This window comes from Gymnoscopelus braueri (assembly GCF_963280865.1).
Source record: "Gymnoscopelus braueri genome assembly, chromosome: 4".
NCBI lineage: Eukaryota > Metazoa > Chordata > Actinopteri > Myctophiformes > Myctophidae > Gymnoscopelus > Gymnoscopelus braueri.
The window spans coordinates 25,268,072-25,334,565 of NC_137605.1; the positions used below are offsets into that span (position 1 = coordinate 25,268,072).

Here is a 66,494-nt window from a genome sequence, read left to right on the forward strand (position 1 = left end):
AAGCCTTAGGGCAGCGTTATATCTCTCTCTCACACACACACACACACACACACACACACACAAATGAATTTTCTATATAGACAAAGATCCAAACATAGGTGTCCTATGTCATCTGTCTGTTAATGTGAGTTCAAGAGGCTATTTATCCATTTTGTATATGAGTGATAGTATCCTCATACGGTATGTGTTGGTATTAAAATTTTACACATCACAGACACTGAAAGCCCTTGAGTCCTGTACAAAAGAGTGGTGCTCCCAATTTAGGACATTAATTTGGTACCTCATTAGGAAGGAAATAATGAGGGGTGTGTGTGTGTGTGTGTGTGTGGGGGGGGGGGGGTGAGTGAATGAGTGAGTGAGTGTGTGTTATACAAGTATCATCTGCTTTAGAGTGTGCTACAAAGACCATTAAAACATCAACGAAAGAGGCACCTCAGACAGTTTGTTATGGAGTTTTAGTTGATAACGAGCTGTAATTTACAAGAACTTGATGTACAGTAGTAGGCTAGTGCATTGAAGACCACACACGGGAATAATGCTTTCAAGTCTGCATATCAAATTCACATTTCAACAAAAGAAGAAAAAAGTTTCCTAGGGAAATCACTTCTGGGCATCACTTCCCGTCGATTTGATCAGGTATCAGGGATTAAATCGACAGGAAGTGATGCCCATAATTCCCTAGGAAACTTGTGAATAAATATCCTTTGAAAATAGCAGATCTACAAGCTCACAACGTGTCGCAGACACGTTGTGTGCTTGTAGATCGGCTATTTTCAAATTGCCAAAGTAAATATATATAGGTCTGGAGGTATAGTAGAGTAGAAGTAAAATTATGGAAAGTTTGAAACACTCCAGTAAAGTAAAAGAAATACCTCACAATTGTACTTAAGTACAGTACTTGAGTAAATGTGCTTAGTTGCTTTCCACCACTGGTTATGGGTGCAGGCCAGTGGTGTGTTTGTGTGTAGTGATAGTGAAGAGGAGTGTGGGCTGCCTGGGGCTCAGTAATAATCCCCAAAGTGCTGGGCCTCCCAACACGACGGCCTCAATCCCCCCAGGACCCCGATACAATCTGCCTGACGGCGCTCCTCATTATTGGCCCGTCAGTGGTTCAGCTCCACCTCCAGACGGCACATGGAGAAGAGGATTAACATATAACACTGGGAGAGGAAGAACAGGGAAGGATAGTATGACAAGAGGAATGCTAAAAGGCAATGAAAAACAGAACTTTGTGGTGCCTTTGGGTCGGCCCACGTAATTCTACAGCAGCTAGCAATTAGACCAGCGGTTCTCAACCTGTGGGCCGGGGCCCCACTGGTGGGCCATGGGGATATTGCAAGAGGGCCCCCCAAATAATTGGCAAAACACTAACATTTTGATAATATTACATGTTTGTTTTTTCTTATGTCATGGTGTTTCTTCTTTAAAACCTTGAAGAATGAGTTCTCACTAGTTTAGTTTAATTGATCCATGATCACTCGATTGATTGATCATTAATCATCAATAAACAGTGATCAGATGGGTGGGCTGCAAACACTTTCATGATTTTCAAGTGGGCCCTGATCCGGAAAAGGTTGAGAGCCACTGAATTAGACCTAGGAAACCTATCAGGGCTATGGGAGCAGAATAAAAGTAGTTCTGAGGCCAAAGAGTCTGTCGCTGCATAAAAGTGCTCTCTTCAGCGGAATGAATCAGCTCAGCTGTTCTATGCAATATCCACCACTCGAAACAGCATCAATTAGACTCATTGTCTGTAACATTGGCTGTTGTCCATTCGGAACAACTCTCAACCCCCCTGAATCAAATAAGAAATGCCAAATGAGTTTGCTGCCACAACAGATCGCTTCGATGAATTGAATGAATACACAGGACCCCAATGGAAACAAGCCGTAGTGCTTTCTTGGGATTATCATTTTAGCATCCTTTTGAAAGGAACTGTACTTCTGTGAGAAACAGACATAGAAAACATATTAATTATTTTAAGACTTTAACCTACTTTAGCCTTTCAAGTGCATAGAAGTTAATATGGTGTGTGTGTGTGTGTGTGTGTGTGTGGGCATAGTTTGAATGAGAAGTGTAGGCCTAATCTGGAAGAAAAACACGGTTTAGAGAGGTATTGTATTTTGGCAAAAGTGTTGTTTGGGGGAAACAAGTTACCAAACTGAAACCTTACTCAGCATCGTGAAGGACACAGCTGGCAGTCACTTGCCTCAATTTACTGGCCTACCATTTGATTTGCTCAGCATTCTGGGTAATTGCCATGGTAAATCAAAGCAGCCTATGATATCCAGGGAGACCTATTCAGTTTTATTTGGGGTGAGGGAGGTTGTGTTTACCCTCTTGAAGCCCTGACAACACAGAGTTATAAATCTAAGAACACAGGGAATAGAAATGAGTGGATGTCAGTGTTAGTCAGAGTACAGCAGCAGAGGGGCTGCCATGCACACACTGCAGATGATTATGATTTAAGAGAGGAGCATGTCTAGACTGCAAGACGACCAGAGAGAGAGAGAGAGAGAGCGAGCGAGCGAGAGAGAGAGAGCGAGAGAGGGAGTTTAAGTCTGTGTGAAAGAGGCAAAGGGAGAGAGAAAGAGATAGCTAGATAGCTATATAGATAGGAGAGAAAGGGGATGGAGACTGATAAAGGGAAAGAGAGTCGATATAGTCCAGATGTCCGGGACAGACTTTAAATGAACACTTCGCCCATTTTCAACCTCATCTTCATATAATTGGTCCTCGATAATGCTCATTTTAAGATCTCCGTCTACTCGCCCCGTGTCTCAGAGGTGGGCTGTGGACTAGTTCAAAAACCTGCCTACCAAAATTAATGACATCATCAATGGGGATATTAAGCTAAGGAAACTACAGCCTTTCTCATCCTGGAAAGTTAGCACACTGACATTGTTCTTAAAAAAATTGTGGTTAAAAATTGTTATTTGCTTGTTATTTTTTGAAAAAAAATTATTACCTTAAGTTTTACATTTTAAATGATCTAATCTTACCTGCATCTCTCTACTCTTACCTGTACCTGCATGTCCTGTGTTTCACGCCTACAGCATTTTGGACAACTGAATTTCCCACGTGGAAACAATAAATGTCTGTCTATCTTCAGTAAAGAGCAAGCACTTCTTGGCTGTAAGGCTGAAACAGCAAAGGACAATGCCGGAATAACATTAAAAACATGATCTCTTCTGACAACGATCATTATATTCTGTTTACCTTGTGGGGATCTTATCCAGAGAGACATAGAAACATGTACATTTGATTTGTGCGTCACCCTTTGCTCCTATTCACAGAATCACTTCAGGCTAAATAATTGTACAATGCAGGGGGATTATCTTTAATCTGACTTTGCATTAAAACACTTTCATTCACATCACTGTGCCTCAGGTCTGAACTTGTACACATTTGCTTAAAAGAAACAATTTCAGCCTTCCTGAATTCCTTGCCACAAAAATGGATATTCTGGTGATTTTCAATTTAAGGTGTTCTGGTCAAACAACACAGCTGGCAGCAACATTGCTGGCAGTACAATTATTTTACCCAAGCTTCAGGTGCAACAGTGTGGAAAAGAGATAAGGTATGTGTGTGGGTGTATGGGGATGTGGGAGTCACATTTATGATTGGGTTCAGAAGTCTTACACCTAGAAATAGAAAATGTCCCTGAGCTGCTAAATTAGGGACTGATGGTCCAGTAGTTTGCTAGATGGTAATAGTCTGAATATACTGTAACTAGCACATCTTCAGTGGTTGGAGTTTGTCTTCGTACTCCTCCTTTGAGAACTTTAGATATAGTTCGTTATTTTAAGCAGACGGCACACCGGATTGAACACAAATGCGCTGCCATCTTTATCGTTGTTGAGACAACATTGCAATTACCGCGCTCACTGTTGGGAAAGAGAGACAACAGACATAAAACTCGGGATTGTAGCTTTAAATAGACCACCTTATTTCAGGGTTGGGTTTGCAGTAAGAAGGGTGTTATCACATAAATTGCATTACACCAAGTTGTGTGCCTGAACTAGCTCCACTGCTTTCTTCAGTTAAAAACCATTACTCATATCCTTACTGAGTGAAACCAAGCCCAATCCCTCAATTAAGTAATACCCCTAATGACGTACTGTAGCACAGGAACTGAGTCACCATATGCCCAATAATTACAATGTTTCAAACGGCTTATAAAAAAACAATTGACATCATTTACAATTTCATCTCACCAAGGTCATCGAGTACCGAGTCATGTCACAATTGAATAGATGAAAATACACAAATATCACACACAGGCTGCTCATGTGGACATGCCTCAAGCAAAATTTCATTCTTCAATCACTTCCTTTAGAGCTTTATCGCAGAAATTCCACACCCACACACACACGTCTCCAAGGTAATGTGAACAGTATGACATCAGATGGAAAGGCATGTGTGGAATTTTAAGACTGGTCAGCACTGTGTTGCTTCTTCTAGACTACATCATACCTCCACATAATCTCCAGTGTAAAATATTCAACATCCCTGGTTATTTGAATGAGTTTTATACACACCAGCGAAAATATGCCATGACCAACATTTTTTGTTCAGAACATAAACATCTTGCGTGCTTTTCACATCTTATAACTTAGATCCAGCTATGTTCCGAGTGAAATCTAAATACACAGACAAATGGCAATGGCATTCCAATTCAGCATTTGCAAACAAAACAAACTTTTAGAACACTGCACACTATGCGTGCAGCGCAGCAGGTATGGGTCCAAAAAAATCCCTTGTTGCCAAGCCCAAGGTCAGATGTAAAAATAAGACAGCAGGTCCTATTTTTGACAGGGAGACTTCTACATTCTATCACGCATTGCACAAAAAGGTAAGAAACTAAGCTAAGAGTCAATACCTCTTTCAGGAAACACAAACCAACCGAAGTAGTGTAAAAGAAAATCATAGTTGTCAATTGGTGCTTACGCCAATTCCAGAAATCAGCAGTTTGGTCGACAAAAGAACTCTCCAAAACAATTCACAGGCATCCAAATGCCAATGGTACCTGTACAAAAATCAGTACCTTGCATTGTCACAGTTCATTATAAACATGTGCTGATAGGACCAGCCTATCAATAAATCTGTTGTTCGTTGATTCACAGCTATCAGAGAAGTGTGTCCTCACTCTCCTCTGCATGCGTGCTGAGTTGGCCCTTCCTGCGGGCAGTGATGGCAGCCCAGATACGACACAGCATGCCCCCTCTGGGAAGGAATACAGGATACTTAACACATACTGTAAATGCCACATTCCAGAACAATATATGAGTTTTGATATTATTTCATATTACAGGAATTTCATAAAGTGGGATTATATCTATGAGGCCTCATAAATATGACAAATGGAAAGATGTCTAGGTGGTTCAAGCAAGATGTTATACTTGTAAAAACCTTTTCTCAACTCAATAAGACAGCCACCACAGAAATTCCAGCCAGAGGAATTTTACGTGCATCAGGGGAATCCTTGTGTTTACCAGTTGTGCTCATATACTGAATGAATAGAGTCAAATCAGTCATGTGTTTCAATGTGTAACATAAACATACCCGCTTTGCATATAGTCATTTACATTAACTAAAGCGAGTGTTTTCCTCTCTCTAGTAACCCTGTAGAGAAACACTTCTGCATGTGTGAGGATGTTTGAGGGTGATGCGTGGAGACAGCTCACCTTATGCCACAATACATTAAGTCATCCCTGCAGGCCATGTGGAGGAGACAGTCCAAGGTGAACTCGTGAGAGCGCAACTAGGAAAAACAGGTGAAACGTGAAATTATGTTCTTATGTAATAATGCTGTAATAATGAAGCAACCACGCTAATAACAATGACTGATGCCATTCAGCCTAATTAAGTGTAAGAAAAAACAACTAAAGCTTTTTCAAGGAATTGAGTTTCAACTGAGAGTTATACATTGAGTATAGTGGACTTTCTGTTTCTGCAAGTAATACACAAGTTACCTTGTTGATAGTATCTTGGTCTACCGGAACAGCCTTGAGCCAACGTACCAACGCCTTGACATCTGGATTAGGGCTTCTCGGTGGAGACAACCCACCGTCTAATCTCATGAGGGAGAGATGACCATTATTAGTCCATTGGCCTTGTTTGGTGTTTGCAGATACCAAGTGTCATCACTCATCACAAGACATTTCAGCGATTCAAGAGAGTGACAGGCATAACACAAGTTGTTAACTGCTGTCTGCACACAATGTTACAGTAGCATGCCAGATTATAATCATTATCCTACCCAACAGATCAGGTTTGAACACATTAGGTAACAATCATCTCCAGTGGTCCATGCGCCAAGACAGAAAACCAGTTACGCGGAAAACCAGAGCTGGAGGCTTGGATGTGGCAGGGGTGGCACAGGTCCATTTTTGTTTATATTCATTATCCCTTTGTGGAAATGTGTGCTCTGCATTTGACCCATCCTAACTACAGTACTTAGGAGCACTGAGCTGCCACAGTGCAGCGCCAGGGGACCAACTCCAGTTGTAATGCCAGTACCTTGGTTAAGGGCAATGGCAGGACAAGGTACCTAACCTGCATGTCTTTTGGTGTGGGAGGAAACCGGAATAACCAGAGGATACCCATGAAGACAGCATGCTAAATCCACACAGAAAGGCCCCCCGCCGGGGTTCGAACCCAAGACCAATCTACTGTGGTGCTGTGCTGCCCTGTCAGTTAAGGATGTGATAAGAATCACAGACACAGAGTCTTTGCTTGGTCTAAAGCCCAGTCCACACCAATGCAACTAGCCACAACAATGAAATTGCAGTCTGGACTGACCAGTTACAGACCGGAGCCATTATCCCCAAATAATGGTTGCAAATAGTTGCAATTAGTTGCAAGGAGTTGAATTGGTATGAACTGGCCTTAATAGCAAGCAGTGACAAATGTAAATAAATAGGTAGCCTTCACCACCAAAAACATATTAGCAGTGGAGATACGTTTTATTTGGGCTAAGCTCTTGATGGAGGGACCAACACTATAGAGAACAGATACTTTTACAGATCATTTCTTTTAAACTGCATTTTGAGACTGTAGTAGGTTTGTATAATTATGTTGTGTGTAACATTGGAATAAAACAGACCTATATTTCGATTTAGGGTGGGGTAAAAAAGTTAAATCTACAAATCAGTCTATGTCTATAACAATCAATGTGAATAGAACCCTAATTTACCTACTGTAACGTTCAAAACAAGCCCATATTGGGCCTTTAATGAGCCTCAGATCCAGGACAATTTAAATTGTCTGCCCCTCCACATTATTTACTTAAAATTGTATAGTTGACACAAATCACATTAAATATTAGACAAATCAACAGTAAACACTTAATCTCTGCTTTAAACATTAGGGGCCTCAAATGTAACATAACATCACAACATCGCTGTCAGGAGAAAACCTTGTACAGTATGTCCAAGAGACCGTTAGTTTAAATGTAAAAAAATAACCTGTGTTCCCATGGATCCAATGTTTAGTTATTTAGTCACAAGCTCTTGTTAATACTTTTAATTTGTTAAATATTTATAAAACCCATATACAGATTAAAAAAAAAAAAAAAAAAAAGATATCTACTAGATAATCTACTAGCTCACTACGTGTTTCATCTTGACACATTGTAAGGTTGAAGATCAGCCGTTGCACTACTTCTGTGTGTCATACAGTCATATTTTGTCGTATCACCCTCGTCAGACCGTCGTATCACCGTCGCCAGACAGAGACGAAAACAAAGATCCATATACATGCTTACATGCTTACATGGCTGTAACAGATGGCTGTGTGAGGAGAAGACATGATGAACCATAATGTACCTGTGGTGACCACCGTGTTCCTCAGCGTGTCAATCTGTTCCTGTTTCCTCTGGACAGAGTTCCTCAGGAGCTCCTGGTACTCTTTCTCCTTGTCACTCAACTGGCTCAGCAGTCTGGAACCACATGCATTGCCATTCATCAGTGACAATTAACACAAATACTTCCTGATATTGTCGCTTTCGGGGTACTCCAGGGTACTTTAACAAATATTGTTTTTTGGTGCACTGATATCGGCTTATAAAAAGCCATTACTAGGCACCATTTCCTGACCCCATCACAATAGAGGAATGGATAGATATACTTAATGATTATTATAAATATATTTTTGTCAATGTCTGACCAGTTTTTATAGTATAGCTTGTTGATTACTTTTGATGCAGTAAAGTTCTTTTTCATATCTTTTCTTTCAGGTATTAAAAAAGGCCTGAAAAATCCTTAAATTGTCACTTTAAACTGTCATTTGGGGACCCCCCCCCCCCCCCCAAATCATGTGGGGGTCTCCCCTGGGGGTCTCGACCCACAGGTTGAGAACCGCTGCTTTAGATAGCTAAATGCTACCTGCTGGTTTCCAGGCGTAGCCCTATCAGTTCATGGCTGAGGGGACAGCCGGTGGTGACTGGAGGAGGGTCTGTGGGGGAGCCGGGCCTGGCTATGGCTGGACACTCATCTGCAGGCTCCGTCTGTTGTGTTTCTGCTGGCGCCTCCTTCTGGTCAACGTCAGGAAATACAGGGAGCTCTGATACACTGAGCCGCTCCGTCTCTGGAGTGCTGTCGTCACACTCAAACGAGGATTGTAGCTGGAGTTTTAGCTCTGGAAGACACACGTGAAAGGGTAAAGGACTGGACATAAACGTAATGTATATCTATCTCTCTATTCATCTATCTATCTATCCATCTACAGCAGGGGTCTTCAACGTTATTCAGCCCAAGGACCCCCTAGCTGAAAGCAGAGATGAAGCACTACATAAAAAAAGAAAATCCAATCACACAAAGATTTGGCAGCCCCCTTGTAGTAACTCTGACTCCCCCCTAGGGGTCCCGGACCCCCTGTTGAAGACCCCTGATCTACAGTATTGACACACATAAAAACATATGTCCCTTTTGTTGGGACATAAAAAGCGCTGCATGTCAACATCTGAATGTGATTTCTTGTTAGTTATCTCCACCAGGCCGGCCCAGAGATCTTGTGTTTCCACTGCTAATTTCGCAAACTACTACATCAATCAGCGTCAAATTTCTTGTAGGCCACGTAGCGCAACTGAACTCAAATATTATTTTTGTGAATGTATAACCTCAGACCCACTATCCCTCTGGGCTAGAATGGCCAAATACATATCAATTTGGGGGGTCGTCGTAGTCATAAAATGTTTGAGAACCACTGTACTAGGTGATAAGAACTAGGCTGGGAAATGGAACAGTTGTACCTGGCAGGAGCACAGTGATGGCATCTTGCACGGACTGTCTCAGCAGATTGTCCAGAGCAAACATCCAGTGGGGTTTCACCTGCTGTTGCCTCAACACCTTCTTCACCTGAACACAGGAAACAGGAAATAGACACATTGTCACTATCAGGCAGAAACCTTCTATGTCCAAAACCGTTACTTTTCAGGAAAACATAACATGTGTTCCAATGGATAAAATGTAGTTATTTAGTCACAAGGTTTTGTTAATGCTTTTCATTGGTTAAATATTTATAAAACCCACAGAAAAAGCGAAAATAGCAGATTTTCAAGCTCACAACGCATCGCGATAGATCGGCTGTTTTCGCTAGTTTTGCGCGACACCGTCATACAACGAAATATACAAAAATATTATTTAATCATTTATTAATTCATCTCAAACTATACATAAAGATGAAATACAGAGATACAAGGTTTCTGCGAGCACACAGAAGCAATTTCTTCTTTCCTTTTTGGCCGCTAGTTATCAACACGCTGTATCCTTTGAAGCAGGGGTTTTCAACTGGTGGTCTGTGGACCACTGGTGGTCTGTGAAGTACAGTACCTGGACCCGCTCATTACAGACTCTGTCAAGCGGCACATGTATGAAAGACAGTCCCTTGTAAAGTTCTGGATGAGTTGTCAGGCAGAATACCCAGTAAAGTTCTGGATGAGTTGTCAGGCAGAATACCCAGAACACACAGCAAAGCAAGGAAGAGTTTTTACCTTTTGCAACTATGTATCTCTGTGAATGTTTTTCCCCCCACACTGACCCTAAAGAATAAGAACAGGGCCAGGCTGAAGCCAAAAAAAGATATCAGAGTATGTCCCTGTCCCCCACTATATATCCAAGAATAGACAGACTCTGTGCACCTGACACAACAGTGGTCCTCAGGTTGACTTTCAGTCAGGAGTTGAAAAACCCTGCTGTTTTAGTTGAAACCCCCTGCTTTAAAGGAAAATGAAATATTCCAACCAACAGTATAAATTAAAACATGTCAATTTCTTCCTCGTTTTGGCAATGCATAAACCCTTGCAAACAGCTCAAGGAGACTACGCCTTAAGGTGGTGTAATGCTGACAATGTATCCATCTGCTCTGAGATGACCTACCGCATCCTGGAAGTTGAACAGCACTGCCTGCAGGTTGTTAAGAGGTACTGCAGCAGCTAGCAGCATTGCTCGCAGGTTGAGGAGGCTGTTGGTCAGTTGCTTCCTGTCTGGGGAGCGGATGTTTTCTCCCAAGCAGCCAATCAGCTCTGTGATGTGCTCTGAGGTAAGTGATGAGCCCACGCCATGCTTTTAAAAGTTAGAGATGACTTTAAAAGATATAACAAAACCACACATTGAATATCGATTATCCTATGTATGTACATTAAGGGTGTTACACCACTTGCTATTAAAACAGATCTAGCCAATATTAGACAATGTACACAAGCTTAATGAAAAGATTAGCATTTCTGAAAAAAAAACTCTAGATAAACACACACGAACAGCCCCCCACGTATGAATTTAATTACACAGAATTAAATTCACCGTTCGGGGATCGGCAGTGCATTGACAGTGTCGATGAATACTATACAAAACCAGCCATCCTTGCTTGCTGTCAGCAAGTAGCACCAGTATCAGTAGCATCTATTAAATTGTTAGTTAAACATGCCATAGAAAAAGGAATTACTTATCGATGCTACCATTACAATCTGTGTCTATACCTTCTGCACTGTGATAACGGTTTCCTCGCTTGATTTGATGATTACATGGGATGGATTACATTTGTGCATTAATCAATGAATGTTCACTCCCCATGGTCTTAAAAGTGGTTTGAAATGTATGAGTGTGATGCACGGTGAGTGTTCTCTTCACCAACCTGAGGCATGGTGTCCTGTATACTGAACACCACGTTGCTGATGTAGTCGGTGAGGACTCTGTGCAGGGTGGCCCTCCTCTCGCTGTCCTTCCTCAGCAGAAACAGACCCAGGTTCTCCCCTGTTGAGGCCGGGCTGCTCATGTCCATTGGAGAGTCCTCTGGAATACTGACCAGCAGGGGGGGAAGGAGAGACACGTTACTTTCAACACAATATGCAAAAACTATCCAAAAGTTATATAATGTAATCACAACCAGTGGTGGAAAGTACTGTGCTTAAGTAAAATTTTGAGGTATTTGTACTTTACTTGAGTATTTCCAATTTCCAATACTTTTACTCCACTACATCTCAGAGGCAAATATTGTACTTTTACTCCACTACAATTATTTGAAAACTTTAGTTACTAGTTACTTTTCAGATACAAACAAGTAAGACGCGCGAACGCGGGAAGCGAACGGCAAAAGAATTAAAAACTTTAGTTACTAGCTACTTTTCAGATACAAATTATGATATTATGAAACATACCACAGGAAACATTAATCACTTTAGCCCTATTTCGTACATAGGCTATTTGAAAATAGCCGATCTACAAGCTTGCATCGCTACGTGTTGTGCACTTGTAGATCTACTATTTTCAAACATTTTAGTACTTTTACTTTAGGTCCTTTAAGTACATTTTGATGCCAATACGTTTGTACTTTTACTCGAGTAAATTTTTTATTCTGGAATTTTACTTGTAACCGAGTATTTCTATATTGCAGTATTGGTACTTTTACTTGGACTAACCTGATATGATACCTATCCAAACCAGTGTTTTTATGTGCCTGGACCGCTAGGCCTAAACCAGTGGTTTTATTAAGCTGATGGAGAGATATGTTATCTTCATCATCTGACAAATGGTGTGACTCACCTCAGGAAACTGGAAGTGGTGGGTGGGCTCTCTGAGATACCATCTTCTCTGATGACAGATGTGACCCTCCTGAGATCCAGGGAGCAGGATAAGTCTATCATTTCCGAGTAGGAGTCAGTGTCCTCCACATGGATGGAGATGGGAACAGACAGACTGCGGTGGTAGTAGTCCCCTGCAATATCAGAGTCAAGCTGTGGTTAGAGGTTTCAGGTTTTTATTTAGACAGACTTATAAAATGTTTCACAAAAACGGACCAAAATTATTATCAAAGATACAGTAAGTTGAAAAGGTGATTACATGTACCTTTTAGTTAGCTATGAACAAAGAAGGCAAGTATAAATTAGGGGTTCCCAAACTTTGCCATACCAAGGAACTGCAAATAGCACCCCTCTATTTTCAGATGTTAACTGGCAGTGAAGTCTCACCAGAAGAAGGCGATGTGTCTTTAGCCTCTAGTTGCTGTGGAGCCTTGTTCTTCTTCCTGGGGGAAGATCTAAGGAAGCTGTCCTTCAGCAGCTCTGTGGCCGTGGCTCTGTTGTCCGGGTCTGGCTCAAAGCAGCTCATGAGGAAGCGCTTTGCCTCATCAGACATACACTCTGGAACCTTGGGGTGGATCTTGAACATGCCCACCTGAAGCGGAATAGTTTATTTGAACAACTTCATGATTATGAAGAGGGGCTTCTATCAAATCACGTTGGAGTTTGCATATATAAGAGGCAGAAGTTGCCAGGGCAAAGCAACAACATTTAGGGCTGGGTAATATAGATATATCATCTGGGATTTTGGATATTGTAATATCGTTAAGTGTAGTGTTAAATGTAAGTGTAGACTTTCCTGGTTTTAATTACTTAAGCCCCATTTTATACTTTAAAAATAGCAAAAATAGCTGATCTACAAGTTCACGTGTTGCGATGCAATGCTTTGTAAGCTTGTAGATCTGATATTTTCACTATTTCTAAAACATTACTAAAAATATTAAAATGTAATATAAAAATATAAAACAAAAATATGATTTTGTCCATATCGCCCAGCTCTAGAAAGATTATAGAAATCCTTAACTGGAGTTGACCTAAATATACCATACCTTAAACATGGCTGCCTGAGGACTGCCCAGCTCATGGAAGGGTGGTTTCCCTGTGGCCATCTCTATGATGGTACAGCCCAGGGACCAGATGTCTGCTGGCTTCCCATAACCCCGAGGGCCCTGGTCTATGATCTCTGGGGCCATGTACTGGAGTGTTCCTATTGAAAATCATCATGGTGGCGATTAAAAAAGGAATTCATCATCGTGATTTGATAAATCTGTGGTCCCTTTTATGCCGGTGAAATGCAATGCATCCATTCAAAGAAAATAGTTAGCTGGATACAGTGCACATAATAAACAACCACAAAGTGTCACATACACTTTTTTTTTGTTTTTGTCTGTTCATCCAGGTCATCTTACCAGCAAAGGTTTCAGTACATGGGTTGATCCCTGCTAACCGCTTGGAGGTGCCAAAGTCTGAGATCTTCAGCACACCACTGTAGGTATTGATCAGTACATTATCCCCCTGTGTGCAAACACATGTATTACAATATTGTATTGTAGTGATATTGTATTATTCATGCTTTGTAATGCCTGATTTATACTTGGCTGTGCGCCATGTCAAGTACCTAAAATAAGCGACCCACAAACAACGCGTCACGGTGCAACACATTTTGAGCTTGTAAATTGGTTGTCGATTATTGGTGCGTGACAACGGTGTGCAACTAAGTATAAATTATCCTTTAGGTACTCAAATATGTCAGAAGAGAAGAGACTCCATTAACAGGCCTCCATGCTTACTTTGATGTCTCGATGGACTATCTGGTTGTCATGGAGATACTTGAGCCCCTCCAGGATCTGTTTTGTGTAGAAGATGATGGTGGCTTCATTGTCTTTCAGGGGACCCCATTTAGAGCGGAGGAGAGATGACAAGCTTCCTATGCAAAACAAAACACAACTCTGTCATTTTCTCCAGCAATTTAGAGACATTGCATCTTTCCTGGTGACATGCATGGTGTTTGTGTTTTATTAGTGTTAATCGAGTTGGTTAAAATATTGCTTTCCACATTCAGTCGTTTGTGAAAGACAGAGGTAAAGAGAGAATGCAATTTGTGCTAGATTTTCATTCACCCACTTCCTTTATCGCTGCCTGCCAGTAAACACAGAAATTCAATACGAACACCACACACACACACACACACACACACACACACACACACACACTTCCTGGCAGCTAAATAATGGCATTGTATTGAAACAAGCGCCTGGCTTTCAGTACTCTGACCAGAAGTTTGGCTTCTGCTGGTCTGCTAAGCAAAGAATGGGGTTATTTCTGACCTAACTGAATGTTCCACTGAGTGGCTTTCAAAACAGTGACAAAATAACATTTGAATGAACACTAAAATACTTATGTAAAGTGGCATGCAGACTACAGAAATGTTGCATCACTGCAAGGCCGTCATGTGGATTATACCAGGGACAAGTGACTTGGATTTGAGCTCTTCCTTGGACCGAATTGTGGATTATGCCGACAAGTGACTTGACTTTTTTCTTTGCTCTTCCTCATGGACCTACTTGCGGATTATACAAGTGTCAGTCTACTTTATATAATAATAATAATGAATTGCATTTATATGGCGCTTTTCTAAGTACTCAAACTTACTCAAAGCGCTTTACAATGGTTCATTCATTCATACAGGGGGGGGCATTGGGAGGTGGAGCGGCGAACAGTCGACGCCAGCGTCCCCACTTTTCCCACATTCACACACCAATGGTGGCAAGCTAGCGCCGACCGAATCATTGGAGGCAATGTAGGGTTCAGTGTCTTGCCCAAGGACACTTCGACATGTGGACAGGAGGAGTTGGGATTCGAACCGCCGACCCACGGATCAATGGACGACCTGCTCTACCTCCTGAGCCACAGCCGCCCTTATGTGGATTATGCGGTCGACACGCACTGACATTTTGCACCTTAATCCCATGTACAACGTACTTGTCTTTTTGTTTTTCTAGCACCTTAACTAACGTCCATAAGTACTATATCATGCACAGTATACATCTGCTGCTATGCTCACGCACCTTTATATCTTATCTCAGGTACCAGTACCATGTGTAAATAGGTAGATAATTTGTTATTTGTTTGATCTCCTTTCCCCCCTTGCCCCCTTGATACCAATACTTTTGTGCTTTTACTCAAGTACATTTTGAATTACGGACTTTTACTTGTAACAGAGTATTTCTACGTTGCAGTATTGACACTTTTACTTAGTAAAGCATTTGAGTACTTTTTCCACCACTGATAACAATATATTAAATGAACATCCAAGGAGTATGACAGCATTGACAACACTAGAACCCACACCTCCAGGAACCTCCTCCATGAAGATCTTGATGAAACCATCCTGGCTGACAGATCCCAAGTACTGGACGATGTTCCGGTGCTTCAGCCTCTTGTGGAGGGCGATCTCCTCATGAAGGGGCTGGGAGTACCTGGGAGGAAAGAAGAGACAAACATAAGCTACTTTATACGATGTTCAAACAAAGACAAGTGGTTACTGCCTCTGGTGGATTATACCACACTGAAAGGTTCTATTTTAACCCATTAAGACCTGAGGCCGATTCTACAAATGCCTTCTAAATCAGTAGTTCTGAAATGTCTTCGTGTCAAGGACCCCCAAATTGATACATCTATGGCCGTGGACCCCCCCATCTGAAAATATTTTGTGCCAGGGACCCCCAGAAGAGAGGTGTTTTCGATATATTTTTCATATTATGTTCAAAAATAGCGTGATGAGAACTACTGTTCTAAATCCTAAGAGTTTTCTGACTAGCCTGACACTCATTGCGTTTCACTCCATTATTCAGTCTGAAAGCCCTCTCAGTGCAGCAGTTTTCTGAGATGGGGGCGTGGCCAAAGTGGGACTCTTTGAAGATTGATTCATACTGGATTAACCCAATCCCGATCCCGGGCCGCCGGTTAGATTTTCAACCGAGAAAACCCTGCCTACAGCGTCACCAGACCCTGAATGTGAGGCTAGAAAGCCAGGCTAGAAAAACACATGATGCTATATATAGCTCAAATCTAAAATGACACAGATGCTTTCCCAGATTTAATGGGTTAAGGCATCATCCTCATCATCATCTCTGCTGTTTCACCTCCTAACTTGAAGTAGTTTTAATAGGTTGAGTGTTTGACCTATGGCTCACCAAAGCATGCCGTTTCTTTTTTTTTTACATACATTTGTGCCTTAACCAATTAAACCCAATACTTAGTTGACCGGATTCCCAAGGGCTACACTAGACATCTGAAAAGAGCAGATCTTGCGACACGTTGTGTGCTTGTAGGTCTGCTATTGTCCCCAATTGTTAGCCCCACAACAGGGATGCTAGGGTTCAAGTGGTGGAAACCTAGTTTTGCACCCTAAAAAAATTATAACATAGCTCCTCTGACAGCTGTTTGTAAAGTGTGGTTTGCTGCACACTTTAAAAAAGTGATTTAAGCTTCCCTTACTTCCACAGAAGACCAGGCAATGGAGCTGAGCTCTTTGGGGAGGTTAGCGGATGGTAAACATGGAAAGGAAAAATGCCAACGCACATCCATCTCCTCTGGGATTTGTAAGATCACTGCCAAATGTTTTCCGACTTAGGACACTATGAAGGAACCATCTGGTAATCATTTTAACACGAGAGAAATGTCTTTGAATGCAAACAAGTGAGGGAAATGTATTTGTAATTTGTGAGAGTCTACTTGAGATATTTACTTCCTTATTTATTATTTATTGAATATCTGATTCTGATTGGTCAATAAAGGCATTCTGTGGCCTATTATTTCCTGATGGCAGACAGCTGATAACAGACTGATGCTCTGCCTCTGTTTTTATGTTGCTTGGGGAGCGGAAGCTTGTAAGCTAATAAAATATTTTTTAATCAATATTGTGAGTCAAATTATTGATTTGATATACAGAGGCAGGATAGGATAATAAGGATAATTCCTTTTAACAGGTCGTTCATGAAAGTCCTTGCGGTCTTGTTTCCAATGAGAACCTGTGAGCAATTGGGGTTAAGAGTCTTGCTCAGGGACAAATTTCATATCATCGGCACATATGCTGGGATAGCCTGGAATCGAACCTGGGGCAACCAGGGCCAGCTGGTTCCCTAGGCGGGCTCACTAACCACTCAGCTATGGCCGCCCCAAAGTCATTGGCAGTCATTGTTGAAAACAAAACAAAACCTTCAAGATGAAGCAGGGATGACACAAATATGAAATAGTAAATGATATATATTTATATTTTCTGCTCATACGTGCTGTCCTTCTCAGGGATCTCCTTGATGGCAATGCGGACTTGGTTGCTCAGGTCCCTCCCAGCGTAAACCACTCCATAGGTCCCTTTACCTAGAACCACCTTGTCTCCATTCTCATTTGTCTCGTAGATGTACTGCAGAATGGCATGGAGAGGAACAGACAAAGACAAAGTCAAAAGTGAAAGCGTCTGAAGAACTGAAAGGAATTTCACAAGCGGCTGCAAACAGTGGTTGCTCGCCATGTTGCTCACCGAAAATAGATGATTTACAACACGTTGCTTTGCAATGCGTTGTGAGCTTGTAGATCTGCTCATTTCGGTGTTCAACGTCAGTGAGCAACTAAGTATAATCAGGCTCACAGACTTCGACTCAGACAGAAACTCCAGAGTCCAAGTTCAAGAAATATAACAGGAATATGATATATGCATGCAGACACATAAGCTACGTCAACTGTGAGAAAAATACGATGGTGGTATGTAATGGGAATATATTTTGTCTTCAACTTTTGACCTATAGCTGCTGTTCTAGGGGTTTATTTTACTTTCTTTTACTGGTCAAGGCAAGGGAACTCTAAAATCGAATGTCATTTCTGGCAGAGACAGGACTGTCACTGACCTCCAGTATTCCTCCAGTGAGACGACTGGGGTCCTCCACAGGGGCCTCAGCCTGGCGCAGCAGGGAGTTCACCAGCTCACAGAAACTAACAGCGAGAGAATATGGCAGGATGTCACGACAAAGAAGAATCTGTCCCTAACTGACCTGAATAAATAAAGTCCAAATATAAACAGCGAGCGACACAGACATTACACTGTCTAAAGCTCTGCGGAGCATTGCAACTAGTGTTATTTGACACACACACACACACACACAGCAACTTCCCCGAAGCGGGAAATTATGAAATAAAACCCATTTCCCCTTCTGTGTAATGTTGACATTGTCCATTGAAGTGAGAGTGAACAGGATCCATCTGTCTTTTGGCATAGCCTTCAACAGGGGAGGAATTGTATGATTCATAGCGTGATCACATCACACCCATTATCCCTGGCCATTAGCCAGAGAATGTGGCTATTTGTGCTTCTGTCTGTGCATCTTTGCCTGCTTGCTTTCCTAACACCAGGTTTATTGTCAGTTAGTAAGTCAGTAATGCATGAATCAGACTTCTGTCTGTTAGTGAGTCTGTTTATTGTCAGCCAACCAATCACCGAGTCACCCAGTCAGTGGGTGGGTCAACCAGACTGCAACTGTGTACATCTTCTTACGCTGCTGGTTACTATCTCAATTCAAATCAGGAAGATTTATGGCCACAATAATATATTTGCATTGCCAAAATAGAATATTTGTTTTACCTACGCTACAACAAGCAACACAAATATGCATGCTATACTGTATATGCATACATGTAGATGCCATTGTTAACCATGCAAACACAAACCATGCCACACACACACACACACCTCACCCTTTACAGTGCAGCTCTGTGGGGAAGCAGAGCTGGAAGTCATCAGAGTTATAGTGGACATACAGGAAGCAGCTCCGCTCATCAATCTTGGACGCACTGGAAGTGAAGAAATGAATCAAAGATGAACAATATGTGCAACAGGTTGCTGCAGATGTTCTATCAGTCTGACTTTATAGTAACAAAGAAAGGATACCAACAAAATTAACTAGTTGGTGAGGAAGGTTAGCTTCATTGATGGAGTTAAGCTGGACAGTCTGCAGGTGGTTGTGGGGGGAGGAGGAAGAGGAAGCTGGACGCTATCCTAGTAAACCCCTCTCATCTCTATGACGAGCTAGCGGGGATGAGGAGCATGTTCAGCCACAGACTCTCGACACACCATAAAGCGACTTGGACAGTCCGTTGTACCAGTAGCAATCGGGCTCCACGACCAAACCCCATTATGAGAGCTCAAGACCTGTCTATTCTGTTCTTTGAGGTAGAATATCTAAATGGATGAGATGATTGAATCACTGAGGTATTACGGTCTACCTAAAGCTTTGAGAGGACATGAACAGTAAACTAACAGGTAAGAACATCTGCTAGGGGTGACCAAGAGCACAGGCCATATATAAAAAATAATGCTCATAGTCTTCCCCAGATTATTATCTGATAAGAATTGTCCAAGGAGCATTTGAAGGAGGCAATACTTGTACAATACTGTACTTTAGACTGCTAAAGTACACAGTGACTTTGGTCAGTGGCCAGCAATGACATGCACAAAAACAAACGTCAAGCAACAAATGCTAAAAGAGCATTGAGAGGAAATTAAAAGAAAACCGGACAGATAGCCAAGGCTTTCAAAGAAAACACATTTGCCTTGGCTCTTCTGACTTGAACACACCCAGTGCCATAAGCAGAAAGACGTAGGCTTAAAGAAGTTAGCACATGTTGTACTCCTCCTTACCTCACTCCTCGGATTGCAGAGGCTGGGAAAGTCCACTGGTGTAAGCCTTTCTGTGGAAGCAGAGATTTTGTTAAATACAAGAGGGGAGGGAAACAATTGCCTGCTCAAACAAGCACTCAAGAGTGTGCAGTGAACAAATACGGTCAGATATATTTACACATACACGTGAAAATGAAAGAGACACTGCGTAAGCAGTCCTCAGGCAGCAAGGTGCGGCAGGATTCCACACGACACTCAAAGAAAACACCTCATACCTTTTCTGGTTAAACATGGACTAGGCCGTAAACCAATGCAAAGGGAATAAGTCATATGGATAGACGTAACCTGCTTTTATTGCACAGGTTCTCTCATGTAGAAGGCACAGGTATTCAAGGGCAAGTGGCTACGGGGCGGTCAGAGGGTCTACATACCTTTAAGGGTGTGACGTGTTTCAGCTGAACAGTGCGGCTCACGTCCTCTTCACTCACACACACTATGGCTGGTTGTAACACTTTGGTGGGTTCCAGAATCAGCACCTGACAAACACATAAAAATGGTAGTGGCTCCTGAGCCAGCAGTATCTGACTGTGCATTGCATATTGTTGCTCACGGTTACTATGATGCTGCAATGCCCAAGAAGCCAAACAAAAGTGAAGTTTACTCTATGTACCTGTACACAAGACGTAACAACAACAAAATAACATAAGCCGAGAGGAGTGGACCAACCTAAATTTGGGTACGGTATGTTAAAATGGTTGAGTTTGGCATTTGATTAGATTAGTGAAGTTTAGTCAGGTTAAGTGTTGTTAAGGTAACCAGAAGCTGTATGACCTCGAACTCCTGGATTTGAAGCCTGCGACTTGAAATTGCGTACTGGTACTGGTTCAGGAGGACATGACCAACAAACAATGACTCTTCCACTGATTAAGCAAGAATACAATATAGCTTAAACAAAGCATGGCTTGGATCCACAACTCCACTGAACATGACCCGTTAGTCACGATTGTGAAATTATGTGGGGGTTACTGTTCACACGACTCCCACTGATTTTGAATAGGACGACATGTTTCATTATTAGCAACTTTTATACAGAGATCCTGTAATAATGACGGGGAGAAAAGAATAGGGAAATAAATACAATAATTTAGTTAATTAATTAAAAGATTCATGTCCAGTTATATGTGTGTGGCAGCCACTCTCTCCACACTTGCCACTGCCGCACCAGCAAACTGCCGCTGTCGTGTGATCATCATAGAAAACAATGGAGCTACTGTGTGTAAACACATACCGCGGTGGTCCCACTTACGTTGTCTCTCCCCTGTGCACCATAGCCAACCCTGCCACACTGAAGTCCACTGGTTGAGCAGAGTGGCTGTGCTCAAACATATAAGCTACATTAGTAAATTTGACTTTTCATGAATGAAATTGGTGTTATAGATAGTGCTTGAATTGGGCTGGCTGGCCCAATGTACAGTACCAGTTCTGATTTCTTCCCACCTGAGCACACATATTAGCCTACTTACTGTATAATTACACACCAAAGACTATTAAAAAAATGGTACCCAATCCATATGCTTCCCTGTTTGGAATTTAGCATCAAGGGCTGGATGGGGGTATGTTCCTGTGACATACTAGTGTCATTTCCAGGGGGTGTTCTTGTACATCAAGCTGTCTCAGTCCAAGGAAACGGGAGATAATGTACTAGGCACCTGACCTATGGGGTCACATGGCTTGAAAGCTACTTATTTACTCGAATTTTGTACTTACTCACTTACTGGTATGAGGGAATTATGAGATAATGCAATATTCCATTCATTCCCATGTCTTGTGTGTTTCTCCAACTGAGTGCTCCGTTATGTCTGGAGCCCAGCATAAGGCCAGGGCGAGGTTTCCAGATAAGCAGAACTCCCATCTGTTGACCTCGGACATTGTGATAGCCTGGGGTGTACGATGAACATTTGAGGGAGATAAGGGTTTTAGGGAACCTCAGTGTAAAGATTCGTATCATGTCAGCTGTTGTCAGCCAAGAAAGCCATTGGATTCCCTTCCTTTTAGTACGTTATGACAATCAATTTGCAGACACTTCATCGTGTGGTTGTTATTATTATTATTATGTCAAAGTTATGTTATTGTTGCTTTTAATGGATTGATTTGAAAAGTCTAGCCGAAAATAGTCCTTATAGAAATTATTATTTCATTGATTATTATTATATCAAACGTCCCTGATCAATTAGACTAAATGAAAACAAAAGTGAAAAATAAAAATCAAGCCATTGATGGAAAAATTGTGTTGAATAAATGTGTCTATGTACACCGGTGTGGTCCTTGCATTTTCTGTTTTTGTTACCACATCCCTATGTAGATTGTATACTATTGATTGATTGATTGATTGAATACTTTATTAGTCAGACATGTAAACAGCACGAGGTACAGACGGTATTATCATTGTTATCATTGTGTTATCAGTATTATCATTGTGTTTACAAGCTTGCTGTCTTTGCAAGCTTGCTGCTGTACAAGCTTACTAGTCAACTTTAAGAGACAGATTACTACTACAGATGACAGATGGCCAGGAGTAACAGAAGCTGTGGTCTTACTGGACAGCGATCTGTGGAGATGGTGGGTTTACAGGTTTGCAGCAGTAGTTCCATCCAAAAGTCCACTGTGTCTTGTTTTGGAGATCTCACCTCTGGAGGCTTGGCAAACTGACGGTACAGGATGAACGTCTCCATAATGGAGCCCACATACCTTCAGGAAACAAAGCAAACTCAATGCTCCGCAAGATTCTAACGTGCAAATACTCTAAAGTACCAAGAACCAATGGTTCGCGACGCGACGAGTTGCAACTTGCAACCACTTGCCACAGAATCCCTTTGCAACGTTTAAAAACTGGACAGTCCACACAGCCAGTAGCCGAGCTGCTACAAACTGGGGTTTCTACAGCAACAGTATTGTCACAGTACCTCCAGGCTATGGGATATAAACAGCAGACAGGCAGTCGCTAAAACTGGACCGTGTTCACTCCCACAACAAGGCGACGAGACAGTTTACCGTTTCCATGGCACATCAACCTATTATATAAAAATCTCAAATAAGTCATTCGCTCGCTCTTTCTCTCCCTCTCTCTCACAGGTAGGTACAGTAAAAACAATAGTGTTGATTGCCTATAGGCAACCACACTAAAAAGACACGCTAGATTGTGTGTGTGAGAGACACAGAGAGAGAGAGCTCGAGAGTTTTTCCACTTCATAACATGCAGCTTTCTTTTGGGTGATTTTATTGCAGTAACTCTTTTAACTGGTGTTATATACTGTAAACAAGGTAATTATTCAAAAAGTTTGGTAAGCAGGTTTTCTTTCTCTTCCGTCCAAAACTCTGCCATACGTGCGAGTGAGCGATCCCAGAAGACTCAGACTCACTGTACTGTACCGTACTCACTGTACTGATCGATTGGCTGTAAAGTTTGATACCTTCTGAAACGTACTACTTGCAATTCCACAAGTTAAAGGTCTTGCGACTCAATGACCTGCCATGTGCAGGTCATTGTTCTCGGCAACATATTTCAACGGTTTCATCGTATTGCAAATCATTGTGTGGACTGGGCTTAAGACAACATATATAAGACTCCTGCGGATTCCTTGTTACTGGGTCTAATCCACATTCTATGTACAGTATATGTTTAAAGTATTACAAATATTGCGGAAATTGATTCTTGAAAAACATACATTTGTTTTGGAGTGACAAGTCACATTTAGTTGACTCACCATACGGGGGCCTTGAGCCTGTAGAGTCTTTCTGAGGCCTCAATGACCTTCTTGTGTTCGTTTGCGAGGATACTGGCCCCCAGGTAGAATCCCACATCCCAGTATTCCTTCATCTTCTCCAGGCTGCCCTTCCTTCCCAGCAAGCTACTCAAGGTCACACCTGGACACAAACATCATAAACATACAGATCACAGTGTCATTCCAAAATGCCATACAGTACATCCATTTCAGAAAGAAAGGGTTTCCTCCGATATCAAAATATCACAACTGTGTAGGCAAAGTTCAAACGTTTGTCAAAATGGGTGCAGTATGAAGTATATTCTATTGGGATTTTAGCATGGACAACGGGAGTGCCTATATATACAGTAATAGGGTAGCAGGCTGCTGCCCCACATGCAATTTTCAATGTACAAACTCACTGACAACATGGACGGCAAGAAGAATAAAACAATAAGGCACCTATTTTGCGCAGCTCAAGGGAGGTGTCAAATTCGTGACCAGCTGCCATCAGGAGAACTATATTGTTGATGCCAGAGTGAAGGGTTGGCTCTGCTTCAAAAGCTTTGCCATACCTGGAAAATCACACAAAGACTCATTATATACAGCTAAGCCCCATCGCACTGGAAAGCCAATTCCTGGGTTAGTACAGTACAGACAACATTACATAAAAGACACACAAAAAATGCTTTAAAAAAAGATCAACAAGATCAGGTTTAGCTTTTTGTCTCCACCAGGCCGAAGACGTGGCCGAGACTATGTTTTGCACCCTGTCTGTCCGTCCGTCCGTCCGTGAGCAGCTAATCTCCGGCATCATTGGCCCGATAGACGTGAAACTGTGCACACACACTCCCTGGATGCCCCAAATGTTTCACATGGGCCTGTTATAGCGACACCAGGAGGCCGATTTCTGCTAAACTGTTTTTTTTTATATCACTCCTGCAGATTTTGTCCAAACATCACGCAAATCGGTACACAGCATCTCTATAGTCATTAAACCAAACGGGTCTGTCACATTTTTCATATTCCATCCTGATTGGCTAAGATTGGCGAAGTTTGCAGGAGTGCTCTGTTTTGAACAAAATTCCTCAAATCATGAACACAGCGTGCGATTGCAGGGAGATTTTGCACGCACATTCCCACTAGGCCAAGAAAAAACGTCTGCCCTGCATTTTTTACATCTGCCTTTTATAGCGCCACCAGGAGACCGACTTATGTGAAACACATCTTTGGATATTACTCCTTCAGATTTTATCCAAATATCACGCAAATCGGTACACATGATCTTTATAGTCATGTGATCAAGAGGGATCTGACAACATTTTTTGATTGGCTAAGATTGGCATCTAAAGTTTGCTGTCTTACTGGACAGCGATCTGTGGAGATGTCCAGCTGCGTGTTGCAGCAACACGCAGCAAAGGTCAGTCAGGCTCAGGAATCTAACCCGGTACTCGCTGTCAGGCTTCATAAGAGCCTACTTGTGGTATGCACCTTGCTCACTCAGCCATCCGCCCCCCCAAAAAGCTGACCATCTTTTGAAAGTGGATAAACACGTTGTTTGTCCTTACCAATAACTGGCCAGGTCTCTGCTGCAGTGGTCAGTGAACCCGGAGCTCATGAACATGTCTTTGTAGATACGCCCACACAGACAGTGGACATCCGACGCCACCTTGCTCCCCGACTCCACGATTGGCAGAATCAGTTCCAAAGCCTTTGCACGGTCCCCGGGGCGATTCCTCCTGGCATGTGAAGGTATAGTTACAGCATCAGCAGACTGTGGAACTTTGAAACTCAATGCTGATACCTGTGTTGTTTGCGCCTACAAGACAATGGCGAAATCGGCCACGCCCCCAAATACCTGTATGTGTGCAAGCTCACGCCATAAACGTTTTGCTTTCATTTTGTTTGAATCAATATGCTTTTATAATCACTATGAGTTTGTTTTTATCTTCATGACTTGCTTATCATCTTTGATAAGCAATAATCATTTTTACCATTTAGTTGCTGTGTTTTTATCAATTGATTGCACAGTACAGTATGTCCTATCCTATTGTTGTGCAAACTGGCACGGACATGACGCTGCTGTATGACAGTGACATCTTTTTATTTAATTTATCCAAGGAAGAACACTTTGCTCTTCATCCGCGGCCTATTTCACAATGCCCTGATTTATCTGCAAAACCAAAATATGGGTGCATTCCAGAAGGCATCAGGGTACCTGTTTAGTGCAAATATGAAGTGGAATTTTATATTCGGGTGGTTTGCCACTGCAGACATGGGTAGGTTGGTCAGATTCTCCACCAGATTGATTATGGCATCGTAGTCCTGCAGACAGCAAGAGGGCAGAATTGCAATGCATTATTTATTAGGCTAGAAGATCCCTTGAATAGTTCATATATAATGAATAATTTCATTGTTAATCGTTCTGAATAACATAAAAGGCTTGCACACTGACAAGGAAATGTTGCAGCTCTTAGGATCCAAAAACATATTTATTTACAAAAGGTGAAAAATGTGACATGATGAAAAAAAGTGAGTGGACGTTTTGGTCCTCATTCCATCAGCAGCAGCACTGGTCCATTTAAACTGGTTTTAAATTCTACTTTGTCATAATTACAAATACACCTATGAAAATTTGCCATTTAATTTGTTAACAATCCTGTTTGCTGTTGCCTATAACTTTATTTAAAAAGCATATTATAACCATTGCAGATTTATATAATGGTCATCAGTATCTAATTTCTGCAGTAACAGCCTCGAGCCTTCGCCGTGGCAGACACATGCTATTGAAGTAGAGCTATGCAAGTAAACAGTATGTGCTCAATCACACACACACGCACAACCCCCACTAATCATCATTTAAAAAGTAAACCTACAGATGGATAGCGTTTGCGCACACGTGCAACAGACAAACACACAGACACACACACCTGAACATCACGGTAGGACAGCATTAGGTTCATGACTATATCAGGGGTGAGCAGCTCCACAGTGTCCAGGCGTTTCTGGATGCGGGCCAACTCCTGACTCAGGGCCTGTCCACTGAACCTCTCTCGCGCCGTACGGATCTCATGCCGGATCGACTCCCGGAAGTACTCACTGCCATTAAAGAGTACATAAACAGCTAATAACTCTGAAGTACTTGTACTTGTCAACCTCATCTGACCTCCAAATCAAGCCAACTAACTTAAACTAATGAGGAGTGACACAAACATCCCACAACATCAGTTTGTACTCAGCGAAGCCTGAGACTTTGTAGATTACATACCATGTGACAGGTGTTAGGTTGTACAACTTGCCATTATCAAATCACAAATAAATAGACTTGTTACACTGGAAATACATCAAAGGTTTGATGTCACATCATGGGAGTTTTGTGGTGCGTGTGTGTCTGACCTGGACTGAACATGAACATTCTCCAGGATATGGACCAGCGTCTCCACCAGTGGGGTGAGCAGGGGCTCCAGCTGGAAACTGGGCTGCATCAGTTCTTTGATCCCCTTCATCATGGTAGCGTCACAGGCAAAAACCTTGCCTTGAGGTGACACGATGTAAGGGATGAAGGTGTAGCCTCCACACTGCTCCTGAGGGAAGAGAAGAAGCATAATATATGACCTACCATTTATAAACAATACAAAAGTCTGCTTCATACATTCAGATATAGTTCCATTCTTCCCTTTTATTTTGCATTTATTTGTTTATTATTCTCTTTTTTCTTATTGACTTTAATGTTGTGATATTAATATCGCTTTTCATGCGAATGTATTGTACAAGCATGTCCTTGCATTTTCAGTCAATTAGTAATTGGATGGTATGTGTATCCGTTTCATTGGGTGTTGAGTACTAGTGTCTGTGGTGTCTTGTAGTTGTTTGTTATGCGTTTGTATGTGCACCTTTTTGAAAAAAAAATCAATAAAAATATTTGAATAATAATAATACATTCAAATATTCACATTGTACTGGGTAGCCTCAAAAGAACTTGAATCCTAGCTAGCCAGACTAAACTCTTGACAGCGTTTGGAGAAACTAAAGGGGAACTTTCCCCAAAAATATTGCATTCAAGACACTTAGCCTCCCAAACCCAGCTGGCAAACAACTAGGCTACGATTGCATTCGCAAAACAAAATAACCTCCCAGGCCAGCTGACAAACAACTCCCTGCTGACCATTACCGTGTGCATAGTAGACATGACTCATGACTCATAACGCACGAATGACGCATGAATGATGGGTTAGGGACCATTAGGAATACCCACGAATAGATCTGAGTTACCTTGAGAGCCTGGAGATCACTCTCCTGCTTGTAACAGTACAGAATGATGTTATTGGTCATACTGAAACTTTCTCTCACACCCAGGTGATAGAAGAGCGACGGCTGGCAGAAGGTGTCACTCATCTCCACCACGGCCACATCTGGAAGACAGGGCCAAGAAAAACAGGTGTCACACAGTGTTTACCTGGGTAACCTGGGTAACCTGCAGTAGTGGAAAGTAACTAAGTACTGTACTTGGTACAATTTTGAGGTGTTTTTCTTTTTACTTAACTGGAGCATTTCTAATTTTCAGGACTTTTACTTCTACTCCACTACATCTCAGAGGCTTTTACCCTACTACAATTATTTGACAACTTTAGTTACTTCATAGATTTTGATTGTTATTACAAAACATACATAACCACTTGTATACATTTTGTCCATTTGAAAATAGCCGATCTACAAGCTCAGAATGCATTGTGAGCTTGTCAAAAGTTGTGTATACATTTGAAAACATTAAATGGTACTTTCTATATTTGGTACTTTAAGTACATTTTGATACCAATGCTTTCGTACTTTTACTCAAGTTAATTTTGAAGAGTAATTCTACATTGCAGTATTGATACTTTTACTTAAAGTAAAACATTTGAGTACTTTTTCCACCACTGTCACTCAGTCTGCTTTACCTGGGTAACCTGGCTGACAGCCGCGCAGGTTCCTGTCAGACCAACCCGCTCCAAAGCATGCCCACACTTGCCTGCGTTGTAGAAACTATCCAGAATATCCGTGGTTCCCAGGGCGATCCTCTCGAACGAGATGGTCTTGAACACGGCGTGCACGTCGGCGCAGGCTTCCTTCAGGCACTTCAGAGAGAGGTTCTCCTCGGTCTGTGGCACAGAGGCGTCCTCGATCACAATGTAAGCCACGGACACAGCCCTGTTGTTCCTGCTCCGAGGAGAGGTGACATTCTGCTGCTGCTGCTGCTGCTGCTTGTTGGGGTGACTGAGATCCAGAGCCAAGTGATCCTGCCACAAACTCCCTGCTGAGACCCAGACCGGGTCTTTCCTCTTCACTTCGTGCAGGCTCATCCGCCTGCGTTCAGTCGTGTACATGATGTTTGGCCTGGTTGGTTGACACTGAAGATCAACACATTATTGTATTCCTCCAAGACCGAGTCAAACTTCCACGAAAACAAACACGATCCGTCGATTGCCTAGTAAGTAGTCCCCCAGGTGCATCCCCTTCTCCAGTGACATTCCTTGAACTCATTTCCATTAAAGAGACACGCCTTCTACTTTTGCTCCTTGTCTGTCCCGGTCCCACCCATACACTGTCCCGGGTCCCACCCCGGCCGCTTGTCCTCAACATCAGTCAATACATGCGCCAGGAATGGACACTTGCGCGACATCTGCTGTCTGGCAGTGGAAGTCAGTGATTCATTCACTCTCACCTCTTTTGAACAGCAACACTTAAACCCCATATGGTTTTATGCTAGTGTATTTTCTATTTTCTGTTATTGTGGGGAAAGCTTTTACAGAAAATAGCCGATCGACAAGCTCACAGCGCGTCGATCGGCTATTTTCTGCCAAAAAAAATCCCCAAAATAAGGAGGATGCTGCGGTTGAAATTGTTAATTCACAACCATTTCAAGAACACCAGTTAGTATTTTTTTTATCTATGTGATCTACACAAAATCCTGTGTTAATTGTGTACTAATGGAACCAAATGAACTCATAAGTGTCCATTTGTACACTCTGAGTTAGAGACCCATAAGGGTCTATTTGACCTGGATCAATAATTTTGCCTCTGGACCCCTCAAGGACCCCTGGACCCAATGTTGAGAACCAGAAGTATGTGATATTTTTGAACATTAGAAGCTTTGGGGTTATTTTTCAATTATTTAAAAATATTTTTTATGTTGCCAAACATTGAGTAACAAGTCATACATATTTATATACAAGTGTAGAATAGACTAAAGTGTCAAGAAGTAACTGCAATGTTGCCATACAGTTGTTTTGTTTTTCTTTGTAGGATACTTTGTCAAGACGGTTTAAGGGCTTGTCTGAAGATGTATTTTTGAACAAGCTGTGCTCAATGCAAAATACTTTGGTACACTATTACTTCCCTCACCATACCGCTCATGCATCCAATATGGTAAATGGAATAAAACAGGAAATGGCCAATAATTTCCAACCGTCTTTATTTACATTACAAAACAGACCTACACTATGTAACATTGTTCTTCAAAATGGTAAAAATAAAGCCTTGTAGCATTATGAAATACACAATGTATGGTCAACAAGGAACCTGACAAATTTTAACTAATTTCCCTACACCTCAAAAGCACAAAATGAAAAGCAATACAGATACAAGCTGTATAGTTTCTTTCCTCTGACAATAAGCAACACATACACAAGATGAATATGGAACTCACATTCAGTAGATCCTGTACATTTTACAGATGTAGCCTGGCCCTGGACATACACAGGAGGCTAGACCTCCTTTCAAATTTGTACTCAATGTTGTGATCAAAAAAATATAATATAGCATTTGTAAGATAACTCCTGGCACTGAGAATTTGGGTCATTTTGTACACTGTTAGGTGTGAGAAATGTGTCTTTCTTTGATCACAGTCACCACACTGGGTCTGAAGCAAGCAACCTGAGAATAGAGTCTTCTCTGAGACGTTTGTGGCAGGTTAAAGCAGTTTAATTCATGACTACAGAATGTTCAAAAGCAATCTTATTCCATTTAGGATCACCAATGTCCCACAAATATTGTCAGTTCACTTCCATTTGCTGCCATAAGAGAGTGGGATTGTTTGAACAATGATGAGGACATTCTCCCTCCAATACCCACAATGCAAACTGGCAGTTCAGTCTGTGGCCAGAGCTTAATTTATGCTCCGTCTTATGGCGCACGCTGAAAATAGCAGATATACAAGGTCTCAACGAGTCCCAGCGCAACGCGCCATGGGCTTGTAGCTCTGCTACTTTCGTGGCGTGGCTCAAAATAATTTGGCTTTACGCGTCCAGTCCTTCATCGTCCTCCTCCTCCTCCCCCTCCTGCTTGGCATCAACCTCTGCTGTGTCAGAGAACTCGTGCAGGAGGACGTACTCTCTGCTGCTGAAGCCAAACTTGATCACGTCCTTCTCTTTGAGCTCGTAGTAGCGTGACGGGTCGATTCGCAGGTTGTTGAGGTATGTGCCATTGCCTGAGCCCAGATCAATGATGTAGGGCCTCACCCTGCGGCCAGAGGTGCCATCTGCACGCGTGAATTCCACCAGTCTGTTCAAATGTGGAATGACAAACAAAAATATATGTTATGTGCTGCGCAACAATTCACTTTGGATTTTTTTCCTAATGACTGCAATATGAACTGTGATACAGCAGTTTCAATTTAATAAGCTTTCTCCCAAATTGTTGGCAGGCATGGTTGCGGGGTGCTAATGATGAGATTTTTTTCATTTTGAAGGAAATGTGCAACTTCATAAAATGGATCTTGTAATTTTTTTGCGCCCATGTGAGATGCGCCCTAATATAACCACTTGGCCATCAGTACGCCACTGGAACAACTTTCTGTCTGAGGGATGAACTATTCACTTAAGATCTAGAAGTCAATATTGCAAAATGTTTATTCATGGTGCAGTTCTCACCAAAATTATATTCTATACCATATATAAAGGTCCAGGTTCACCCTATATATATATATATATATATATTTATTTTTTGGGGGTTTTTTTGGGTCCGAGCTGAAAATGTTTGGGAACCTGACTGATTTAGACTATTGTCCTCACCTGTACTGGAAGACAGCATGCTGTTTTGAGCAGGATGGGTGGTCGATGGGGATGTCTGCAATTTTCCTCTGCCGCCCCAACAAGTAGGCACTTTGTCTGTGAATGTACATGACTGGAAGGGGCTCGTCATTTTTGAAGGGATACAGACGCCATCTGCGCTTAGGGATGCGAGCCTCTGGCGGTTCGTTGTACTTGATGACCACACCTCGGAATGTGTTGGTATCTTCTACGAGTGCACCAGACAGCTCAAAGTTGGGCATTTCTTTATCTTCAGGAGGGGTGTCACCTTCTTGCGGCGGCCCAAACGCCTGTTCTTCAGGGTTTTCCTCTAACTGCTGCCGACGGTTCTCTCTGCGTCGCTCGTCATGCTGCCCTCTCTCAACCTGCTGCTCTCTCTCAGCCTGCTGCTGCTGGATGGCTTGAGAGACTCTTTGGGGTCTCTCACGCTCTCTCCCCCTTTCTCTCTCCCGTGGTCTATCTGACTCCCATCGGCTCCGTCTCTCTTGCTCTGGCTGTTCGTTTCGCCTCCCTTGCTCTGGCTGTTCGTTTCGCCTCCCTTGCTCTGGCTGTTCGTTTCGCCTCCTACGGTCATTGCTACCACTCCGTTGCTCTTCGCGCTCCTGTGAGAGAAATTGCAGTTAGACAAGTTCAAGAAGTTAAAAAAGGCCAGAATAATTTCATTAGTTTTTCTTATTTTTAAAAAGGCTAAAACGGAAAAATGCATTCCTCCTCCTTACAATTATGTTCCAAGTTAACTTCCAGATATACAGCGATCTCCCATTCAAGAATGTTAACAAGGCAATGCGCATGCAGAGGGCTGCAAATCGAAAAAAGCAATTGCTGTCACTGGAACAACTTTTTTTGTTTACAAAAAAGCATAAAGCGCCACACAAAACGTGGAGAGCCCTAGGGTTCCCAAAAAGGCTAAAGTACAAAGTAAAAAAGATGAGAAAGACCACTGTAATTCAACAAATGTTTGATTGTTGCCTGAAGAAGAGGTGTGACTTGAAACACATTTAGTTATTTAAATTATTAGCCTTAATTATTCACTGCAGACCAAAGCAATGGTACAAATCTGACTTGATTTAACTATTCTTACCACATTGCTCTGTAGGAGATGACCGATCTAGAAATGGGTCTGAGAGTCTGTCTGTCCGGGGCTGTTTATTTTTTTCTTCTTTACTTTTTATATTTTTCTAAATATTGTATAACTGCAATTGTATAATGTAAGTCAAAGGGTGGTTGGATCGGGCTGAAACCTTGCCCAAACATGCATCATACGACATAGATACACATTACGCAGAAATGACTGACATCATTGACTGACCACATGAAGTCTGAGCTCCATACAGACCGTTATTAGATGCCGTCTTGTTTGTCCACAACAATGGAGTTCTATGACTTCGGGGTATGAGCTATATCTGGTGTTGAACACTCTTTTAAGTAGGATAAATGAATTGTTCACTTGTACTTTATTAGGTATGCTGACACTGACCATAAATACAAAAATAATAATAATTACACCAGCCATATCCTTCCTTACTATTTTACCCTTTAAAACAGGGAAAGGATCTGAGTCATTTTCGATTTTAGTGTTGGCTATTCAAAAATAGCGGATGTACAAGCTCACAGCACGTCACTTTGTGCCGCGCTGCGAGCTTGTACATCTGCTATTTTTTGAAAAAAGTGTGAGAACTTCTGATTTAGCATTTGTAGAATCAGCCTCAGGTCTTCTTAATAGGTTAATACACTACACACTGTGTTCCCCATGAACAAGAATCCACACTTCTAGAGACTTTATAACCAAATCACCCGCTTTATTTTGACATCAGCAGCACCACGGACTGGACTTCCACTCTTCTTATTTCTGGGAGATCTGCTTTTCCGCCTGATGGGAGACCTCTCCCTTCTATCTGGAGAGCGTGAGCGATCCCTGGTCCTGGCAGGTGATCTACATGAAAGAATAAAACATAATAAAATAAAAAGATGTCATGTATTTACTTTTTAGGATTTACTTTTAAACAGGGGGCAAATCATCACTAACAAGCCATACACATATCTATATCTGCATAGTTATAGGAATCTACAGATGCTGGTACTGGGATCAAGACTATCACTATCATCATGTATTTTATTGAGTCTGAAATGCAAATGTCAAAATCGATTAAAAAAATACATCTGTGATCCAAGGCTACTAGCTAGTACTGCTATGGCTTTATGTTTAAGGAGTGATCCATAATGAGATCTGAGGAGTGACTTTCGGGGCTCTGTTATTTGTATTTAAACATTGTGATCATCGGAGAAAAACAACAACAATAGATGAACTTGCTAGCCAATGCTAGGTAGCTTCCTAACTAGTAGCAACGAAGACAACTAGCTTAGCTGCTAACCTAAACGCTCACAACAATACTATTGTTCCAACGTGTGTAACCTTTCATTAAGTTAATGCTGTGTACATGGGGAATAATAATAATTATGTACCTGCTGGTTCTTTTTCTGGGGGCCGGTGGGCTGGAGCTGGAGCGCCGGGATGTGTGAGGCCTCGCCGGGCTTAGTTTCTCCTGTTTTACCCTCACTTTGGACTCTCTGGACGGGGAGGACTCTCCTCTCCTGTGTCGCCTTTCTTTGTCCATTATTACTTATTATGAGCGAGTGCCACTGGTTCAGCAACGGGTTTACTTAATATATATCATAATAATACAAAAACGAAATAGAGACGATTCATTTCAAACGTAGCTAATTGCAGCTAAAGACAACATACGCGTTGGTGTTGAAACTACAAATGATGTACTTCCGTTTCCCGTGGTGCGTTGGGAATAGTTGTTGGTCAGTGTTGCCAGATTTTGCGAGAGAACCATGTCTATGAAAACAAGCCCAAAAGAAGCGGCGAGGAGCCCTTCGCCCTTTAGTTAAACCTATGGTTCAAACATAATACATTGGCTATTTAAAAAACAAATAGCTTATCTCACAAGAACAGATTCAGAGCTGCGCGACTGATATTTTCAAAGGAAAAAAACAGCATAAAATAAAATAATAGCAGATCTACAAGCTTTTGCTCTGCTATTTTCCAAAGAAATCTTGGAGCAAACGTGATTTATTTATTTTTTATTTTTGAACCATTTGAACAACACAAACCTTGTACAGGGGTCCCTGACATATAATATTTTCAGATGGGGGTCCGCAGACAAATACATTAATTTGGGGGCCCTTGACTTGAACATGTTTGAGAAACACTAGTTTAAACAACATTAAGAGACCAGCAACTACACTTTAGAAACAAGCCCAAATAACCGCAACGCGCAACTACCAATATTTACAAGCAACATTACTGAAAAACAAGCCCAAAGTCCCTTATAATAAGCGGACTTGGCAACCCTGGTTGAAACTACAAATTATGCACATCCGTTTCTTGTGGTACGTTGAAAATAGTTGTCCGTTTTCCCATAGGCGGGTTTGAACTTTTGTTCCGCTAACCTTGCGCCTCTCTTTGTTTTATATGAGTAATAACACAACTCTGTAAATGCGTTGCATGTGTTTTAATCATCTGCAGGATGAAAAGGAAATAGTAAACATATCCCCGTTTTGAATGAGCGACCCATTGGTTGGTTCAGCTCGGAGAAAATGAGATGGAGCGCTTTAAACATCAATTCGTTGTCATGACAACGTGCCATGACAACTCGAAACAATAGTAGGACCAAACTTTATTTTGTAAACACGAACTTCAGTGACTTCAGTAAGCGGAAGGTTTTTTGGGTATAGTATTATTTTCAAGGCAACACAATGATTGAGTCTTTGCTGAAATATGACAATCCGGTTTTGGTGAGCAGAAATACAGATAAAAAGTCCACAAAGGTAAGTCCTCAGTACCAGAGCATTGACTATATAACCCCTACTCAGTGGTGGGGAAAGTACTCACATTTGTTACTTAAGTAAACGTATCAATACTGCAATGTAGAAATACTCTGTTACAAGTAAAAGTCCGGAATTCAAAATGTACTTGAGTAAAAAGTACAAAAGTATTGGTGTCAAAATGTACTTAAAGTACCAAAAGTAGAAGGTACTCATTATGCAGAATGTCCCATTTCACAAGTTTTGAAATGTATAAAAATCTTTTGAAAATAGAAGATCTACAAGCCCACAATGCGTTGCATCGCAACACATTGTGAGCTTGTAGATCAGCTATTTTCAAATGGCCGAAATGTATATAGGACTGAAGTGGGTAATGTATGTTTTGTAATGATAATCAAAATCTAGCAAGTAACTAAAGTTTTCAAATAATTGTAGTGGAGTAAAAAGTACAATATTTGCCTCTGAGATCATGCAGTGAAGTAAAACAAAAGTATTGAAAATTGGAAATACTCCAGTAAAGTAAAAGTACCTCAAAATTGTACATACTTGTACAATTTTAGTTATTTTAGTTATTTTCCATCTCTGTAAATGGTAACAGAATACAATCTTGGCATCTGGCTCAATGACAGTGTACATTTATCACATCAGGAAACCTGCTGGGAAATTATGACAGAATATTGGCTTTTTAATAAGCCAGTTTTCCATTATTAGCCTTTGTAGGTAGAGGATTGTTGATTGAATCATCTTTCCTACCGATTCTGGCTTATAGTGGTGTAATTTATAGACACACTGCTGCTCCACACTGAGGCCCTTGGATCCTGTTTACCTCTCAGCCCTAAGGTTTATTACCAGTGCTAACTTTATACTCACCACTGTATTCTTTTATTAGAAGGTCAGTTGGGGTCTTTCTGAGAGAAGCAATAATCACTAAAGCCCTAGTGGTCGGAAAGTTACCAATCGTATACTTTTATGTTGCATTGGAACTCTGGCCCACTTTTAACTCGTTTCAGTGACTGGCAAGTTCTCCAGGATGCCACAGGACAGATTTTTGGTAAGACTGCTTTTAGTTAGTGCAGCAGACTCTTGGAATCTACTGCAGCGTGACTTAAAATTGAATTGTCTTGTCCTTCCTGTACGCTTCAGGATGATGCTAGAAAATCATTACCCGACTGTGGTTGTTTTATAGCTGGGTTTGTTGTTGATTTATACGATTATTTAGTTTTTAACGGTTTATTCTGTTCTTTTTGTGTTTTCTGTTAGTGAAATGTAGACTTCTGCATCGTTGCAAGTGCTTGCCCTCAATCGATTATTCAAGATTAATTAAAGATTGAATGAATGAATTCAATTGCTACAGGCACGCCCTTTGAAAGTGAGCCCTCAGCCACCTGCCTTCACCGGCCCTGTTCCACCACCTCCCAAACCAAAGTCAGTCTCTGCCGATGCCAACAAACAGAAAACTGAAGAAATCCTCAATGTCATCCTTCCACCAAGGTATAACCTTCATCAACAACAGTATTAGAGTACGTTGTTAATCTCATTTGTGATTTCAACTCCAGTCACTGCTTACAAACAGGTCCGAAAAGAGCCCATCTAAAAGCTCACATCCTACAACAAAGTATAAATTGTTCTTAAAGGACGACTTCACCCATTTTCAACTTATCTTCATATAATTGGTCCTCACTAATGTTCTAGATAATATGGTACCATTTTTGTCTAAGCCGTCTGTGTCTCAGAGGAGGGCTGTGGACATTTCAGAAACCCGCCTACCAGTGACATCATCGATGGGGAATCTAAGCTAATAGTAAGAAGCTGCAGGCTTTCTCCAAGTTATCATGCTATAATGGAAGCCTTTGTTTTCGCGTTAATACAAAAATCTGAGAAAAAAAATCTGCCTAATGATGATGTCAATGGTAGGCGGGTTTATAAAGTGTACACAGCTCTCCTATGAGACACAGACAGAGTAGAAAGACATTTTACCATTTAATCATGAGCATTAGTGAGGACCAATTATATGAAGATAGGTTGAACATGGGTGAAGTCGTCCTTTAAGGTTCCCCACTATTCACACTAACTGAACCACATCGCCCATGCTTCCAGCGCAATGTGTTGGAGCTGCGCTTAAAAGGCCCATGTCAAAAGACATGGGTCGGCAGCAATATGTGATTATGCGTATATACTTTGATACAACTGTATTTATAGTCAGTTTTATTGAATACAACCCCAAATGTGTTGCAGGGAATGGATGGAGGCCAACCAGCTGTGGGTGCAGCAGGTGTCCAGCTCTCCTTGTACCCGGATGGATGTGATGCACCTGCAAGAGCAGCTGGACCTGAAGCTACAGCAAAGACAAGCCAGAGAGACAGGCATCTGCCCCGTCCGCAGGGAGCTCTACTCCCAGTGCTTTGGTGAGCAGGACATAGGAAACACATGTTCACCATGACTGAGGTCACTGGGGTTACAAACTTCGGTTGACTGCATTCAGTCCTGCATTCAGTCTATAGCAGTGGTTCTCAAAACCTTTTAATGTCAAAGAACATGTTCAAGTTGAGTATATGCACTTTGTTACTTTTTACCACTGCGCAGAATGATGCATACAGCGCTACATATGTAAGGATTTGTATGTAATCTATTATCTTATGTTATAATCACAACTCTCTCCAATGTTTTGGTTCCATTGAGTTGCCAGTGAAGCATTTCCATTAGGGTGGAAATGAATGTCTACTCAGTTTCTGTGTAACTCTTGCCCCATACTTGGTCTTATCTTTTCAGATGAACTCATCAGACAGGTGACTATCAATTGTGCTGAGCGGGGTCTGCTGCTGTTACGGGTGAGAGATGAGATCCGTATGACCACAGCTGCCTATCAGACACTGTATGAGAGCAGTGTGGCCTTTGGCATAAGGAAAGCCCTTCAGGCTGACCATGGCAAGTCTGACATGGAGAAGAGGGTAAGTCATAATTTATACTCCATAGTGTGACAGATTTTCAAGATAACATTTTGCAACACCTATAAGTAGATAAGAAATGCTTTATTCTATTTGGAAAATGACTGCTAAATTGCTCATGAGCAAGACAAGTTACCTCCAACTGTTGCAATGGAGCAGCTCATGCCAAGAGTATTAAATTGGTCGTACAGGGCACCTCCAAGCATTCCCTAGAAATAAAGTACATCTGATATGCACCCACACAAGGTGTACTTCAGCTGACTCTCCAACAGATGGCAGCATTTATCTAAACAGCTGCTGCACTTTTGGCAAACTCGTCATCAGTGTGCATAGTTAATTGTGTCAGGTAGAAACCGCTCCATAATGAAGTGTTCTCTCATTACATGCCCAGATCTCTGAACTGGAGGATCAGAAGCGAGACCTTGAGAGGCAGGTGAATGAGCAGAGAGCCAAATGTGAAGCTATTGAGAAGAGGGAGATGGAGAGGCGACAGGTGGAAGAGAATAAGCACACAGAAGAGATACAGTTCCTGAAGAGAACCAACCAGCAGCTTAAGGTGAAATTACATCGAGAATCACACACCATTAACGTTCAAGAGTTGTGCTGTAGACACTTCTATTTTAATTGAAGTTAAAAGAAGAAATGCTTGTCTCACAGACATTAATATCAAATACGGTACTCACTGAAGATATTTGTTATTATTAATTATTTAGCAACAGGCGTACCTCTCTTACTTGTACCTACTTACAAATGATTATAGTTAATTTAGCTCTCCTTTCTTTTCAGGCCCAGCTGGAGGGGATAATCGCCCCAAAGAAGTAACCTCCACATCGAGTAAATGATCTGACAAATAGGCAGATCTCCACCAGGAGGCATGCCCTAATAGCAATGTATGCAGTGAAATTACTGCCTAAAGCCATGAAACGGTAGCATTTGGTAACCAGTTGTGCATCATCCCTACGGTCTTCCGCCTGCTCTCCCTTATACTTTCATCGTCTACGTACCTCTCTCCATCTTTTTGTCATTCTAATAGATCTGTAATGTACAATTGTTAATTCCTTTTGTCAATTATCTTTATCACCTGTCGCTGGACCCACCAGTCACTCTGAAGCTCTTCACGAGAGAATTATCTCCCAAGTCATTGGGCCCGATTCACTAAGCTGGTCGTAAATATCAGTGTAAATAACGTGTAAATAAAGTGACTAAAAGGAGGGTGTATTTTCTCTAAGCAAAAACCGACGTGCAATTCACAAAGGGGTGTGTAAATCCCTGACATGTGCGGATCACTGTTGTTCCTCATTTTTGCCTGAAGGTCAGAGGCGCGTTCATATGGAAGATCATAAAGCTCTTTACACTCAGAATATGGGTGTAAACAGCTTAGTGAATCGGGCCCATTGACATTACAGCTACACAAGTTGAAACATCATGAAACCGAGAAGTAACAGCGCATAGGATGTACACAGCTATATCTGAAAGGTTGCAGGCCATGCCAGCATGTTAAGTCTCAATCTCATGAAAAGAGACCTCAGACCTGTGTGTGCACGTGACACTCTGCATGAAATGGAGAGAAAAGAGACCCATATACACACACACACAACATTTTCAGTAGAGATGTCCTGATCAAATCCCCAAAAACACATTGGTGTACTTAGCGAGTGTCTGCACTCCAAACTGTGTCAAAGACTTTGGACAGCTTGGACTGACTGCGAATTTTTGTGTTGGGATTTGTGCTGGCGTGTACGCATGTCAGTGATTGGCTAGTACACCCCAAAAGTCAGAGGGACAGGCACCCGACTGGCTAGTTACGGTCCATTGCCTTACGAGATGCATAATGCATATTCCATAGTCTGGAGAGACAAATGCTCTGCCATTTTTTGTTCACAAAAATGACAGTTATCGTTCACAGATTTGAGAAATGCTGAGGAATTGAGGTCCTTAGCCTGTTGGCAGCATCAGCATGCACAAGAAATATGAAGCTGATCAGCCTAGTATGAAAGATTAGCTGCAGACAGTCTCTCTCACACACACTGCATGAATCTTCTGGTGGAGATTAATAAAGTCTGTGTACTAACAAGTCTGAATCATGTTCTCATTTGTAAAAAAAAAACACTTTTTGAACCAAAAACAAGATGATACATTAGTTAACAAATTTTATTTATTTAACTGTATGACATACGGTTATAATAACTTTATTTTCTCTCAAACTTCGAGAACATTAAATTTGATATTGATGGATGATATTTCATCCACTCGCATTGTAGTGAAATGTCCATATAGATTGAAGCGAAAAACTATGTCCAGATGTAGATAGCAGCCATCTCAGGCAGCTCCCTGGGGGATACCTTAAGGTTAAGATAAGGCATCACGTGCACACTGCACAGGTGATTAAAGCCATACCGGTGCTCACATAGCTTTACCCCTATACCATCACTTTCTATCAGGCCTTTCCAACCAAAAGCTTTTGAACAAGCTTTTTATTAATGTCCCGCAAAGCACTTTGGTTCCAGTCTAGCGCTTTGTTCTCTTGGCTTTCCTGCCTTCGATGGCAGACGCTGGGGTCTTTTTGTTCTTGTTCTTGTTTTTGACATTGTGCGTTTCGTAATAGCGTGATCCAACTTTCTTCACCTTCGCAGCACGCTCCTTTGCTCTCCGCTGCAGTACAGAAAGAGACGTATAAAGAGAGAGAATGGGAAAGAAGAAATAAGACAAATGAGTGAGAGGAAGACCAGGGCTTTTCTCCTTCATTCCTGTTAAAGTAACTAGAGGTGTTGACCCAGATAGATTTGCCCTTTTGACGTCAGGAAGGAACGCTGCATACCTGCTTGGACGTCAGTCTGGAAGACTGGGTGGGCGCCTCGTCTTCCTCGGCTTTCTTCTTCTTGTTCTGCTGGTTTGAAGCTGAATTCAAACAAAGATAAATGTGAGTGATTGCTTACATCAGGTTGGTGCTTCATTTGAATCCCAATGGTAATGTCTGACTGAAAACATATTTGCTAGCTTGCAAACGTATCAAAGTAAGTGTCATCAATTGGAAAAGAGCTTTATCATGTCAGTAGGAATAGCTTGGGAGTTAATAATCAAATCTTGCCCAGGCCACGTGTGACTACGTATACAATGAGTTCTTACTTGTAGTCATTTTGATATCGATTACCTTTCATTTCTGCTTGCTTAGCCACTGCTTCTTCCTGTTTTCTCTTCATATCTGTGAATGCTTTGTCAGAGAGTGCCTTGGGAATCCTGTCCAGACAGAAAGCAAAGTGTCACACATTAGCCAATTACTACACAGTAATTAGCTTTCATATCCAAACAATTAACCCCCTCTTGTGGTTGGCATCTGCTGAAATCATAGCACGATTAAATTGGCCATAGAATGACTCCCAACTCTGGATGACATTAGCCAGCAGATGAGTTCAAGTTCAGAAAGAGACATGGAGTGCAGATCGCAGTAAGATGCACACACACGCTGTGGAAAACATCATTGATCAGCCATGAAATCGGTGGCTGCCAATGCTCGAGGCTTAGTGAATGGCTAGCATGGATCACCTCAAAATGCAAGGCATCTCTTTGCTTGACAGCCTCATGCTGGGCTTTTCCGAATGAAAATGATGAAGGACAAAACACAAATCAAACAAAGAACACAGACCGGATTGCAGAGAAGCGCTTGGACTTGGCCCGGTCGAGGAACTGCTTGTACTTTGCGATCTTCACATCTAGTTCACGGATCACCTCGCGTGAACTCTTGGTTTTCTTGCTGGCCTGAGCGGTTGTTGTCTCGGAGGCCTCCATCTCGCCATTGGCTGGCTCCACATCTGCCTTCACTGTCTCTCCAACCTCCTGACCTTCACAGTCGTCGTCCTCCTCCTTCTCCTCCTCCTCATCATCATCATCCTCCTCGCCCCCCTCAGAGCCGGAGTAGTCAGAGAACTCTAGGTCAGGCATGTCCACAGGAACCAGGTCCTCCTCGATGAACTCGGGTGCAACGTTGATCTTGCCGAAGTTCTGTCGGACGCCGGCCAAGATCTTCTGGACCTGTTCCTTCTGTCTCAGCTGGTTCTTCTGCTGTGTCTCCTCTTCTGCGGATATGGCAGGATCCTTAGCCAGCTCCTCCTGCTGTTCTTCCTGCACGCCATCAGTTACCACTGATGGATTTTCAACTGCTGGTCGCGCCGTGCCCTGAAAACACCAATCGGAAAAAACACGAGGGTTTACAATGTTTAACTGTGGCCAGGGTGTGGTGTGCAATAACTTGCATTTTCTGAACAAAATAAATTGATGTTGTGGCATCAAAAATAAACCCAATTTGTGCCATGACCTCTCACCTCTTGATCACCCTCGGGTCCTGGGGGTTTCACAAAGAAGGGGATACGTCCTCTCTGCCAATCATTCAGCACCATTTTGGAGACTGTGGAAATGTCTGGCTCGCCGCCCTGCAAGACACCAGGAATTGATTGCTCCAGTACAAGACTTTAAACTTGTGGTTAGGATCGAGTGGTTCACACTGAACTGAAGTTTACTTCTTCAATCAAAAGGCTTCAAAATACAACGGGGAATGTAAGCATAAGAAGAAAAATAAATCACAGCTTTGAAGGGTTGGCACTAATCATGAATAGTAAAAAAAAACAATTTCATGTTTTTATTTTCAAGATATTTTTCAAATATATAGATTGCATTCTAAAAAATATGTATGAAGGGCAGTAGGGGAGACCAATGACCACCATGTAGCAGGTGGAGCCTGACCTTGAGAAGTTTCCCGGTGCGTTGGGCGAGCTTCTCAAGGAAGTCCTCAGTTGAGATCCAGCTGGGGATGCGGTAGGTCTTCTGGATGTACTCTGGTTTGGCCCGCTCCAAAACCGCTTCAATGTGCTCCTCCGGACACTTAATCTTCTCAACTTGAACCTTAAAACCATAACATTCTTATGTATTTAGCTTGGCATACAATGTTCTCTTAACTACCAGGCTTTCTTAGAAACGCATCAAGCTTTACACTCGAATACTCAACAGACCCTGGTCTATTTTGGAACAAGTACTTACCACTCCTTTCAGAACAATGTCAGATTCGCTGTCTTCAGAGGGGTAGACGACACCAGGGCAGTCGATGAGGAAGATGCGTCTCATCAACGTGATGTACTGCCACACCTAAAAGGTAAAAAGATTATCTTATCTGTAGAGCTAAATCATTTCAGCTTGGCACGTAGTGTTTGGCACGTCACACAAAACTAAGCCTGTTTAGCTTTTAATGATATGAAGAGATAAGGCAAAAATGATGACCAGGTCGGTATGAATCTAAAACAATGTTATCTTTTGGGGAGGGCAGAGAGGGAAAATAAACACTCCAAACAGAGGACGGCTTTGAATCTGATTCAGACCAGTAATCACAGTATCTCTCCCTCCGCCTTCTCTTTCCTCATCCTGAAACTTTGTTACTCACCTCCATGTTTGGTTTACGGGGTGGAAGCGTGTGACAAGCCTTTTCACCATCAAGCATACACACATCCATTTAGAACAAAAGGAGAAACGAGGGCCAAAGTAGCGTGGCGGAGTGAGGAGCCTTGTTTGGCCCTGGCTAGACAACGAAAGCCGTTCTCTGGCGAGAGACAAGGTGGGCGATAAACGTGTGCTGGCCATGTGCCCATCCGATATGTCAGAGGTGCAAAAGGGAAAAAAAGAATCCCTTCCCTTGCTGTCCAAGTTCACAACTTTGGCAAGGACAGACGAGTCAGATATTATCACCCCCCCCCCCCCCCCCCCTCCCCAACCCTGCTTTGGACATTGGGCTTTCCAGACCACTGTTTAATTCCAAACAGGATAAATAGCTCCAGAGAGAGGAAATTAAGGATGAGGATGATTGTTGTTCTTTCTCTTTGGGCCCTGCCTGCAGTCAGGCTTTCTATCTGTCGCATAGTTAAGGATGTGACTCAGCTACTTGTGCTGTACAGCAGCAATGAGCGTTTACTCAGTCTTTAGATTTTAGTGTACACGTTCAGTTTACGCTAAAATGAATCCAACCCCTGTGAGCGCTGACAGCTAAAATAAACTGTTAAAAACAAATTACATTTATTATGACGCCTCCCAGTCCATCAATATGAACTGATGTTCATACCTTGGTATAGCCGGCGATGGGTGCCACGTTGCAGACCTTCTTGGAGCGCAACGTGTTGATGACTGAGCTCTTTCCCACGTTGGGGTAGCCAATGAAACCCACACTGATCTGTTTCTTGTCTGAGTGGAGCTGAAAGGGGGCAGAAAACAATGTCAAGAGTCTGCCGTTTCCTGAAGCAACATACCCGGTCTGTCTTCAATTCAGGGAGATAATTTAGATGGTTCTCTGTCTGTTGCCATTAGTCATAAAGCAAGTCAATGCGTCATCCCTTAGAACTACCAAAAAATAAATATACACACACATACCAGAAGGATGATTATCTATAAATGAAAGCCACTTTTGTGTCAAAGAGAGAAAAATGGCTACTGGAGGCAACTACAGCACAAGGAAGATCAGAACCCTGTCAAAACGAGAGGTATAAATATCTTTCATCCATCCTGTTTGTCCCAAAAGGTAATCTTAAGAAGGCTGTTTTGGAACAGGTTTCTTTGTCTTGTTATCTCCTTGACATTTATGTGAATGGGGGCCAAGGACGTGAACATTTATGAGGAAAGAGAAACAATAGCATGGGTATGTCCACCCTACACATTTTCGTTGACCTCTCACTTCTTTTAAACTGACAGTTTCACACATAATATGCTCTGTTCCAAATGGCAGCACCATCACCTGGTCTTGCGTGAGATGGCCAAGGAAACTGAATGTGCAAGCTAAATATAGTTTAGACAGTATCATCATTCAAACATGTCAGAATGAGGGGGGGGGGGGGGGGGGGAATGTATTATTTAAGTATTTAAAGATGTTACACAAACCTAACTTGTCTACTTTGTTATATCAAGATGTGTGTTATGGCAACAAAACAGTGATTAAAAAATATTAAATGTGGTTGCAATATCATGATACTAGGAAAACATTCCAATTAAAAATATTGTAGTGTCATACTATTAGGAAGTGCAGCAGTCAATATTGCCATTTTAACTACTGGTATTATGTGCGTTACACTGCTACACGGCATGTACATGTTTTCTTTTTCTAAATCACAGGTTGCACTTCTGCTTTCGTGAGAAAATCCATAAACCTTGTTCATGAATAGTGTGTGAAAATCAGGGTTAGGGTTCTGAACAAATCGCAAGGGACATCAGTGAATTGCTATCTTCTACTGAGCCGCCAGTTCACAACCCAATAAGACAAAAAAAGCAGCTCTAAGGCACATGTTTGGATCCCACACAGGATGAGCAGACGGGGCAGCGTGTGAGCACAAAGCCAAAACCTGTGCTAGTGCAGCCATCTTTTGGTTCGGCTTACGGTCTAGACCCCAGAACAAATCGGAGGAATTTTGAGTCCAGGTCATGCCTCTTCTTACCTTGCCAAACTGCCTCAGGAGCTGGATGAGAGAGCCCTTGCCAAAGGAGTTGGTGAGGCTGGCATGGAAAGCAAGAGTGGGATTTTCACGGGACAGAATGGCTACCCAGCGTTTCTGGTTCAAAGATAAACAGAGAGGGAGAAGTCAGAGGATAAGTTAGACCAGAGGTGCACAAACTGTGGGTCAGGACCTAAATCACCACTGGGTCGTGGGAAATGTTATAATGGCAATGCAAATAAAAAAAATAAATAAACTACAAATATTAATTTGCCGTAGAAGTTTCTGTTCAAAACATGTTGCTTGTTTGTCCAGAGTGAACTGAGAAAAAAAACAAAGCAAAATAGTATCACTTTGGCATTTTTTAAGTGCACAAATGTATTATCCCTTTCTTTAGCTTTTAGTTATGAAAAACCTGGTGGTTATCAGCAGACAGTCAATTGTCAATTAATTAGCACAAAAAATACTACACTGCATCGCGACAAGCATGGATCAATATTTCTGTGTCATTATTGAAAGGGTTTGTGCATCCCTGACTGAATAAAATAGGTGCGGGTCCTGGTTGCATGTCTAAGTACTATTATGCAAGTTGTTTAACTCCTAACTGCTCAACATGAGCAGGATGGTGCCTTGCATGGTTTCTTCTGCCGCCAGTTTGTGAATGTGTGTGAGACTTCGTGAATGTAATGAACATTGTAAAAAATGCTTTGAAGAAAGGCGCAATATAAATGCACTTTTTACCATTGTGAGAGGTATTATGAGTGTACCTCCAAAAGCACTTTCCCTTCTGACAATAGGGGCACAATTAAATGCAAAAAGGTTAACTGTATGTCATAGATACGCTATTTTGTTCCCTGTACATTCCTCAGGGCCCAACGGCTGCAACCAACATCTTGCACCAGGGCAACCAATCACACTTTGCAATTTCTCAAAACTGTCTTGTTTGTATTACTTTCATAGACCGGCTGATCAGCTGGCTGTCCTACTTTGGCTGACTGCTATAACTACTTTATTATTTTTGTCAGTTTGGACAGCCATGGAGGCTGTCATCTACATTCCCTAATTTGTATTCCCAGTCTAGCTCTGTACAAACAGATTTGACACAAGGCGTTAACGATCGGTAGCCTTTCCCCACTTTGCACAGTACCTTTTCCTCCATGCACAAAAAACAACATCATCATCACTTGCACCACACAGACACTGGAGGGAGGTCCTGGCATAGTTTTGCACTCCACTGAGCACCACTTTCTACTTCCAATTTATTTTACAACTTCCATGCACCTTTTGACTATATTCAACTACTATACTCGAGAATTAACAATTAAGGGAACTAAATTGAACCATTTCACTACTGTGACATTTGATGAAATATACTTAGTGGTGCAGTCCCAAGTCTCTTACCGTGACCCAGGTGGGGATAAGGTCGCACTTGTTGAGAACAAAGATGAGATGCTTCCAGGGTTTCTCCTTCTTCATATAGCCTTCTATGCTCTTGGAGCGAGTGCCCATGGGGTCGCGGGCATCCAGCACTTGGATGACCACGTCTGAAGAGTCAATCACCTGAAATAATTAAAACAAAAGGGGGGAAAACAGAGCTGGACATTAAATCCTGAATGCCCCATCAGTGAACAATCGCTAGCCCTGATGAATACACAAGCGTTGATAGTGCGGTTAGAGGAAGATGAATGGAGTGCAATACCTTGTAAAGCTCACCCCAGATCCTTTTGGACTGACCCTTCTTGAATATCTCCTCACGTACTTCAGGCCTGTTATGGCAAAATGGGAAAATTATGTTTGGCCATGAGCTTAACATGTTGATCCAAAAAAACAATGAAGTGTTTTGAAATGGACATTTCCAGATAACTTTGTTAAGCTGGTTACAGTTTCCTGTGCATATTGGCTACTGCATGGCTACAGAACTCTAGTAATCTTACTGCTACAAACTTGATCAATTATGAATTTATAGCAAGTGACTCACTCTTCAGTCATCACAATTAGGGTTGTCATGATCATGACATTTTAGTTGATGATTAATTGTCGTACAAATAACTGATAATTTCAATGTGAAGATTGGAACCAAAATTTAATTTCTGTTTGCCTTTTAGGCTTTGTAAACTGAAATTGTACTGGGCCGACACGACAAATAACTTGTCATATGTTGTATATGGCCAAAACAGGCCATTTCATACTTTCAAAACATTAAAAAAATAGCCAAAATAGCAGATCATTCATTTATACAGATGAATGGAAATTACTCTGTTGTGTCGTTTGTTGGTTCTGGTCATTGTTCTTGGTTAATTTATTGATACTCAATTTGTCAGTATAAATAAAGCCTATACTGTAGCATGTTTGTTCTGTTTACCTGACTCCGTCATCCTCTACGACCAGGTCTCTGTCCTTGTCAGTGTTGTAGCTGTCAGCTGAGGCATTCGCATGTTCAAGCAGGTCCTTCATGTCCCCCACCATCAGGTTAGGTCTTTTCCTCTGAGCTTTGGGCCCAAATGTGGTCCCAAAGCCCTCAGTGTCAAGAATGTGTACCTTGGAGTTCTGCAATGAATGGACAAATGGCACAAATCAGCCTTTTAGATTGAAAGAACTAAGGAATGATTTAACCTAAATCATGATAGCCTGATAATAAAAACTTGATCACGGTAAGATTCTTTGCCATATCATCCAGCACTGATTTGAGTTTTATATAACATAAATAAGTACAGGAGAGAGGCTCTTTGTCAGAAGTTATATTTTTGTAGGCATATGGCTTCTTCCTTGCCTTTGATCAATCTGAATGTTTGATTTTAAAATGCGTATCATGTCTAAAGACATTTCCCCAAATGCAGTCAGAGCCAGGTAAACTATCTATCCAAGATTAACGGCTAGGATGGAAGCGTTTACTTTGAATATAGGCCTGCCTGATGTCTGAACTCTGGCTGACTGCTGGGTGAACTCAATATGACTTGCATGACGGAATGCATATGCACATAGAGCTCTGTATTATGGCTATAGTATTCTATTCCCAAGTTTATTTACTGTCTAATAACTGATCAATTTTGTATTGTCAATTGTGCTGGATATGATGAGAATTTGGGACTGTTTCGGAACAGACACAGGTAAACAAACAGCAAACAAACTTTTGATACCAAACGTTTGTATGAAATGAACTGTAACAAATAAGAGCCCCCCTAGGCGCTCGGGTGGCACAGGGGTTAAGTGGGCTGCCCACCACCATGGAGTCTAATGGTTTGAATACAATGTGGTGAATCTATCTTGGCTGAGCATCTATACGAACCCAATAGGCCCTTGTTCAGGGGAGGGAAGATAGGCAGAGTGATGATTGTCACTGCACGTACTGCACGTGGCAAGCACTGGGAGGAATGAATTGACATAACGACTCAATTGGGGATAAAAATAATTGGCAACTCTAAAAACAAAAAAGCCCCTGCATGTTACATTGTATATTTATTTTAAAATGTTTGTTAGATGTATAGAGACTGAGAGATGATTTGCTGTAACTCATCTTAACTTCCAATACGGAAAGAAATAGAGGGGGGGAAAAAAGATTTTGTCAAGACGTCCTCTCACAAATTGTCCAGTGGAGCTTACTGCTCCAAATTGTGTTGTTGCTGCTGTGCTGCTATTTCATGTGGCCTGACTCTCACTGGGTTGTTGTGTGGCGTAGCACGATGCTGTTCTAATTCCCCCCAAATGAAGCAAAATGCAGCTGAATCACAGCCTTTTATGATACGTTTGAATATCACCATGAATTGACATTTTAATTTGATTAATTGTGCAGCTCTATTAAACACACAAAATGTTTTGGCTCTGAGCATATTGAGGGAAAACTGAAAAGATTGTTGATGCTTTCAAGTTGACGGCATTCTTCCAGGGGTTCCACCAACTAAACAAACACACACGGCAAACAGAACCCCTCAAATATGCAAAGAATCAGCCAATAAAACGGACCTGCCTGAGCCAATTCTGATTAGGAGTTCCAATTACCTTTAAACACAGGATGAAGCCATACTTCTATTGCAACATTGCCAAGGAAAAAAAAAACAAAGTTTACAGATCTTGTCAGAAACAATGATGTTTAAGACTTGAACGCGTTGCCTTGAACGTGTGCCAAGATGCTCTCCAGGGCTCCCCGTTTCTTTGAAACCATGTGTCCGTGTCCCCTTTCCTAACCACTGACTCAGGTTTTGTTCCTCAACCTCCTCTTGGAACAAGTACATTCCGCTGCTTGACATATAGCCCAAACAATGAGTCACAGTACGACTTCAAGAGAATTATGCATTTTAATGACTTGATATTCTTTATCAAAAACGATCAGATATAACGATTGACCAGAAGAGGAGAAAATAGTCCCTAAATGTTTTGATTTGCAGCCTGAGTAGCCTTCAGCTCTGAGCAAAAACACAGCTGCAAGTACCCATAAAAATGTCAAGAAAAGAACACCATTGGAGCAATGCTCAGAAAATGAATGTAATCGATTTCAACAATTAATGACCAGTTTGGTGTGCTTACTTGTTACCTGGGTAGTTATAAACAAGGTGAGGGGAGACAGGGGAAGACGGATGGACGGACGGACGGACGGACGGACGGACGGGGGGGTTGGGAGGAAGAGCCCAACATATTTGGAGCAGCATTGAGCAATGAGCTCTTTGAAAAGGTTTTGAACGCATATGGAACCATTTATACATAAAAAAAAGCGCACTGAAATAGAGTCAACAACATGTTGGGAGAGAATGAGAAGAACTGGACAGAAGTGTTGTTTGGAATCCATTTATGTTATGGGGATGGAAAGGGTTCAAAGCTAGAAGGGTGAGAGATAGTAAGTACCTGTATAGTCAGATTCACAGCAGGACCAGAATCACAACGAGACAAATAAGGCCTAAGAGATGGGCTCTGTGTCTCTCTCTTTAGACCGAAGCTTCCCTTCTGCTCCCTGTGGATCTCACCTCATAAAACCCCAAGCAACAGGCTACTGTGGAGAACCCTGCCATGCTTCTCATCTATAACACCAGATATTAGCCAAGCAAAGAGGCAAAAGCTGTGTTATGAGTCTACAATATCCTCATAAAATCCACACAAAAAGCCTTGAATAACCCATCACTAGAAACCAAAAGTAGAGAGCCAGAAAGAGCCAGACAGACAAAAGTTGATGACAGAAACGGAGGAATCAGTCTGCCTTTACCCAGATAAACCCTATATACTTTCTTGTATGACAAATAGCGGGAAAAAAAGCTGATCAATACACAAGCTCACAATGCATCACATCGTGAATTCAACATTTTGGAAATGTTAAATATTTTTACTTTTTGCCTATAATGACATGCCAACAAGAGGGACACACGGTTGTAAGTGCTGTGGTTAATACAAAAAAGGTTTAAATTCTGTTTGGTACTCACATGGGCCTTCACACGGTCGTGTAGCAGGGACATAGGGAGTTTGCTCTGTTTCATCACAACCCGATATGGATCTTTCTGCACTGCACCCATCTCTTCCTGGAACTTCTGTAGGGATGACTGCTTGATCACCCGGGTGTTTGCTGAAGAAGGGGGGGATTCAAGTGAAAAGTGAAAGCTAGTTATGTTCGGGCATCGAGAGTCAGACAGTCAGAAGCACAGTCAATCAAGTATAAAAGCTGTGATTATGAACACAAGAAACTAACACATGTTAATTAAACACAGTGATGTATGGCAGCATGTGGCTAAGGAGGTACAGCGGCCGTCAGGGAATTGGAAGGTCCCCGGTTCGATCCTACCTCCAGGTTTAGTGTCAAAGTGTTCTTGAGTAAGACACTAATCCCTAACCACCAGCTATGTGCAAATGTACTTCACAAATACAAACAACTAAAGGGGACACAATTATCATCCAGCCACCCTAATAGAGGAAGGCTACTTCATTTATCCGTCTGCCCTACTACTAGCACACCGGTCGTGACTCTACACTATGCAGAAATATATACTGCATGCCATGGGAAATCTAATAAACTACATTTCATGCTTTCAACGTTCATATTTACTGTACAGTTTGTATGAAACTATGGGTGCGTTCGGAAATACAGCACTGAGCGCACTGGCCAATACAAACTAGCACTGGCCAATACTAACTAACCGAACGCGCCCTCAATTATAGCGCTCCAACTCAAAATGTGTCAATGTGGCTACGCCCAAATATGGAGTGTGTTGTCTAACCTCAATCATCATAATGGCATCAGGCACAAACAAATCACTCAGCCCATATACTAATGACATCAGGGATCTCGATTTATGCCCATAAAAGGGACAAGGACTGACAGATACAGAGGTGCAACGTAGGTGTGAGAGCCGCGTAGCAGCCCAAAACCTAGTCGTTCGGGCCCAAACCTCTAGTTATGATTATCATTAAACTCTGCCAGATAACACTCACCGTTTCTAGAGAAACCTGGTGCTGAATGCTCAAAAATACCACGGATAAAGAAATTTCACAGACAGGTAATGATTCTTATTTATTACAGCACAGACATTTGGGGATAAAACCCTTCTTTGGCGTGCATTTTTAAAAGAAGGGCCAAAGAAGGTTTTATCCAGCAACATCAGTGGGGCAATAAATAAGAATCATTATTTACCTGCGTGCTGTCCGTTAAATGTTTTATCTTAAGTGTACTCACCAAACCATTTGATGTTTGGCTCAACTCTGGCCTGTGTCCCTGAAGCCACAGTCGACTGGAACTGTAAAGGCCTGATGACTTTTCCTCTGTTGTTGCTGTTGAGTGGATCATAATAGCAGCATGCTGTTATTAGAGGAAAACCTTGCAACTCACATTACATGAGCAGTGACGTTGCTGGGTTTTCAATGTAGTGAGTCAGTGGTCATTTGAATGAGTCCCAGGGACATTTTATGAGTTCTAACAAAATGTGTCGTTTTTGAGAAATTGCAGTGTTAAACCCGTGTTTGATATGGCTATAAAGTATCTGAATCATTTTGGGGGAAAAGGTTTTCCCCAAATTCTCTCCAAAAATTAAATTAATACATTCATAAATAAATAATGATGTTTTTTTTTGTTAAGTCTAGGTAAAATAGCATGTGTCCACTGGACAGAAACTGTAGTAACACCATTTAAATATTGATTTTAAAGATCAGTAGAATAAGGTTAGGTATGATGTCTACTTCATGCATTTCTGTGCCTACAGTACACATCTCCTACTGTACATTCTATTCACTACTCCTTGGAAAGTCGTAAACTCAGAATACATAATTGACAAAGATGCCTGTAGAGCTCCTCGCTGCCTGTAGAGAGACAACACTCTGGAGAGAAGCATCACGTTGGCTCTGGGTATAATATTAATGCGGGAATGTCCCACATTATAAGCGCTGAATTTAACATAGCAGGATAAAGTAGCAGTCCTGTGGCGTGGACGCATGGTTTGTTTGATGCATACTTTCTTAAAAATGTACGTCAGACACGCAGGACGCAGGGCTATGAGAGCATCACTGCATGAGCGCCGAAAACTTGGAAGAGTTGGACTCTTGGGTTAATCACTTGTAACCTGCCGTTTTGCGTATGTCAAGGAAAAATCTTTAATAAATGTTTTCATTTAATTTAGTTAAGAGTTTGAATCTAACGCATCAAGCTTTTTCAAGCGTCTATACGAACACAATTGGCCCGTGTACGGGGGAAGGAGTTGCAGAAATAGCCGATATACAAGCTCACAACTTGTTACAGCTTGTAGATGGCCTAATTTTGCTATTCATTGAACAATGAAGTGTGTAGGGCTTAAGTGGTTAACAACTCATTCACTGCCAGAACTTTTTTTTTTTTGCGTTTGCCCACTGCCAGAGATTTTTCATTGAAAAAAAAAGTACTCAGGAGCCGAGATACAAAATGTTTAAGTTTTAAGTTAACAAGGAAGTGGATGGGAGTCTAGATCTTCAAAAAATCATATCTCCTTGGTCTTTGGGTTAAAAAATAAATGAATAAATAATTAAAAAAAATAAAAAATTAAAAGTCGTTTTAGTCGTTCTTGGCAGACAGGGTTAAAGGACAAAAGTCGTTTTAGTCGTTCTAGGCAGGGAATGAGTTAATCAATTTAAATCGGTTATAGGAAAATATAAAAATACTGGAAATAGAAGATAGAAGCGATGCGTTGTTGTGAGCTTGTGCGTTACACAACCGCTGTATGGACAAGTATTAATTAGGGAGTAAGTGGTTAATCAGACTAATCAATCTAATCAATGGAATTCATTATTGAATTGTTTTTATGGATTTTCAATAACAACAATACATACATAAAATTGGAATTCATTAATGTTGATTCGTTGATATAGCAAAAAAATCAAAACAAATATTCAATTGTTGGAAGAAGTAATTGATAGATAAATCACTAAGACAATAATCAATATTTGCAGCTGACGTCAAGTCCAAATACCAGTCCTGACAGTGTACTTACCATCTCTGTTTCTGTCTGTACATATTCAGACGCTTTATGGTCGAGCGGTCCCTGAAGTTACCCGGTCCATTCCCCTTGACTCGATCTGTGAGTGACATTGCATGATGTGTAAACAATGTCATAAAAATACACATTAATAGAAGTCATCATGAGGGGCATGTGTAGACTCAATCTACACTGTAGTCAAATCCCCAGTGTTAGTATATGCATTTGTAACTCAGAAACTGTACAAATGTACCAGACTCTTTAATCAACACTCACAAATCCGGATTTTACAGTGTAAGCCAGTCTAACATCATGAACATAATATGAACATAATGTCAGTGTAACTGGTAGGAGTAATAAGAAGTCAGACTTGTACACAGGGTGCTCACAATAAATTCCTCAGTGTTTGATTCCATTTGGTTTCATTTGTACACTCAGAGTGACAGCTGCAATCCCCCTATTTTAACCAATCTCTGTGGTAGAGTATTAAAACATAACACATATAACTAGGAGGTGGTCACCCTACTCTTCCATTGAGAAAATTGGACCCTAGTGTCGGACACCTACTTGTGGCTCTGCCATAGACCTTAGATCTCTCATGCGGGTTCGAATCCCAGGTAGGACATAAAACGTACGTATTGCAGCTATAGTTTTTTAACGCAAGATTAACACAAGATTCTACTGTGTAGGGAGGAGTACATGGTATGAGCAGCACTCCCTCAAGGTCTGACTGCTGCTGAAGTTGTTTTAGCCAAACGGGTCAAATCCAAGCCGCAGTGTGACTTGTTATGTCATTGGTTCTCAAAGTGGGGTCCGGGGACCCCCAGGGATACTTTGGGGGGTACCAGGGGGTCCCCAACAAAATTAGTTAAGAAAGCATCACAATCATTTGAACCCCTTTATCCATATTTTATACGTTGGCTATTAAAAAATAGCAGATCTACAAGCTCAGTGCCGCGCCATGAGCTTGTAGATCTGCTATTTTTGAAAAATCGTGAAAATGTGTGCAAATATTTGAATACATATTTTTTAAAGCGAACATTTGTAACTCTAATCTTTTCTTCTGGGGGTCCCTGGAGCAAAATATTTTCAGATGGGGGGTCCGTGGCTAAATACATATCATTTAAGGGGTCCTTGACATGAAAAAGTTTGAGAACCACTGACTTATGTTACTCTACATTGCAGTGTTGATACTTTTACTCAAGAAAAGAATGCGAGTACTTTTTTTCCACCACTTGCTTGTGTGTTGCTTTAGTTTACATGAACTACATCCATTAGTGGAAACACAGGGAGAACGGCAGGGTAATGACATTCTCAGAAGAGCTAGCGACCGTTAGCATTAGCTGTAAACAAACCATATGGTAACACCGTGTTCATCTCTTACCGGGGTTGGAGCTGGACGTGGAGGGGTTGATGGTGCTTCTCCCCTTGAACTGTGGCTTCACCATGGTGGCTGGTCAGCGGACGGAGGTTCAAAATGTCCAAAATGTATAAGTTTATGATGTTCAACAGTGAAGAGACCCGTACACGTGTTGTTGTAATGGGGAGCGCCAGAACCCGGAAGAACGTCATCAGAAGAGCGACGGAGAAGGCGACCAATCAGATGACTCGTGGAGGCTGGGGAGGAGGCTGTCAGTTCTCCCGTGTTACCATGGTTACACATGATGGACGTTATTCATTTGACCCAGTCAGATGCATGCAACATTTACTTATTCTGCATAACCTTACCCCCCCCCCCCCCCCCCCCTACACACACACACACACACACACACACACACACACACACACACACACACACACACACACACACACACACACACACACACACACACACACACACACTGTTTACTGTACATATCTTTCTTTCTTATTACTACTCGTATATATGATTATTGTATTATTGTTATTAATGGTTAGTTTAGTAATAGTAATCTAAATAGGCAACGTCACGTTTTCAAATAATTGTAGCAAAATGCAGGCTACAATGTTTGCCTCTCACGTACTGGAGAAAATGTACTTAAATAGGCTACTTGAGTAAATGTACTGCCCTATATAACATTTTACGGGTCAGTCATTTGCCCCATTTTGGTCTTCTATATTTGCCAAGTCATACTATAAAACACTTTGTTTAATTCTTCTACAATTAGAAGTGCTGCTGTCGCATACCGTAGTCCAGTGGTTCTTAAAGTCTTGTCCGGGGAACCCCAGGAGTCCTTGAGGGGGTTCCAGGGGGTTCCTCGGTTAATTTAGCATTGAAATAAGTTTAAAAAAACTTGAACCAATTTTGTTTTTTGGCTATTCAAAAATAGTCAATCTACAAGCTACAATGGGTCTGTTGGAATAAATCAGATTTTTTAAAACATAAATCTTCTCTTTTATTGGCCCGCCACCCCTGGGATAAAATCTTTTTGCAGCCAATACATATCAATTTGGGGTCCTTGACATGAAAATGTTTGAGCACTGCCGTAGTCAAGGCTCTAAGAAAGAGCTACTACATGTTGTGGACTGTCCTAACAACCTCTCATTATGTCATTCTGACTGAATAAAGCCTTCAGATATACCTCACCCCCCTTAATTCATTTATAATTCATTTGTCTCTTTATTTTGTTACTTTTTGTATTTTTCTCTTTTCTTTTTGTGTGTCGACAATGTTAATATTCAAATTAATATCTACTGTCATTGTCACTGTTGTTATTGTGTTTATTGCCATGTTGATTGTGACTTTTTATACTTCCGCTGAACAATGTGCCTGGATTCTTTTGTTCAGTTTAAATGAGAAATTACAAAAAATACAGCTGAAATATAACACTGGAAATTAAAACATGTGGTTAATGTAAGCCATTTGTTAAAAACAGATTTTTAAAAAATGCAGTAGAATGTAGATAGTATTATATATTTTAAAGAAACCAATCAGCGCTACACTTGTCTTTTCCAGAAGAGGGAGCAACAAAGTTATACCCAGTGAAACAATATAGGCTACTGTGTCTATACCATAATATTATTTAAATGATTGTTAGACCAATAACCTACTTAATTTAGGCATATGTGAATATAAAAGTGTAAAGGAAAATGATTGTGCATGAGATGAGGTTTGAGGACATAATATCCTCATTAAACCTGCATATTGTTGCTGTTGGGCAGAAATCTCCATATTTCAACTTTTTGTGTAAATTAATGCCCTTTACGTCATCATACAAGAGTGTTGCACAAAATTTATGAAATGCGATGCGTTCTGTGCTTGCAGGCTTTTTCACTATTTTATATGATTTACAAGTCTATCAGTGCATTGAGAAAACTTGAGTTGTTAACTTTAGTATGTACAGGGGCAGGGACTGGCACATTTTACCTATAGTTGTGATGATGATGATGATGATGATGATGATGAGGAAGAGGATGATGATGATGATGATGGCTACCCAGAACAGTCTGTTATGTTACACAAATATGGCACAATGCCAAGGAAGGCAAGCTCCCATTCGCACAGACTCCTGTCTAGAGAGGAGCGTGCCAATATGCAGTTTACACAGCAAGGAAAAAAGTTCTGACCAAGGAATGTTCTCTGTTCATTTTCACAGAGATGAAATTGGTATAGACAGCATCAGCAATCCGTTGCAAATAAATTAAATGTTTTCAGATCAGAAAGCAGAAGCATTTCCCCCCTCTCAAAATGGATTTAAATCCAAGGAGGAAACGTGTGGGTGTCAAAAAGGGAGAGGTTTAGGTTGAATCTAAAATATTTCCAGTTTTTAGTGCTTTCATTGCATTTCTTCTCTGTCTTAATGACTGTACACAGACTGTCCTGAAGAAAAAAAAAGAGTTGCCCCAAAAACAAACTATAAATAAACTAAAATCAAATAGAGACTTTAAGTTTCACTGCGAAAGTGATTAAACAAATCTAAGTGTATGTGCATGAATATTCAAAGCCTAATAATTTTTTTGCATGATTTTCATACATCATGAGAAGGGCAAATTACTAATGCTTGCCCATAGGTTGGCTCTAATATATCCTTGTGGTAGCCCAATTATGTATTTACTGTCATCACAGGTTGTACTTTACTGTGCATCAACAACCCTGCCAGACAATAGCGGGCGTTGTGAGTGAGGTTACTGCATGCATGCTAAATGCAGACACAGTAAGCGGTAGGCTAGACCAAACTAAATTAAAGCATCACAATAAATAACATATTTAGAGAGCCATCTCCTATTGAAATACAGGATTCTGCTATGCATTAGATTTTTATAGAACTATTTATAAAGAAATGGTCGCAGACAGGGAACTCCAACCCCGTACTATTTGGCTTGCCATTCAGGTGCTGGAGAAAGTAAATACACAACAGATGACTTAACCATAACATTTCATCGAAGTATACATTTATACTTCATCGAAGTATACATTTTCCCATGTTGTTCCTCCCCCTCCCCTCACATAGTGTCAGTGACTGACATCCCAGGATGTGGAAGTTGGGTCGACGCAAACAGCATTTATTCAGCGCTGTCTGTCTGGGAAACCTGTGTTTAATAAAGGTGCCGCCAAACCTTGCTCAGATTGATATCGGAGCCCATATGCATTTTACAGACTTCATGTGTCAAATAAGAGCTTTGTTCCATGCTGTTCCAGTTACCGACAGTAAAAAAGGTGCATGATGTATGGCGCAAAATGAGAACAAAGCACTTTACAAAGGACAATGGATCACTTAAATCCTCAGTTTACAAACTGACGACAATATTACAGACTGCATCCTCAGTAGAGAAGGAATAAAGAATGAGGAGGATTCAACAAAAGAAAAACACAAAAAAAACATGAAAAACGAATGAAAACAAATGAATATAACCACTTTAAAGGGGTGTAAGTTATTAAATGTTTGTGTTGTTACGATTAGTCTTCATTACTATGTTGTTCAGTAACAGGGGTCTCTCTGTCTCTCCAGCTCTTTAGTATTTACAGAAAATACCAATTTTATTGAATCAGGAGAGAGAACTCATACTGGATACAGGATAAACAAGTGAAATTGGCATTGATTAAAACATTTTAAAAACACTTCTGATTGGATAAAATTCGGGAACGATCTAAAACATTTATTTTCTGTTTATTAAAGAGCTGGAGAGACTCTCTATTTGAAATGATCAGAATATCGAGCTTACATTTTTAAACAAAAAAATCTCTTTAAATTACAATTTTGCAATCTTTTATGTGTTTTTATGTTTTTTTAATGTTTTTTTTGTGTGCTTTTTGTAATGCTTTTTAAAGCTTTAGCTCACAAATATACTAACAAGTCAAACAACTTGTGCTGCGCCACACTTGGCAAAGGAAGACAGAAATAGCCACATTATGCCTAATTTATGGTCTGTGCGCCGAAAATGGCTGATCTACAAGCTCACAACATGTCACAGATGCAACGCAAGATCGGCTATAAATCGAGTTTGAAGAGCACACTGGAGTGCTCTTGGTGAGTTGTTTGTACCCTCTGTGTGTGGGTGATAGAAAGCAGAGGCAAGTGGAGCAGTTTCCGATGCTTCTGATGGCAGCCAGGTCAAGAGCAGGTTAATGATGTTCTCATTCAAACAAGACACCAGATATTCATCACAGGAGCACATGGTGTGGCCTCAGTTCCTGCTTTGTGAGAGCAAAACAAAGCCTGTGAAAGACGGTACGATAATGGGATTGGATTGTGGCATGAAGAGCACAAGTGGACGTCAAAGTGGAAAGGAGGGTGATTTAAAGAACACCTTCTGAGAGGGAAAAGATTGAAAATACCCTGAAGGCTACAGCAGTAACAAATTAACACTGGCTGTACAAACCACAGCACCCAAAAGTACAATGCTTCATCATAAAAAATACAATTAGGCTATTACTTCCTCACTGTTGCTCAGCTAGGCCCTAATACACCATGGCAGGAATTATAAACATCTGCTTTTGGTTGAAAACATTTGAGCTTCCCTCAACTTTAGACAAATACCAGCTGCAGATGATCCTGAGAGCTAAAGGTACTCACTTTTAAAAACCCATAACATGCAAAGAAAACGGGGGTAGGAGTGACTTCTTGTTGCTACATAGTGTAGCAGCAATCTTGAAGCGCCTCATAATAATTGTACATATATGTGTGTGTGTGTGTGTGTGTGTGTGTGTGTGTGTGTGTGTGTGTGTGTGTGTGTGTGTGTGTGTGTGTGTGTGTGTGTGTGTGTGCGCGCTCGCGCATGCGCGCGCGTGGGTGCGTGCGTGCGCGCGTGTGTGTGTAGGTTTTGTGGATAATATTTCAGCCTGCTTCATTTACTGAGTCTCTGCTTTGAGTCAAAATTGGAGCGGCGTGTAGATGAGGGAGCACAGCCTTCGACCGCTGGCCTGACTAAACACTAGGAGACAAATTGCCCCGGGCCTGAGAATCTCCCCATGTGATGGCCTTACTTGTGGAGAGGGTTTGCACTGCAGAATAGCCTGCACTTTTGCAGAGAGTGATTCACTCAGGCTTAACTTGAGTGCCACTGAAGTGCTGAGAGAGTCACTGCTGCCTCATGAGCCACTCTGTAAAGATTAAACAGGTTTGTCACGTTCACACTGGTCCCCAGCAGTGCTACTGCAAAGACATGATGCTGCAGAGATGCAGTTGAATCAGAGAACCCTAACCACTTGAACCCTAGCGTCCATCTTCTGGGGGCGAACATTCAGCAAAAACAGCAGATCTGCAAGTTCAACAATGTGTTGTGAGCTATGTTTGGCGAATATATATTGGTATAGAGGGACAAAATGAGGCCGGGGGCCTATTACCCCTGGTGGCTCATTGAAGAGTAACGAAAGTGTAAAAAAAACATAACGCATAGTAGCTATGAAATACAAATAAACGATTTCACTGATCTAAACTCCAGTATGATCAAGCAAAATGTATTCCTTGGCGGGCACATTTTTTCATATGCATTTCCACATATCATCGAGTCTTATCATGTCGTCACGGTGGTTTTAATATTTAGTCCCCCCGAGTGGGGGGACTAATCTCTCACTCTCCCCATCTCATCTCTCCACACAGGGCTAACAGGCCAAAGCACTACGGCCAGAGGCTTCACTGTCTTCAGATAGCAGCTACACCTCATTTATACACAAACATGCTATTGCCAGGTTAGAGAGGGGATTGGACAGGTCTGGAATTTCATGGAGGCAAAAAAACAGGGGAATCACGAGAAGCAATCTCCATGAATCACTAAAATAAATTAAAAGCCTATGCTGGAAAAACCCAGCTGGAGATGGAGTGACGGCATGTTGTTTTTCAATGGGATATGTTTTACTAATGTTTTATCCTTTTTGTTTATTTTTTACCCCACCTAAATCTTCCACCTATTTAGTTCTCGGCTTGCCGTGGCCACAATTTTCACACCACATAAATCATAGTATAATCTGTTGGCAGGGGCCCTTGGGAGGCGTTTTCAGGGCCCTCTGTTTTAACGAATGGTGTTTATGAGTGGTAATCTGCGGCATGTAAACCATCATTTTTTGTTCAGATAAGCCACAATAAGGTGTATATTTATGTCTTAATGTATTTAGTGGGGCTGAGTATTGTACACTCGCTGAACTTCCATCCAAAGTTTGAATCGCATATGTGTGATCTGTGGCCATGGGAGTAAGTTCTGAGGCCTGACAATGAATCAGTTATAGAGCATACCCCAGCATTGTGGAGAACCACAACATAATACAAAACAACAGCAACACATTCACAGTCTACTTGTTATGAATTTGAAACTAATCAAAAGTGGACATTTGTTTTTCTGTTAGTTTCCCCCGCGAAACCCATGAATAATCTCTTGCATCGTTGAAATCAAATAGCCACTTCCCTCATAATGATGGCATAGCACTTTTTGAGGTTGAAACATTTTAACTTCTGATGTAAGTGGAAAGGGGAAATTACACATCGACAGTTCTCCGCCAACGCTCCAGGTGACAACATGAAGGTGATGATTGAATGTGGTTTATTGTAAAGGGTTTTACAAGCCATTTTCTCCATTTGAGCGATTTTTCCTGTTCGTCCGAGACGGTTTTCCATTTTTGTTTAGTGTTTTGACTGATTAGATTGATATCTGTGAAGAAACATGTGGGAGCTATTAAAGGAAAATAAGCCCAACGAGTGTGAATAAGTACACGTTGATGGGGTCGTGATGGAAAGGTATTAACTGTAAAACACTGTGCATGACAGAACCAACAGAGACAGGCTTGTGTCTCGCAGTATCCATGGTAACGGGGCATCAACGAACAGCCGTCCCACCCTCCCCTATGGAGAGAGAAGAAACAAATGTTGAAACCTGCTGCTCCATGGTGCTGCCGCTTCTTCTCAAGCTCTCTTTCTTCGATATGACTGAAATGAACTCATGTGTTTCTCATGACCTGATATGTTGAATAAAATGCCCCATGGAAGGCAGGTATGCGTGCTATCCAGGGGTTTTTAACGTAACAATAAAATAATTACCCTCTGATAAGAAAAATACGTGTGTCAAGGGTTTCTCAGAAACCCAATGCTAATCTGAAGTGAAAAGCAAAAACGATTTCCCTGCCCGCAATCTCTATTTCCCGAACCGTTTGCACCACTGCCAGAGCACTTGCTCCAAGAGGCTGGCAGCTGCGGCTCTGTCTATAGTCGGTCCAAAACAAACACGCTCCTCTCTCACTCCAAAAGTCCTGCGATGAGCTGTCATGGGGTTCAGGCCTTTGCACCACCTCGGTGCATCTGGTCCACAGCACCAGCGTGACCTTGCCAACACACGGTGTTCACGCAAACATGGCTCAGACCTTTTCTATACCGTGAGTGTCAGCAACTGGACTGGGGTCAAGTCCATGATGTAAAACCGAAGGGGAGGCTAAAAATAAGCTTTCTACGGTACGTTTAAAGAGAGCTGTGTGCCATGCTGATTCTTGCCAACAATTTTCTCCTCTTGAATTGAAACAGTGTTTTCTGGAAGTGGGCAACCGATACCTCTCTCTTCTCTCTCTCGGCTTGCTTTTCCGCGGTGCACCCAGGCACCTTGTCTCTTGCATTTATCTGGTGCCCTTTCAATTTCGATAGGAACAACAGAGAAGCCTATATGGAATGAGGTCTGTGTCAACTCAAGGCTACGGTTGGCACCACTGAGGTCATACTGTGAAAGGGATATGGGGCACTACTGTTCCCCCATATCTATCTGCAACGCAAGTGATTACACAGAGTGATCTGTCCAAATGGTCCTGGTTTGGTGAGGATCAAAGGCATCCTGGAGACCACCTCGAACTTCTCTTGGCTGCGTACCCGGCCTGTGGAGGTCTCAGCGTCTGGGAAAAAAAGTTGCTAAAGCCCTGTGCCTCTCGTTCCTATCGTGATCTTCGTGAGAACACTGGCTCTTTGATTAGGGAAACCTCCTATTTTTCCTGTGTGGTCTTTCTCCAGCTTTCGTAATCAGAATCTAGTATAGAAGATGAGCGATTGAAGACAACGGACTGTAGCTCAAAGAGGAACATTTTAAAACGGGCCGAGAACAACTTTTCTTCAGGGATTCACGACAAGCTAGACCGGGGCTTAATGGGCTGGTTTCTTCAATTGACTTTTAGTACTTCATTTATACTCTTTTGTACAAAACAACGCTTTTTGTCACCACAACGCATTGTGAGCTTGTAGATCAGCTATTTTCAGTGCGCGACACCATCGTGTGATGAGGTATAAATCAGGCTTTAGTATTCTCATTGGTATCCTTGAGCCTTTTAATGCTGGATAAATGAGTTAGCCAAGGCCAGCATGCAGTAAGGACACCAGAGTACAAGCCTCCAAATGGACAACCCCATCCATTAATCTATAGTGTAAAATCCTGAGTGTTCATTTTAATCTTCAAACATTAATGTTCATGTTAAAGCTCCACTATGTAATGAAGTGCTGACATTTTTACCATTGAGTTAACAGAGCCTACCTGCTTGCTCAGGGGATACATTGAATCTTGACCATCAGGTCAAAATTGGTGTCAGATCCTGTGTCTAAGTTAGATATGACCTTTGTCACGATCTAAATGTCTCAATAGAAGAGCAGGGAGACAAAATACAACCACCCCAATTGCATAAGTTATATCGTATTAACATACTCTACCCAACAGATTGGACAAAAAGGTTATATAGTGCCGCTTTAAATTAATAACATTAACGCTCATGATTTTGCAGTGTACATAAGCACAAAATCTGTCAAATCCAAGACAAAAGCCCCACACGCCTGCTTTCATGTGGTACCACCAGAGTATCATAAAAGGTGGCACCCCTAATACAATTATGTGTACAGCTCAGGCGATATTCAAGCGTGAAATCAATTCTATTGTCAATAATGTGGCTCTGAAAGCAGAGGGTTTGTAGTGCGTGTCTGTGTCTTTTCTAGTAGTGCACACAATGACACTAAGCTAGAATCCCTCAAATTTATGGTTTGAATTACAGTATGTCCGTATGCATATGCGAATGACGTCATCAGCTAGACTCCTTCAGAGCCAAGCCGTCCATAAGGAAGAGAATGGTGGTCGAATCCGGCTGAAACCTTGCCCAGATATGGAGTCATACTGTACGTCATAGATATCGTCTCTGTCGGGTGGAAACCTCATTATGTCCAAAACCGTTACATTTCAGAATCCAAATTCAAAACCATCCAAAGTAGCAGCTCTATGAGCTCGAAATGTGTCGCTTTGCGCCGCATTTTGAGCTGCGTTTTGAGCTTGCAGATCTGCTACTTTTGATGGTTTTGTGTGATGCTGTGGTATGATCAATTAGGGCATTAATTTAAGAAAAAACACAAAAGTTAAAATATGGAGATAAGAGGTTTCTGCCTGACAGCAACGATATGTCATAGTCCACTGTGTCCAGATCCACATGAAGCCATGTCGTTTTTGGACCCAGTCTTTATGAAAGATAAGTGTGTGCATCCATTTCTTTCTTTCTTTCTTTCTTTCTTTCTTTCTTTCTTTCTTTCTTTCTTTCTTTCTGTCTTTCTGTCTTTCTTCCGCAAAAAGTGCCACTGAAAAGCTCAAGCAATTCCACCAAAGTGTGTAAAAACACTGTGAAAGGGTGGTAAAGACGGAAAATAACAAGAGTGAGTGAAATGTTGGATCATTTAGTGCCTGAATTCCTATCTGTGGGCCAGTAGTGTGGCTTGGCGGACACATTACCCCCTTTTCTACCCTCTGACAAACATACCCAAATGTATACTCCGCAGCAGAGAGAAGACACGATACATTTGGTATTGGATCGCAGGGTGGGCTTGTGTCAATGACCGAGTTTATCTCTTTACATAGAAGTCGAATTTTGAAAAAGAAAGAAATGGAATGAAAGAGAGACCAAAAATGTTCCCAGAGGTCTAAAAATATGTCTTCACACACAAAATAATATTGCATGCAGACAGGCAATATTTTTTACATATGTTGTGGCAGGCAAAGTCTATACATGACCATGAAAAATCCATTTTGTGTGCCTAACAAAGGCCATATAAAACCGCTAAACGAATGATTGCATCTTAAAGTGGTTCACCACTCTATGTGGGATTTGGTGTTGAAGTCAAGTCAAACACAATGGTTTAATATTAGCATCCTTTTACCTGACCTGGAGTTCATCTCAACAAATCATCAAAGCTAATCAGATAGCCTCATGAGATCTCAACATCATAACATCGTATTATTCCTGTTTTGTTGCTATGCATGCTGAACAATGTTCCTGAGACCAGTTTCTCTTCAGCAGAGTCAGATAAAGAGGCTGCAAAGGGTAGGACAAGTTCATAGCAGGGTGGTAAGTTGATCATTCTAGAAAGGCATGCATCCAGGAAAAAAGTCAATTAAGTAAAGTTGTTGATGGACCGAGGATTGTTGAGACCTACTGGGTCTGTTTGTTTCTGTTTCCCTCCAGTTTACCCATGAAACCTTGTAGGTGGCTGCCGATAGGCGAGGTATGCACCTCGCTAAACACCAGCGGAAGTAAACACTAAATAACCTCCCAAGTCACCAATGGAAACAGACTTGGTGATGTGTTTTTCCATCAGCCGGGTCTTGATGAACTATGTCCTGCATGGTTACTAGATGGGGGCCCGTTTGAAACCACGTGTCCTTGGCTAGCGACCCAGTGTCACCGTAGTTCAAGTCTTACCTTTAAAGGAGAGAGAGAAGCATTAGGCTGCAGAATGAGTGTCAGCAGCATATGTTTCCACCCAACCTCTCCAGACATAGGTCTCTGTAGTATCTAACCTGCGACGACCTTCTGCCAGAGAAGAAAAAAGCAGTGAGGCTTTAATGGCGCCCCTTCTACATAG

General features: G+C 41.6%; 4 protein-coding genes across 6 annotated transcripts; 1 reads left to right on the forward strand and 3 right to left on the reverse strand.

Moving 5' to 3' along the window:
- Window positions 1–3,337: 3,337 nt before the first annotated feature.
- Window positions 3,338–29,015, reverse strand: LOC308084349 (mitogen-activated protein kinase kinase kinase 5). 2 transcript variants are annotated; one of them, XM_080426957.1, is made up of 28 exons: window positions 28,518–29,015; window positions 27,782–27,921; window positions 26,906–27,093; window positions 26,440–26,608; window positions 25,728–25,834; window positions 25,078–25,248; window positions 23,972–24,084; window positions 23,513–23,672; window positions 22,346–22,496; window positions 20,180–20,284; window positions 19,770–19,819; window positions 18,827–18,922; window positions 17,983–18,067; window positions 17,368–17,501; window positions 15,428–15,555; window positions 13,867–14,003; window positions 13,486–13,591; window positions 13,126–13,283; window positions 12,467–12,671; window positions 12,042–12,213; window positions 11,134–11,299; window positions 10,380–10,565; window positions 9,254–9,359; window positions 8,388–8,640; window positions 7,830–7,942; window positions 5,976–6,073; window positions 5,688–5,764; window positions 3,338–5,226 (listed from the first exon to the last, which is right to left on the reverse strand). In XM_080426957.1, exons 1-28 carry the CDS (start codon window positions 28,870–28,872, stop codon window positions 5,130–5,132), a joined length of 4,026 nt encoding a protein of 1,341 aa, XP_080283083.1. In that variant the 5' UTR covers window positions 28,873–29,015; the 3' UTR covers window positions 3,338–5,129. The 2 variants fall into 2 exon arrangements, with proteins under 2 accessions (XP_080283083.1, XP_080283084.1); XM_080426958.1 differs by having other exon boundaries at window positions 28,447–28,560.
- Window positions 29,016–29,943: 928 nt separating this feature from the next.
- Window positions 29,944–34,332, reverse strand: snip1 (Smad nuclear interacting protein). 2 transcript variants are annotated; one of them, XM_080426223.1, is made up of 5 exons: window positions 34,039–34,332; window positions 33,370–33,508; window positions 32,137–32,177; window positions 31,558–32,082; window positions 29,944–31,048 (listed from the first exon to the last, which is right to left on the reverse strand). In XM_080426223.1, exons 1-5 carry the CDS (start codon window positions 34,188–34,190, stop codon window positions 30,784–30,786), a joined length of 1,122 nt encoding a protein of 373 aa, XP_080282349.1. In that variant the 5' UTR covers window positions 34,191–34,332; the 3' UTR covers window positions 29,944–30,783. The 2 variants fall into 2 exon arrangements, with proteins under 2 accessions (XP_080282349.1, XP_080282348.1); XM_080426222.1 differs by having other exon boundaries at window positions 31,558–32,177.
- A 1,005-nt stretch (window positions 34,333–35,337) lies between these two features.
- dnali1 (dynein, axonemal, light intermediate chain 1) lies at window positions 35,338–39,227 on the forward strand (the record flags this gene model as incomplete). The annotated part of the gene is made up of 6 exons (XM_080426497.1): window positions 35,338–35,409; window positions 36,761–36,897; window positions 37,642–37,811; window positions 38,176–38,354; window positions 38,743–38,907; window positions 39,138–39,227. The coding sequence occupies 6 exons, from the start codon at window positions 35,338–35,340 to the stop codon at window positions 39,171–39,173; spliced, it is 759 nt and encodes a 252-aa protein (XP_080282623.1). The 3' UTR covers window positions 39,174–39,227.
- Window positions 39,228–40,484: 1,257 nt separating this feature from the next.
- gnl2 (G protein nucleolar 2) lies at window positions 40,485–55,773 on the reverse strand. The gene is made up of 16 exons (XM_080426642.1): window positions 55,607–55,773; window positions 54,238–54,322; window positions 52,458–52,552; window positions 51,214–51,353; window positions 48,171–48,355; window positions 47,508–47,574; window positions 47,210–47,368; window positions 45,812–45,925; window positions 44,452–44,580; window positions 43,383–43,487; window positions 43,089–43,247; window positions 42,671–42,778; window positions 41,995–42,524; window positions 41,503–41,588; window positions 41,170–41,249; window positions 40,485–41,003 (listed from the first exon to the last, which is right to left on the reverse strand). The coding sequence occupies exons 1-16, from the start codon at window positions 55,668–55,670 to the stop codon at window positions 40,860–40,862; spliced, it is 2,250 nt and encodes a 749-aa protein (XP_080282768.1). The 5' UTR covers window positions 55,671–55,773; the 3' UTR covers window positions 40,485–40,859.
- Between the last annotated feature and the right edge of the window lie 10,721 nt (window positions 55,774–66,494).

Coding starts and splice junctions, on each gene's coding strand:
- gnl2 (XM_080426642.1), bottom strand. CDS start 55,670: ATGGTGAAGCCACAGTTCAAGGGGAGAAGCACCATCAACCCCTCCACG. Junction 42,779..43,088: donor GCACCGGGAAACTTCTCAAG/GTCAGGCTCCAC, acceptor GGTGTCTTGCAG/GGCGGCGAGCCAGACATTTC. Junction 41,004..41,169: donor CCAGACTGACGTCCAAGCAG/GTATGCAGCGTT, acceptor TCTGTACTGCAG/CGGAGAGCAAAGGAGCGTGC.
- snip1 (XM_080426222.1), bottom strand. CDS start 34,190: ATGGACAAAGAAAGGCGACACAGGAGAGGAGAGTCCTCCCCGTCCAGA. Junction 32,178..33,369: donor CTGATGTCAAAATAAAGCGG/GTGATTTGGTTA, acceptor TTTCTCTCACAG/GAGCGCGAAGAGCAACGGAG. Junction 31,049..31,557: donor CATGCTGTCTTCCAGTACAG/GTGAGGACAATA, acceptor ACATTTGAACAG/ACTGGTGGAATTCACGCGTG.
- LOC308084349 (XM_080426957.1), bottom strand. CDS start 28,872: ATGTACACGACTGAACGCAGGCGGATGAGCCTGCACGAAGTGAAGAGG. Junction 12,214..12,466: donor AGACACATCGCCTTCTTCTG/GTGAGACTTCAC, acceptor CTGATATTGCAG/GGGACTACTACCACCGCAGT. Junction 5,765..5,975: donor ACCAAGATACTATCAACAAG/GTAACTTGTGTA, acceptor TGTTTTTCCTAG/TTGCGCTCTCACGAGTTCAC.